Genomic DNA, 72,089 nt, shown 5'->3' on the forward strand with positions numbered 1-72,089 from the left:
ATGATTTCCTGCTTTGATTTTTATGTTTTTTTGTTTTTTTTATTTTGCGAATTTTTTTATTTTTAGGATTTTGTTCAGGACATTTTATGATTTTTAGGATTTTTTCAGCTATGCCCCCAATATGTAGACCTATATGACATGATGATCTACAAAATGCATGTGGAGACAATGAATTTTTGATATGACCTATGTTAATGCAATATGCATGTGGAGACAATGAATTTTTTATATGACCTATGTTAATGCAATATGCATGATGAAGATGCATTTCCTATTCAAACAAGGATGAATGTGTTTGTTTAGCATTTAATACACCAATTGAATTGGAGGTACAAAATATTTCACAGATAAGCGGTCAATTGATCCTTTAGGTCCCTTGGAACATCCAAATTAACACACTTAGTGACTAGAATTTACAAATGGAGAAGCGGAAAACTTCCCCATTGATTCTTGAAACTTTGATCTTCTTTTGCCCATGTGTGTAAAAATGAGTTAATTCTCGCTCTTATGCTCACTAAAGATCCTTAGCATCCTATATGACTAGCTACGTGGATTATCCTAACTTCAAAAGCATCCCTAATAGAGCCTCGCTGCCAGCAAGCTTTTAGAGCTCTGACGAGGTTATAGACTGTAATTTCTCAAATATTGCTCCATTGTCCATAGGCGTTCATAGCCCTGATGGAGTTACTCGCCTGTTCCCATAGTCAAGCTTTTTGTCACGCTTGTATGCATGATATTTTAGTTATCTATCATTGCTCTTTTGCCTTGAGCTGAATATTTGGCAAAGCACTTTTTCTTTTTTTATTTTCCTTGCCTTGACTTGTAAGTAATGAAACCTACTTGGGTGTGACAATTACAGTGGCACTGAAGTAGAATTTTATATTTTTTACTATTCATATGATCAACTCGGTGTCTAGAATGAATTATAGATTTTGTTAATGTGTTTGCGATATAACAATTGATAGATTTTGGGTTACCAAGACTCAAATAGTGAAATTACTACCCAACCATAACTAAAGTGTCATCATGAGGTGATGTTGAAAATGAATGACCTTAGGACCTCCAAGACTTCGTATCTGAATATCTAAGAAAGGAGATGACCCTTGTTTCTCTTGAATGAAAACAAATGATAAACTTGGATAGTTGTCTTGTTTTATTAATGTGATGCATTTAAAAAAAAAACTATATGTGATGCAGTGCTTTGAATAAAATGATATGCAATGCAAAAAGAAAAACCTAAACTAACCCAGCCCTTAGGTATAATATTGTTTAAGGTGCATGTTGTAGGGTCAGGGAGTTTTGTGTAGGTAGTTCATTGGTCTTTGTTTGAAGAGTCAGATAAAGAAGTCTTGTTCAATAAAGAAGTCTTGTTCAATAGGATATAAGGACATAGCTAAGTGTACATGTTCAGAATCTCCAATGTTGATTTCCTTAGTTTTTGTATTTTGTGATGAAACTAGGGTAAATTCTTGTGCAAAGGATTAGATAAGGGGGATGGAAGAGTGAAAAAGAGGTGTTGGATAATAGATCGGATATTGAAATGTTGGTGCTCGAGTGAATGGTAATGTTGGCAGGATCACCATTGGCACACATCTTGAGGTGTGGAGTGATGGAGGAAAAGTGGATCTCATATTTTGAGATTTGGATGGAGGAACAGCCATGGATTTTGGGACATAAGGATCCAAAATGGATGAAGGAGGTGATGGAGTAATAGATTTGGAAAGTTTGGATGGAAGAACAACAATTTTGGATGCCAATGTGGATTTTTTTTTAGACTGTTGTGCTTCAAGGAGCCGCATAGGGATCCACATGGTTTTTTATTTTTCATGGTTTTGTAGTTTCTTGGAACGCATTTCTTCTACAAGTGCCTTAGGAACCCATATAAATTTTGATGTTTCTTTATTTTTCTTAGTGGGCCTTTGTGTCCTTTTAGATGGATGGAAGGTATGGAAAGATGTATGCTTTTGTTGATCCTGCATAAGAGATGGAGGGATATAAGGTCCTAAAATGGATGGAAGAGATGAAGTGGAAGGCATGTATTTGGATTTTGGTTTAGTAGGGATACCGACATCTTGAGGAATGTCACTGAGGCAATGACCCTTAATATTTTCTTGAATATGGAGAGGTTCTTTCTTGTGAAGGTCTACCCCTTTGCCTTTATAAATATTTTGACTTGTAGGATACACTTTTCTTTGGGAAGAAGATGTGAGTCCATTATGAGGAATGTAGGGAGTGATAGGATCATGAGAGGGCTTTGTAGGCATGATGGATCCTTGAGGTGAACATGGAGGATTATGACAAGGAGATGAAGAGATATTTTGATCTTGACATGGAAAAGGACCATTGGATAGAGTAAGAATGGTTTTTGACTCTTCATTTTGAATAGGATCGTTTGAAAAGGTGGAAGAGGCATCATGATCTTGCTTAGGAAGTGGATTAGGAATGGGATTTGGAAGGATGCCTTGCTCTTGAGATGGAAGGGAATCATCTTGGAAGAAATGGAAAGGTATAATGAGGTCATCATGGGGTTCTAAGGAGATAGGATCTTTTTCAACCATTGGATGGGATGGCCCTTGAGATATCCCTTGAGGGTCAACACGAGAAGTTTCAACATTAAATTCGTTATTTGAGGGATATGGTATGGATTGTTGTTGAGAAACCTTAGGAGATGGAGGCATCATGGAAGAGATGGAGGCTACATGTGGGCCATTGCTAGACACAAGTTCATAACTTTGATCATGCTTGGTAATGATATTTGGTTCCTCGGGTGAATTATTAGGATCTTCAATTTCAATAACACCATCATCAAGTAGGTCTTGAATTTTATGTTTTAATTCCATGCATATTGAAGTCTTATGTTTGTTATGCCTATGATATGCACAATAATTACTCAAAATTTCACATCCCCGTGTGGTCTTGTTAGGCAATATGATAAGATTGTGCTTAAGAAGGTCTTCCAAAGTTGACTCAATAGATTTCCCCAAAGGTGTAAACTGTCTATCTAGGGGATAGATGTCTTTTTGTACTAGTGAAGATATCTTGTGATCTTGTATGAGATTTGGCTTTTGATTTTTAATTACTTTATGTTCCACCATATATAATTGTTTTAGCATTTCTTGAAGTCTGGTGTTCTTGATATTATGAAATTGCATCTCAAGAGGTGCCATTGAATCCTTTTTTTGGGTTTGAATGTCATATATTTCTCTCTTGAGATCTTGAATTTGTTGAGCCAAGGTAGCCATAGAGATTTATGACAATTTTGATTTTGCAAGACTGGATTAGTTTGTAATGAGAAATGTTGTCCTTACTTTTTGTCAACTTTCTTAGAAGAGCTTTTGGTTTGAATGGGAATTTACAATCGACGTGACCGAGAGCTAGGAGTGATACATAAGTCAAGATTAAATCAGAGCTAGTTGTTTGTTTGAGGTAATGATTGAGGAGATGAAGACCAAGTCCGGTTTCAGCAACGATCTATCTTGTATAAGACGTGATCTAAGCAGATCAGATTGACGAGGGGTTGATTGAACTAGCTGAGATATAATCGACAAAGTCGTGTAACACAATGGCAAGGATACACTATCAAGATTGTTTATGCTTAGGGTGAAAAAGGCCAGTTATACCCTCACACAGAGACACGGGTTTTTAGACTGATGCAATCACAGGCTCATACAACAAAATAAGATGACTCGGACAACAATTTAGGAACTTCCAGACGACACAGACAGATACTCGTACGAGTTGCTACCTATACCCGAACGACAATTTAAAGCTTACCAGACGACAAATGTTAAAGATTAGGATGACTCGTACGACATATTTGATTAGACCAGATGACAATCTTCAGAGACCAAAACGATAGTTTAATAGGCTATCAAACGATAATTCTCAAGGGGTAGTACGACAAACCAGAAGACTCGTACGATAGAAGACCAGATGGGGACAAGTTTCTAACAGGGACAGAGTTTTGACCACTGAGTTTTGGATGTTTTGATTGATTTTCAAGTTTCAGAGTTTCAGTTTCAGTTTCCCGGACGAAGACACAGCAAACACGCAAGATGTAAAGTCACTTCAAGTACAGCATGCTAATCCTAAGGAAGTTGGTTGAGAGAGAAAACATTTGCTTGCAGACTCAGGCACACAGCCAATAGCTAATCAGAATACGGTCGTTGAGTCTTACGCAATGGATTCTCAATGTCATATCAGTCAACTCCAAACGCTAATGGGGGCACGATATGGCAAGTATCTTGGGAGAGTTACTATCTCTCTTGCACAAAGATTATCCCCCTTTCAGAGGTGAACTGGGTAGCTTCTATCTTAAAGTTCTTGGTAAGGATTTTCGTTCGAAATTACCCCTTGAATTCACACAAGCGCGATTGAGGCCTATAGCCCAACAAGGTACCGAAACAAGATGCAGTCACGCAAACGTGATTGAGACTGCGAGGCACTACAAAATGCCCAATATGAGAGATCTCAAAGAGAAAACTCAAATAATCCCGTCCCCAGAGACTTTAATCCCGAAAGGCCTATTTATTATAGTGAGTCAGAATGCTTGGGTTTAGCTGTACTCACTTGGGTCGTTCTCACAGGGTGATTACGTTTTCCCACTGTGACAAGCCTGCTAAAAGGTACACAAATCTCAAAACTAGAAAAAGCTTCAAGGATCTAGATTTCTGATTGTATATACAGACAAGAGCATACTCTCCTACCTCTTAGATTTTTCTCAAACACGAAAGACAAATTTTTTCATTAACCATATCGCAATTTAAGTGCCTAGAAATGAATTAAAGAATACACAATGTTCAGTTGATTATCCGTAGGCAACGTGCAAAAATAACGCATCAATAGTCATATTGTTTTTGAGCAATGGATTCTTTGACAGACATAAGTTTGATTGATAAATTCTTTGACAAGCGTTCTACAAAAAAAAACCAGTTAGGCTGTGAAAATCTCTTAGGCAGACAGAAGACAATTTAGGATTAGCGTCAGTAGATCAAAATTTAATTCAAGAAAAACCCTAAAAATCTGTATGTTTTTAATACGAGAAAATAGAATCGTACAACTATTCTCACCAAGCAGTACGACAAAAATCACAGACCATAGGAGCATTCTCACCACACCAGACGAGTAATCATAGAATAAAACGACAGAAGCAGAAATTCGTACGAGGATTATCACAGAACCAAACGAGTATTCTCAACGAGCCAGATGAGTAATCATATAATGAAACGATAGAAGCAAAAATGCGTACGAGGATTACCACAAAACCAGACGACAAAACTCGGAACTCGTACTATATGCCAAATAAACTTGTAAGACAGTTTGCAGAGACTGTATGGACAAAATCTAGAAAATAAAAATGAATGATTGGAAGGCCGAAAAATTGAATTATCGAGCCCCATGGTGGGCGCCAAAAATATGTGTGAAAAGTGGACCTATATTTGTATCTCAATACACAACACTTTAATTAGTCATTAGATGCATGGTTAGTAAATCAATAATCAATGGATAATAAAACCATTACAAAGCGACCTATTTCCTTTTAGTAGATGTGATTTTTAGTCTTGCTCTCGGATTTCTTTATGCAACACCAGTGACTAGACAACACTTAAATGGAGGATTTAATCTATATGAGCACAAGATTGAGCCAAATAAATGGATGCAAGATATGCAAGATTAATGAATATTAGGCTAGCATGATTGAGCTATGAATGAATATTAAGCTAGATGATTTAACAAATATGCAATAACTAATATGCAATATTCTCAATGCACAAAATCTCAGTGATCCTAGAGCAAAAACAGCATAATAACAATAAATCTCCAGGTTTAATCTGAATGAGAGATGAGAACCTAAATTTATAGAAAATCCAGAGAGAGACCAACTATCAAGATTGATTAATGATGAACGGCATAGATTCTCCAAGAAGAAGCACAATCCCGGTGAATTGATGTGATTGGTTGCTTTCTTCAACTTTAAAGGAAATTGAACTAAATTTAAGATAAAATCAGAAAAAACTGTTCATTCCATATTTTTATTCAATTTTAATATAATGATTTAATGGCAAATTGATTTATTAATTAAATATGCTAGGATATTTAATTAAATAAATAGGATAATTGATTAAAATGATTTACTTGGAATAATTAATTAATTAAATAAATATTTAATTAATATAGAATGATTTACTTGCCATGTGAAATTGATGGTTGAGAATTAATTAATTAGGTGCTCATGATTGATTTAATTACCTTTGGTTAGGACCTTGGTGATGTAGTCAAGATTAGGGGTCCATGGTTTAGGTAACCATTTTCAGGGTATTACAATTGCCCCTCTTTGAATTGATGTGCGAGCAACGCATTGATTCAAAGAATAGTTGATGTCGAAGAGCTATCAGTTTTGAACTTGATGGATCATAAACCAATGAAGAGCGAAATGTTCAGCTTGATTTGAAGTGATGAAGTTGAATAGATTGATTAAAGCGATACCAATCCTGAACTTGATTGAACTAAGAGTGATGAAAAGCGAAGATACCGATCTTGAACTTGGATCAAGAAGCGGGCACCGATCTAGAACTTGATTGAACTAGATTTGGTTGAGCGAAGAGATAAAATATATTCCGAACTTGATTGAACAAGAACTGATTAGCGAAACAAAATGTCTAGCATGATTTGATGTGATGAAACTGAACCCCTATTTGGATTAAGCATGATTCGGATGAGAAGAAACTTGATATGCCCCTAGAGATTGACTGAAGTTTGATTAATCTTTGATTGAAAAGATTTTCTGGTTGACTTTAGATGATGATTTGAAAAATTTCTCGATGTAATCACTGATAATGTTGATGTAATGAGTATGCCCCCTTGGGAGCAAAATCGAAAGATAGCGAGATCGCAGTGATTTTAGGCAATTTTGATAAAATGATTTAGTGATGATAATCTGAGCACGAAGATTGATTGGGGAATTAGTTTGAGATCATAATTGCTTCAGAAAATATTTGAGTGCAAAGTGATGCGAAGAGTGACGCGAAGATGAAAGTGTCAAGTGGTCAACATTGCGAAAATTTGACTAAAAATTTGACGTTAGATCTCGATTTCGATCCCGAAAATGGACTCAGGATGATTGATTTAGCTAAGAGAAAAAAAAAATTATCATTCAGAGAAAGTTTGAAAATTAGGGTTTTGCCTATATAAGGGATGAAGGTGTCATTTTCAATTCATTTTTACCTCTCAAAGTTCAAACGTTCAAAAACCTTCTTTGAAACAAAATGGTAATTTCAGGGCACACGCACCGATTTGAGCGCCAGCGACGTCATAATCGTCCTCAAAACTATCCGACAATAGTAAGTGGTCGATCTTAAGCCTCTTGCATTTCTCATTTTTTGAATTTTTGTTTGAATTTTTCGTTCTTTTTGTTGGTTTTATTCGATTTTAGTCGTATGGCCAACTAGGGTTTGTCGTATGGCCAACTAGGGTTTGTCGTACGACAATCTGTTAAAACTTCTTTTGTCGTATAAAGTCATTTAGATTAGTCATTCTACATGTGCCCTTCAGTCGTACGAGCATGCTCATAAGAGACCCTTTACTCGTTCTGCCCCAGTTAGTGACTCGTATCAACAAGTTTACTCATATTGTCCCCATCTTTTACTCGTAGGAGATTCTTACCCCACTAGGAAAACTCGTATGAAAAAGTGTTTATTTTTAAGGCATAAACATGAATTTTTTATTTCCATGATTGATGATTTGGATTCGTGAGCACTTTTTACACCTTTGTAACTCAATTTGTTTCGAATACTAATGATTTTTCGTTCAATTTTCTAGGTTAATTTGCCTGACCTGTTGGCATTTTTTATGTTTATGTTGTGATTGTCATTGATGGACACACACTTGCATTGAGATCCCCTTTATATGTATGAGTTAGAGCTCAACCGGTATTTATTACAACTGGTATGTTGTATTATAGTCTTTAGACTATTGGAGTTTTGCAGAATGTGTTTCCCAGTCTGAAGCGGCATTTCAACCCCAAGCGGTTCGTGGATCCCAAGCGTTACAAGGGATTAAAGTGGCATAACACATTTTTACCAGTCTTCATTTTTGACAAACCGGCAACCGGTATTTTATATGAACCGGTAATACTCTGTGATGAGTTACCAACCAGCATTTTGTGATGAGTTACCATCCACCAATTGTTTTAACAGTGCCAACACACTGGCGATGCTTTTTGTGTCGTGTTACCTAGTATGTCCAGGTTCATTGAACCTAGGGAATTGGATTGTAAACCTATTGGACCGACATGAAATCAGATTCCTTTAAAAGGACATCATGTCTAGGGTTTTAGATGTGTTGTAAGGTTTTATGTTGCTGCTAGGGTTTAAGGTGGTTGATGAGTTCTTGTGAGAGCGATCTTATCTAAGAAGATCAGGTCTGTGAGGTGTAACAGAGTGAGAAATAGAGAAAACTGAAGTAATGTTGGAATGCATTAGCTATGAGCTTTACTGGATCTAACCAAGCAATATGTGCTATCTGCTAGATCATATACTTGTTGATTACTCACATCTTTGACAAGTCTGAAGCCCTTAACCAGGTAGGCTCAGAGTAGCCTTTGTAAAATCCTCTAACAAGGTGGTGCACCTCTGTGAATCTAAAATCCTCTAGCAAGGTAGTCCTTGATCGGACTTATCTCCTAACAGAGATTGAGATTCCTAACAAGATTTGTTCTGGTAAATAACATTGTAAGACCTTAACCGGTCTGGTTTCTATTATGCAGATAGTGACTTGTGAGTTTCATCTCACAAAGGTTTTTCCCATTTGGGTTTCCACGTCAAATATCTTGTGTTATGGTGGTATTGCTTTTATGGGTGAATGTCTTATTTGCATTTTGGTTTGCATGTGTGTTAACCAGTTTGTCATTTAAACTGTTTTACCGGTTTATCTCTAGACTATTTAAGTGTTTGAAAGTAGTATTTTTCGGTCTACTAATTCACCCCCCTCTTAGTATTCATCAATTGGTATCAGAGCCTATCTTTCTATAAGTCTAACCACTTGGAAAGAGATATGGGGGAATACTCTATGAGGGAACTGACTCACCGGCTCAATCAGTCTGAGCAAGCCTATGATGAACTTATGGCTAAATATAAGGTCTCTCAGGCAAAAAGGAGAGAACATGCTGAAAAGTTGATGGAGCTATCTGAAAATAGTTCTTCAGATGAAGCAGACATGGAAGCCCTAATTGCAGAAGTAAATAAGTTGAATGAATCAAACTCCAACCTGAGAAAGGAGTTGGTAGGACTGACTATCCAGTTTAGTCAAGAGCTTGAGAACCGGAGGAAAGCTGAGGATCTGGTAAAGGACAGAGATCATGAGATCTCTACATTAAAGCAAAAGATCAGTGCACTTACTGCTCACCTTCATGAGAGCAGAATGGAAAAAGGAGGAGTACAAGGTGAACTGAACATAGCCATCTCTGAGAATGCAAGCCTAATGGAGACAAATGCTGCTATCTCCAAACAACTCTCTGAGTCAAAGGAAATACTTGCTAAGTTCAACAAGAGCACTGTTAAGCTAGAGCAAAAACTTGAGTCGGCTAGACCGGCAAAGAATACCAATAGACTTGGTTTCTCTGGTCATGAGGAAGGAGAAACCTCAAGAACAAATGTTGAAGCATCAAAGAAGCAACCGGCATTCAAAGGAAAAGGTAAGCAAAAATTCAAACCTATTTGCTTTAACTATCTTAAAGAAGGACACACTGCCAATGTTTGTAGGAGTAAAGCCTATAATAATTTTTCTTACTTTATAAACAATGTACCTAGATCCAATAAGTTCAATGGTAATTGTTATACATGCAACAAGTTTGGGCATAGAGCATCTGAATGCAGGTCTATTATGAACAACACCGGAAGATACCTTCAGAGGACTCAAGGAGCTGGTCCGGAATCTTTTGTGAACCGGAACCCCAACCGGTTTAATGCTTATAATCATCAGTCAGGAAACAGTGGCTATCAACCGGCAACCGGATGGAGAGCAAACTGTTGGATTTGTCATGGTCATGGTCACACTGCTGCAACATGCAGAAGGAAGAATGGAAACATGAACAATGGACCTTAGAGAGCACCTGGAATGATTTGCTATCATTGCAACAAACCGGGTCATGCAGCAAGATTCTGCAGAAGCAGAAAGAGTATATCGGATGATATATCGGTCACTCCGGAAGGAGAAATTGATGTTAAAACAGTTCAAGCAGACATGAACAAAACCTGGAAGAAGAAACCAGCAATGTTGGAAGAGGAACCGGTTTCTGCACCTAGTGTGGAAATATCGGAACCGGCAAACTAAGCTTCAAAAGGCTTAGGGGGAGCAAACGACAAAAGGTTTCGAACCCCCGGTTTACACCGGTAAAAGACCTTAACCGGTATGCGATACCTGTCGTTTGGCAGAAGACCGGAAATGGTAAAAAGGCAAATTAGGGTTTACGCCCTAATGGAGGAGCATTAATGACAGTAGGTGAGGAATATGCCTAAAAGCATTTTTCAATTCATTTCTCATTATCAGTTTTTGAGCGAAGAACAGTTTTTCAAAGAGCAGAGTGACAAAAAGGAGATTTGAGCTGAGATTTTGAGAAATTGAAAAACCGCAAAGGAAATTCAAATTCAAACTGCAAACGGTCAAGTGGAGAACACAAAGCGGTGATTCAGCAACCGACGGAGTGAGAAGTGAAGGAGAATCTGCAAGCCCTAAATTCACTTGTTTCAAAAGGTATTTCTCGAGTTCTTAAAGTTTCTATTATGGCTTCCGCATCTCATACCAGTTCTAGTGCATATGTCGAGTCTGCAAGTTTTATTCAACGAAAGTCTAAGTATAATGCCCTATCACAAGTTCCGGCTGGTGTGATAGTAGAAGAGGGAATTTCTGACTACATAGATTGCAAGATTGAAGACCTAGGGTCTCTAGCTATCCACTCCCAGTTAGGTTTATCTTGTGGAAAGGATAAGAAGATCAAACCAGAGTATAATATTTTGGAGAAGAAGAAGCTCCACAATGTTGTTTACTTCCTGGAGGATTTCACAGAGGATCATATAAGGATCATTTTGAGCAAAGTCCATGGTGACAAGATGTACCTAGAGAGAACACATGATATCACGTCGCAGGCAATTCATGCAGTCACCGGTTTTTGCAATACAGGAGAAGTACCAGCCCTAAGGACGATTAGCAAGTCTGAAATGTCCAAGCTCACCGATTCAGTGAGCGACTCACGAGGCATGATTGTAAATTCAATCAAGGATGATTTGGTTAAGTATGTCTACATGGTGATAGGCTACCGGACATTCTTTGCCAGCAGAATTAACTCTGTATCTGCTACAACGGTAAATGTCGCTTACCGGATGATAAAAGAGGATGCATCATTTGACCTATGTACCGGTGTGCAGAGGCAACTCCTGTCGAATCTGAAGTCGATCAAACAAGATAATGCACTAAGGTTCAAGTTTGGACAACTACTAGTTGGGTTGTTCTTCTATTTCCAAGGCTACTTTCTTGGAGTAGGAGATGTCCTGTGGTTTGCTGACCAACCGGTGACCAAGCAAATCAAGGAAAGCATTCAAGCAATTGGAACCAGTTACCCTGATGTCCTGAATAAGTATTTTGATGAGTTCAGACGGAAAATGAGCCAAAGAATGAGAATATCAGGTGACATCGTCAAGAAATATGAAGACGATATGTGTTTCACCATCAAGGTGGACCAATGCATAATGGAGGTTGTTGAGCCCAGACAGGAAGAAGTAGAGCCAATGGGCTATGAGGTGATGTACGATATGCTGGAAGGGTATGCCTCTACCCTTATTGCCTCACCTCTTGATCCTAAGGCAAAGACGACCAAAACTTATCTGGAAAGGGTTACACCGGTCGAGGAACCCTCTGCAAAGAAAGGAAAAGAGCCTGCAGTGAAGAAGGCAAAGGCAGTGCCTGCAACATCGACACCAGTTACTTCTGCAACTCCAAAAGTGACCAAGTGGTCACCAGCCAAGAAGAAACCGGAAGTGGCACCGGCTAAAGTCTTTGAAAGGAAAAGGAAGACAAAGAGCAATACACCGGACTCAGAGGAAACTGTGTCTGAGGAGCAGCCAAAGAAGGCGAGACAGACAAGAAAGAAAACAAAGAATGAACCGGTAGTGTCTGCACTGGTAAATATAGATATCTCCTCCTATAAACCTTTGACACATTGTCAAAGAACAGTCAAAAATATTAGGAGAAAGGTGTTACATGATTTGATAGATTATTTTGATGACTTTAGTGATGAGGAAAAAGAAGAGGTAGAAAAGGAAATTATCAAATATTTGTGTACCTATGACCGGTCGCCATCACATATTAAATCTCAGACACCGGATTCTTTATATAAGTTATTAGACAATAGATGGTGCATTGACATAGAAAAGGAATAGGAGATTAGGGAGAAAGTTTTTGCTCAGTACTTTCCCGACCTGTCAAATTCTGAATTATTTGATGTAATTGACCAAAATAAAGGACTCTTCTTCACTAGAAGAAGAAGACTCTGGCTGTTAGAAGGAAGAGTTGATGTTGTTGAAAAAGACACTCATCGGTATATGGCTACTGTTGTCCAGTCTCACAAAGCGCATATAGCCAACCGGCAAGCTGAAAAAGAACCGGTTATATCCCAACCGGACGAAGTTTTTGATGATGAAGGAAATCTGGTTGTTGAACCGGTCGACACTATTGATGTCGATGCCCTAGACATAGAAGATGTTACTCAGGAAACTCCATCTAAGGCAACAGGACAGGAGCAACAAGCTGAACAGGGTAATAAGCAAGCCGAGGACAGACAAGAAGCCGCGAAGGAACAGGCAGAGCAGAGGGAAAAGGAGGAAGATGAGAAGCGGAAAGAGATGGAAAAGAGAAATGAGGAAGAGAAGAAAAGGAAAGAAGATGAGAAAAAGAAGAAGAAGAAGAAGAAGAAGAAAAGGAAGACGAGAAGAGGAAGAAAGCAGGAAAGAAGAAGAAAGAAGAGGAAGACAAAGAAGAGGAAAAGCGGAAGGAAGCAGAGAAGAGGAAGAAAAAGAAGAGGAGAAGAGGAGAAGAGGAGAGAAGCAGAGAAAAGGAAGAAGGAAGAGGAGGACAAAGAAGTGGAGAAAAGGAAAGAAGCAGAGAAGAAAAAAACAGAAGAGGATAAGGAAGCGGAGAAGAGGAGAGAAGCGGAGAAGAAGAAAGCAGAAGAGCACAAGGCAGGAGAAGCGGAGAAGAGCACCCAGATGGAGACTCCAAAGGCAACCAGGAGTCAAGCCAAACCGCCTGATCTCTCCAGTCCTATCGATCTCCAATCTGCAAGTGAAACGGAGCTAATGCAGAGCATCAAAGTTGCCCAAGAAAGGCTTGAAAACATACGGAGGAAGAAGGAGCAAGATGTAATTCAAGTGGTTGTAGACACCCTTACCGGTTTGATACCCGGTACTAACCTTCCGAGCACTAAATCATCACTGGCCAAACTTAAACTCCTATGCACAGTAGTAGATGATCAGGTGCAGAGCCTAGAAAAGGCAGTTGAGGCAAATGTCAAGAAGGAGCATCAAAAAGCTCTCAATATTACTCTGGTAAAAAAGTTGAATGAGCTCCGGTCTGAACTGCAAAAAGAACAAAAGGATATAAGGGACGCCTTGGATGAGGGGAACCTGCTACTCAGTAAGATCTGCCAACCCCATCTATTCTATGATGATGTGCTAGCTCAGAAGCAGAAGCTTCAAACAGACTTATAGTCCTACATGAGCACATTCAAGCCGCCTTATTATTCCTTTACAACTTATGGGAAAACCATTCACCGGTTTCACATCCAGTCAACAAAAATGGAGCAAGAGATCAGCACCCGGTCTAGAGATTTGCAGGAGCTACAACTAGTTCTACTCCCACGTCTGCAAATTCTTCAGAAGTGCTATCTGAACCTGGATGCCTTGACAGTTACATAGGAGATGAGCACAGTTGATGCCATGGAAGAACAGGTCTCCCAGATGCAGACAGAGAAAGAAGTTGCCACCTCCCTACTTGAGTCCTGGTCTTTGTCGATGAAACAATTCTTGCGGGACTATAATACTGCTCCGGTAACAACAGTATAAAACTTTAGCTATAGCCGGAGGAAATAAAGAATGTTAGGCCAGAGCAGGAAAGAAAGAAACTATAGCCGGAGGAAAGAAAGATGTTAACCCATCTCCAACAGCTATTTGTTTTCACCCATCTCCAACGAATAGGTAGTCTAGCTTCCGAACTGCCGGAGGAGATTGTTTGACATTTATCCGATCAGCCCTCACCGGGGGTGTAGCTATCCATCCTTAACCCCCAGGCAAGACAGCCCTGCTTTGTTTTCTCCTTGTTCAAGCCTTCCTCCCACCGGGGGTGTGGGTAGGAGCTACCTCCCTAACTAGTCTACTCCCTCGGTAGGAAACGTAGTAACTGTTGTTGGCCCTATCAGTACACTTCCCATGCGACTTTTTGTTCACTTCACTTTATTCCTTATTGTCATAAACTTTTATTATTTTAATATCAAATGAAAACAGGGTTGTTCAGCTGTACTTTGTCATTGTTGACAAAGGGGGAGAAGTATTCTATTTTGGGAGAAGTATCTGGTAATCAAAATTTTGATATATGCTCTGAATATCTCAATGTTTATGCTCTGTATGCAAAATTGTTATACATTGTATTGTTAAAGGGATAGTGTATATGCTTAGGGGAGCAATTTTGCTAATGGCATAATTTTGTTGTAAAACACTTAGATGTCAAAATTTTATTTTCCTAAGTGTTGCCATCAATGCCAAAGGGGGAGATTGTTGGCATTTTTTATGTTTATGTTGTGATTGTCATTGATGGACACACACGTGCATTGAGATCCCCTTTATATGTATGAGTTAGAGCTCAACCGGTATTTATTCCAATCGGTATGTTGTATTATAGTCTTTAGACTATTGGAGTTTTGCAGAATGTGTTTCCCGGTCTGAAGCGGCATGTCGACCCCAAGCGGTTCGTGGATCCCAAGTGGTACGAGGGATTAAAGCGGCATAACACATTTTTACCAGTCTTCATTTTTGACAAACCGACAACCAGTATTTTGTATGAACCAGTAATACTTTGTGATGAGTTACCAACCGACATTCTGTGATGAGTTACCATCCACCGACACTTTGGCGGTGCCGACACACTGGCGGTGCTTTTTGTGTCGTGTTACCTAGTATGTCCAGGTTCATTGAACCTAGGGAATTGGATTGTAAACCTATTAGACCGACATGAAATCAGATTCCTTTAAAAGGACATCATGTCTAGGGTTTTAGATGTGTTGATGTTGTAAGGTTTTATGTTGCTGCTAGGGTTTAAGGTGGTTGATGAGTTTTTGTGAGAGCGATCTTTTCTAAGAAGATCAAGTCTGTGAGGTGTAACAGAGTGAGAGATAGAGAAGACTGAAGTAATGCTGGAATGCATTAGCTATGAGCTTTACTGGATCTAACCAAGTAATCTGTGCTATCTGCTAGGTCATATACTTGTTGATTACTCACATCTTTGACAAGTCTAAAGCCCTTAACCGGGTAGGCTCAGAGTAGCCTTTGTAAAATCCTCTAACAAGGTGGTTCACCTCTGTGAATCTAAAATCCTCTAGCAAGGTAGTCCTTGATCGGACTTATCTCCTAATAGAGATTGAGATTCCTAACAGGATTTGTTCTGATAAAGAACGTTGCAAAACCTTAATCGGTCTGACCTTAACCGGTCTGGTTTCTATTCTGCAGATAGTGACTTGTGAGTTTCATCTCACCGTGGTTATTCCCATTTGGGTTTCCACATCAAATATCTTGTGTTATGGTGGTATTGCTTTTATGGGTGAATGTCTTATTTGCATTTTGGTTTGCATGTGTTATAACTGGTTTGTCTGTTAAACTATTTTACCGGTTTATCTCTAGATTGTTTAAGTGTTTGAAAGCAGTGTTTTTCAGTCTACTAATTCACCCCCCCCCCCCCCCTCTTAGTATTCATCAGTACCTATCCGCCCACCATGAGATTAGTTAGAGAGCTGACAGATGTTCAAAGAGCTCATATTGATGCATGTGAGTTGGGATTGTTGCTTGATACGCTAGATATTCGTGTGAATCACGGATTACTCAGTGCCATAGTTGAGAGATTTCATCCTGAGCACAATACATTTCACTTGCCTACCGAGGAGATGACTATTACTCCCGAGGATGTGTATAGGATTCTGAGGATACCATTTGCAGGTGGCGGGATAGACTATGATTCTTCACCTCAGCGGGGGATTACAGAATTACGTAGAGTGTTTCATGATGACACTCTGATAGTTGGTTCTATCACTTGGGACGACATGTTGAGCAGGTATGGAGCACAGTTTTCAGTTGCTTGTGTGCTCGCTGGTATTATTGGGTGTTTTGTCATGCCTGATAGAGGACAGCAGGGATTCTTGTGCGGTTGGGGGAGAATGTTGGATATGTTAGTGACACGGCCAAGGAGATTGGGTTGGGGTTCCTACTTATTGGCCCATATGTATCATGAGATGCACGAGATTGCCTATCGAAAGGCGAAGAGCATGGTCGTTGGGCTCCTTGTTTTACAGATTTGGGCATGGGAGCATATCCTAGTCTGTAGGCCAATTGTTGAGGATTTGAAGCTGCCACATCAGCCTATTGTCTACCAATACGCAGGTTTTATGACGCAGCCCCACTTGGGCAAGACAGATTATTGGAGACGACAGCTTGATGACTTGATCACAGTGGTATGGAGGCCATATAGGGGATTAGAGGAGTGGAATGATTGGAGGCGGGAGAGGAAGGTGATGTTCATGACTCGCCCACTCATTGGTAGAGCCCAGACCATTATTGAGCATTTTGTGCTGAGCAGGGTTATGAGGCAATATGAGCGGCCACAGGTCATATCACGGGAGTTTACTGCTTATGTCAGGTTTGGAGATGAGGAGAGGAAGGGATGGGGGGCCGAGGTTATCTTATGCGCTCACAGTGTAGGAGTTGTTAGCGCTCTAGCCACGACGTTGGGATTACTTGGATGATATAGCTGGTGCAGGGGTTACTGTAGAGTAGAGGGATTATTTCCTGAGACATCCCTTCCCACGTTTTACAGATCCCGGAGAGCGGGCACCTCAGATAGATGAGGGTGAGGGTGATGCACCAGTACAGGGACAAAGAGGAGACACACCTAAGCGGGCAGGGGATGACCCCAGTGCGAGCAGCACTAGAACACCAGTTGTTGGTCAATAGAGGAGGAGAGGAGAGGGTGGCCCTTTAGGTGTTGTTGGAGGAGATGGAGGTGGAGCTAGGACTGCAGAGCCTCAGGTAGATGTTGGGGGTGAGAGAGAGATGGGTGAGAGAGACGCCCCTCGATAGGTGAGACAGCGCAGAGATGAGCAAGTTGAGGGAGGGGAAGAGGAGATACCTTGGGGACAAACGCCAACAGAGATGGGATTTTTATGAGATGTCTTTCTATATGCATTTTTCTATATGATGTTCTATATTAATGCATTTCTTTTCAGTATGTATGTAATGCAGATGAATATGGATGTTTTTGTTTCTTTTTCATATATGCAAATAAATGATTTGATGAATGAAATGATGAGCTAATAATGCAAATGTTCTTTCATGCAATGGTATAAATGCAAATGAATGTGTAATGGACCTATGGATTTATACAATATGCTCATGTATGCAGCTGACATCTCATGTAGGATTTGTGATGTCCACACACAAGTACTCGGTCGTGTCGATGATGATGATATAGTTGACCACTTGTGAAGAAATGATGATTGTTTCGAAGTCAGGCTCTCATTCAAAGAACAAAGAGATAAATTGTATTAATAATAAAATCCAATTAAGCTAATTTATCGTCATGACTAATGATATGACAAAATTTAGTAACCTAGAAATTAAGAGTGAAAGTGCTTTTTTCTCATTTTGATAGACAAAATAGAATTGACCATTGTCCATTGTGAAAGTGTTTTTTTTTTCATTTTGACAAGCAAAATAGAATTGTCCATTGTTTTGATCACAAATATTGAGTTGTAGCATGGATGTGTTAGGAAGTGAAATGATCGAACTTAAATTTAAACTATTGAAATTTGTGTGAGGTCAATTTCACAATTATGGATTTAACATTTTTTTTGTTTTTTTCACAAAAATAACCTTCAGCTACAAAATTTACCATGTGCCCTTCAAACCCTCTATACCTACAAAAGAGACTTCCACGGTCTATAGTTGCAGTAGAAAAAACTTAATGGTCTCTAATGAAAATATTTGAAGCTTATTATGCAAGGATTTTCACCTTAGACAAGCGCCACTAATCGATCTAACAATGTTGGCATGCACTAAGCAATAGCAAGCAACAACGTAAATGAAGTTGATGTGCCTATGATAATTAGATGATTGGCACAACAATTGAAATGGAATATATTACAACATATATTAGAATGACCAAATATTAGAATGTCCTAGTGCATGAGGAATAGAAAGAGGATTATATTGCAATCTATTGGTGTAATTGATGTGGAAAGATGAACAGTGTAGGTGGTTTGATCCCTTAAGGTACGTATTGTGAGGTTTTTGGTTTGATCCCTTAAGGTACGTATTGTGAGGTTTTCCAAATAACAGGTGCATTGCCTATTACATCTTAGATGTAAATGATCTAGGGTGACGTTTTTTTATACTTTTCGTACACATAATTTGAGAATATTGACAAAAATAATAAATAACTAGTTGACACAAAATTGGCTTGAGCTCATTATAAAACTTAAATTTTGAAAAAGCATTTAAACCTAGGAGAAGAAAAATATGATTAGATGTGAAGAATTGTGTCTCAGCAAGAGTTAATTTTTCTTATGAGCAATCTGAAGTTGAAGTCGATGTGCGTGCCAAATGAATCAAAATCGTATGCTAAAAGCCAAATGACTAAGGACTACCATACAAAGTCACGTAAAATGAAGGATTTTAGTGCAACTATGTCACGTAAAATGAAGGATAAAAGTGCAACTATGTACTTTTCACCCTTATAAAAAGTAAATACAATATTTAATTCCAATTATTAGTGCAAAAACTTGGACTAGAGAAGAGCACGCAACACTAACCCCATCAGGATTTTTGCACAAGGATGCAAATTGCAAGCCACCAGACTGTTAAAGATTGAGTGAATCGTTTCAATTACGTATGTTGAGCAGAATGGATGTGTAATTCCACTAAATATTTGCATATCCTTACATGAGGATTAGATTTATGTTATTCATGTACAACTAATATTCGTTGTACGCCAGACAAACGATCATCATCAGAAACTCACAAAGGCAAAGGATGAATCTACTCACAAGACTCTACTCAAGGTTTTGTTTATAAAGCCCGATATAAATTCTAAAATAATATCGGGGAACAATAATTGTTTCTTTGCGGATCCCAAAAGCAAATTCTCGCCTGAAAATTGATTCCTCAAACTAATGAAATGCAATTTCTGGTTGTTTTCTTTTGCAGTTGTGTTTTCTTAGTGCAGAAATAAAATTTGATAAAACTTAATGCATCTAAAATATCAACTCCTCGACCGGAAGATTCAATTTTCACCGTTTCCCCCTTTTTAGTGGGTATTTTCTATTAGTTTAGAGCTGCAATCATCATAGGACTTGATGCATTTTGGTTATTAGTTAATTTATAACATCACTGTTTACCTGATTTTTGGGTGCCTTCCAAAACAGTGGTTGTTTGCTTTTTGTACTCGTAAATAATTAAAACTCCAAAACAAAGAATAAGATAAGCGATAAAGTAAATAAATGTCAGAACATCTCCAAAGTCAAAAATCATCATGATCAATAAATAACACTTACAATACTCGACTTGTCAAGCCCTTTTGTATCAGGAAAATATCCTTCTAAAAAGAATCTCAACGTACTTTATCACTGCAGCATAGTTATAATCAGAACCCCTACCAAAGCCAATAACTGTCTACCCAATATCTGCTCCACCTGCCAAATAATATCACTACACTCGACAAGTTACATCACATCTGAACACCATTTCTAGGAACAAATGGTAGTGATCAATTAGACAGAAATAAATACTGAATTCTTGGTTCCATAGAAAGAGAGAATGATCTCACGTAAGATCCAAAAAGTCAACAATGATCAAAACCAATGGAGTTATTTACAAGCTTATCTTAAGCAAAGTAAATGCGGGGCCAAGTACATGGAACAACCACGAATATAAACCAATAGAAAGTGGAATTTATGAAATATAGTTTCTTGTACAGTTTTCTAGTTAAGCATACGAAGCACAGCATAGGTTTGGTAAAATTAAAAAACTTTGAACAATACACAATCGATGAAAGTAAAGAACAATTTGTCCCACTGGTTAAAATTTCGTAGTAGAGCCACTGCACTAAACAAAGCAAAGCAACAATTTTAAAAAATGCGCTTCGATGTCCTGCTACATCTAATGACCTTCAAAATTGGGTAAAATTCACAGGGTTGTGCCAACCTCATCTCTGATTGGGTCATGAAACCTCCCCTGCTGCCCTGAGCAAGTAGTGTGTACCTCACATTTGAGAATTTTCCTGCAGCTGATCTCAAACTCCAGCATTCTAATGAGCATGGTGTAATATCCGGATGTTGTACCTCAACAACTCAAATCAAAATCTCTCAGCATACAAAAATGATAGAGCAAGCAAGTGAACTGACTTGGATTATTATGAAATATGGTTATGGAAGCATAAAACATTAACCAAAAGTTATTGTGGTGGCTTGTGCATTAAAATAGTAGGAGTATCTTAGGAGCCTTCCGCATAGCTAACATTATGTATGATATTGATCTGTATGTACACCAGGGAATTGACCAATCACAGATCATGCCCCCATGCATAAATTTATACAACAGAGAATAAGAAAGGAGATGCGGGCATCAGTTTTCCGAATGGTGTAGCATTTCAAGTACAAAATTGGAGAAAACCAAATGGGATATTTACAATAACTACACAATGGATGCATCTGAATTCAGATCCTATCAAAAGCAACTATCTTCAAGGAATGGCTAATTAAGGTGGAATGATAGAAACTCCCACCTTCCTATGTTTTGTAAGTAAGTATGATCTAATGGATGTGTCGGACATAACAAAGTTGAGAATGATTGGTGACCTACTGAATCCAAGACAACTATAATCTCTTCTCCAAGAAAAGTAAGGGTGCAATCCTCTCTATTTGCTCAATTCAATCTAAATGGATTGTATTAAAATTACACCTCCAAGAATTAGACCTTTTCACAACATTACCGTTCATCATAAGAAATGTCCAATTCAGATATTAAAGTGTTCTCAAATCTCTTTATAAGGTTTTTAACTCTTCTCAACCTCCATTTAAATTTAACTACTATGAAACTTCTGTAAACAACTCGACCCTTTATCACTGTGGTGGCGATTCTTATTGTAGCGCCTTAGTTATCAGGCATTTACAAAGATGTGCATTCCTAAATGAACATCGGATAATGTAGATTTATAATTATTGAATCAACTAGCATGCAGATTTTCATTGACACATTGTATTATCAAGATTTGCACAAAAAATTTGAAAGCATAAAGATCTTAATTAGTTTGAATTAAGGATGTTATGCAGGCAGAACTAAGTTGTTTAAAAGATGCAAAGAACAAGTTATTCAAACTAGCGTAACATGTAACACCAGTCCCAATTATAGCGGTTGAAAATTTAGTGGCAAAAAGGGGTTGCTTTGGTAATTAAACTTGTATAATCAATGTTGCTGCTAGCAGCCAATGTTACAAACTCTGAACATCTAACCCTCCTGAAAATGACAGGAAACAGAATGAACCTGCCACAGGAATAGGAACAGATGGTTGCCTGCTTCAGCCGATTGAAGGATAAGGCTGCATTCATCAATATTTGCAGCTCGAGCCAAAAACTTATTATGCTCACTTGCCTAAGTAATTGAATCCTAAAGATTTGGTTGCTGTAAAATCGTTTCCAAACAGCGACCACTTGTCAAAATGACTCGACTATAATAAGAAACTTCTTCGCTACTCAAATACTCTATATTCACACTTAAGCAGCTTGTAGGTGACCGAGTGACTAATCTTGATGTCACAGTCAATCCCATTTCACAGATTTCCATGATAAAAAAATCCTACAATTCATTGCATGATAATCATGCACCGTTTTCAAATCAAATCCTGACAAAGGTAAATGAATTTACTACAATTACCACTATGCCTAGGAATCACAATCAGGCTCAGAATCTGACGAACTTGGCTCGGATGACATACTTCCCAAGCTGCCAACACGCATATCAACTGCCACATTTGGAAACTTACAACAGCCTCTGCTAAATTTAGCAGAGATTGTCCTTGACTCCATCTGCTGCATAGCACCAACTAACCATTAAGAGAGATGAAAATTAACATTTTCTTCTGATCAATGTATCAATGATAAATCATTTGCTGGAAAGTCTTTTTGACTGAACTAATACTACAATTGAACATATTATAGAAGAATCTTAACTTTGAGGCGGGAAAATTCTGGATCACTTACCTGTTGATAAAAGGCATTGATTTCCTCCTCTGTTAGTGCTTCTTCCTCTCCTGCATTTTCCTCCCACCCAAGAGACCGAAGAAAGGCAGCTTCTTCCTCCTCAGATCCACCCATAAAAGAATACATGTTTGTAGATGCTGGACTACCAGTTTCACTGGACTCTACTGCAGTATCAGTTTCTGCTCGGACATCACCATTTGAGGCATTTATTATGTTCACCAAATTGCATGCTACTTGAATAGCAGGTTCTGCATTGTCAGAGTTCTCACATACACTATCCAAATTACCATTTTCTTTTACACCTACCACAGTATCATTAATTGGGACAACATTAGTGTTTTGTTCAGCAACTTTCTGTTCTGTCGATGACCCAGAAGCCTTCCTCCTCAAAGTATTGAAAAAATCACTTCGATTCTGAGCTTGGGACAGTGGTTTTTTCTCTTCATTCATTAAGCTATTATCTTTTGAGCGCTGTGATGTCCCATGGTCAAGTCCAGTTGATACACATGTTGATAACACAGGCATTGTTTTCCGATCCAAAAAAGATTTTGAATTCCTCGGACCTATCAGACTAGAATTTCCAACTGCACCAACACCTGCAGTTAGGGAAACCACAGTCATATTGTTGATAATCCCTCCCATCACAGGGGTCGAGTTATCATACATCACAGGCTTTGAAACTCCATTCTTTTCTCTAGCTGACTTCAAAACAAGAAGCTTCCCCACTTGAGGCACCTTGGGAGTTTCAGGTCGCCCAGTTGCTCTGTTCGGAGAAATAATCTGCTGTCCAACCTTACCACTTGATGTAGCAGTGTCAATGGTCCTAAGCATTTTTGGCTTCAACTTCTCAGATGGCCCAAACCCCTGAAAACAGAAAATGAAGATATGTTACTATATCCGCTCCCAAAAACAAAGTGTTTCACAAGCAAGAAATTGTGCAAAACATTACAAGAGTTCCCAAATCCTTTCAATAAATGAGGCAGAAAAAAACATTTTCATACTCTACAATCCAACATTCCAATCAAGATAAAAATCGCTATTTTGAACTTTTTGGTAAACATCCCACATTTTTTCAAGTATTTCCACAGAAATATTTTAAACAAGTAAAAAAAATCACTTGCAAAAAAACTAAAAGTTGAGTGGTTACATCACTATCATTAAGATAAACTTGTAATTTCAAAAAGTTTGAAACAATTGTGCACTTATAACCTGCACCCAAACTTTTAAAACAAACACATGAAAAGTTTCTGCGATATGATAAAAATTATGACAGCTAGGAGAAAACAGAATAATATGTAGGTCATGCAGGACGGAAAGAAAAAAACTATAAGCACTTTTCTAATCCCCAAAAAACAAAACTCAAACTGCATACACTGCCACAAGGACGAATGGATGAAATTCCCAAATAATCAAAACTGAGGAGATCATTCCTAGGAGAAGCACCATTTATTCTCTTGTTTCTTCGTTCTAAATATTTTAGCATTCTATAAATTTCAGCTTCTAAGAACTTTAACGGGCACTACTTTTGCACTAATTTATATCTCTGTATTACCGTTAAAATTTAGTTCATAATCAAGACTTCATCTGCCAGCACCTTGAAGGAAAAGTACAGCAGAATTGAGGAAATCTTTAGCAAAGAAATTCATAGTTCAAACTTCAAAGCTAAGTTGCCAATTGGATTTCATTTTGTGGACTCCTCACATGAATTTGGCAACAAAAAAAAAAGTTGGGTACTTTCAATCCGAATTCCTATTATTTCCTTAAAATGTCTATATTTTAATTTGTTATGCCATAAAAGGCATTTCCTTAATTTAATAAATAAATGAATAACTGCCCTTCCTCACTAAAGCCTATTATTACATAATGAACCTAAAACTAGTTAAAGTTAAAAAAAAAAGTTGTTAAATAAATGATCCAATAGACTGACCATCAAAATAGAACTGCAGGATCATTCACTGAGTATCCTGCAGTCAAATAGAGGATCAACTAGAAGAAAAGATATTAAAAAGCATCAAATAGTTTCCATCGTGAAGCACATCCCTGTCTTATAGTCGGGAGACTGGAGATACAGACAGGACCTCTGACTACAGTTATAGATGGATGCCATGTCATCTATCTCAGGTTAAGAGATTCAAGAAGGGCATGCGATTTGCATTTGCAGAGAGATCAGTAAGGGCACACAATTTTTCTGCTGGATTCTTCACGGGTTTATACAGGACAAACCCACTGTTTCTTTGCCACTCCCTGTTCAAGTTCCCTGCTGTGCAAAACTAGTTCTGGAACTGGGTTCAAAACAGACCCGGATCTGGGGCCTGTGCTTAACAAACCAGCAGCATACCTTCAAACTCAAAATGTTTCATTTCAGATTTATTTGAAAAGGGTTACCAAGGCTTGCATATCAATGGGAAAACAATTCAATAGTGAGGTCAATAGCAGGTTCTGCCATCTTCCAGAGTTACATTATAAGGGGTCCCTCCCACCGCAGCAACATCTATGCAGTGGAGGTCAGGTGGAAACCCTACACAAACATGGCTAAGTACTAAATAAATATTCCCATGCAATGCTTTCTAAGTCAAAAGTGAGACCAGACCTTGCAGGCCATTACTCGCCAGGGTGTTTGACAGCATGCAGGCAATCAAGTCTGCAAAAGAAGACCCTCGACAACCCTTCCAATCAAACAAAGATCTTTGTGAACCAATTCTAGAAGACAAAAGCAAGTACTCTTAACTAAATCTGAGCTTCCCCTAGCTTGATTGAATAATGAATCTCAACTACTGTCAAGAAACATATTTGCTGATATTTAAGATTTCTGAACACCATGGAGATTTGTTAAAAATAATCACATCCATATGCATCTTCAAATGCTCATTCCCTCTACTTAAAAAAAAAATCCTAAGAATCTCTGAAACTAATCCAGAAATACATCTCCTCCTTGAGATGAATCTTCCTCTAAACAAGAGAGGGGTGCTATAAAAGTCCCCACTTTTCCTGGATCCATCTTCTTCTCCCTTCTTCAGTATTAGTTCTTTTGCTCATAAGTGCAAAATCAAGGCACTTATTTACTATGTTTCAAGGATTCTTTTCAAATTTTCTAGCAAGTTGTTGGATTTTTGCTCATTTTTAGATGATGACTTTCTTCAATTTTTGACCATTCTGAGCATGTTACAGACATAGAAGACACAATGTTTGAAAAACAAAATGCACAAACAAGTACAAATCTTATGGCAGGCTGAGACAATAATTGTTGAATCTCACATGGGGTTTCCCCCAAGGCTACGCTATTCAAAGCGGATATTTAGATGCTTGACCCCACTGGCTCCACCCTTGGCACTCACTTCTTCGGGGCAGCCAAGCACCAGTTTCCATGAAAACTCCCCATGGCAAACTTTATATCTCTACTAAGAACCGTATGTGTGTGAGCCGCTTCAGGGGTCCGATCTCCTGCGCCAACAATTAGAAGGATTTTGGCAACTAGTACAAGTGGTTTTTAGTAAAAGCTTCCGATCATGTGGCCATACATGCGGCACTTTCAACTTTGTAAATACAGAAGGTTCCCAACCTATAGAGGTTACGCTCCATAGGGTTTATGGGGAAACATAGTGTCGGTATGAACTTATCAGCACATGTTGCTTGTGACTTTCGTCACAAACACGATTTATTTAGAATGGATCGGAAGGACTCGGTATTAGCCCATTTCCACTTTGGGTCGTCCCCCTCTCACTGGCCCCCTCAAGGCAACTCGGGAAGGCAGGCCCTCTAAAGGTTACACATAAAAGAAAGTAGGTCTAGTTTTCTGATCACTGTATGAGGGTGAGAGCATACTTATTTACTAGTTTTTTCATGTCCCTCAGACAAGCTCTCTAACAAAGGTTGATTGATTTTACATGTACCTTCATCTCAAGTAAACAGCTCTTATTAAAACAAATTACTCATCGGTATTGAATCAAATTAATCATGATGTGAAAGAATCATAAAAAAATTGCCTAAGTTCCATCATCTCCTTTTTACGCATAACGTTATCACAAATATCACAAGGCAAACACAATTGGAAACAAAGAAGCTCGAGCATATAAATATATTCTTGCACATGCTAAGATACATTTAACTGCATCTTGGATTAAAATTTAACACCATCTTATAACAAATTGAATGCATAGCACTCTGCATATAGAGTTTGATGAGTGGTAAAAACTAAAACTCATCAAGACAACTTTGATTGAAAGCTTGGATAAAGACGAAAAAAAAATTTCTCTGCCTCAAAGACCACTAGCCTTTTATGTGTGATCAACGCAACTATGCCACTCCATAATGTAGATTTAAACTACAAATTTCAAAATAGGAGAATAATTATGTATCGAGTTTGACAACAAATTTTGCAAACACTACTTCAGACAACTATAGAAGTGTGGGTAGTGGGCACCCAAAACAGGCCTTAAGGAAGTGAAATCCTACAAAAGAGGAAAAGGTTAGTTATTTTTATGGTGCAACCCAGATCTTGCTATCCATGTTTTCAATCCTTCTGGCATTCCTAAACCAAAGTACAAATTACCAAGCTGAAACAGAGGCTCTAATTAAAAGAACTTTTGCAGCAATAGATTGAAAAATTGATTGTTCAAAATAATTGGATTCTCTATTCAACGATATACAACCATATATAAAGAGTTTACAAAACGACATTCTAAATTAAGAACTAGTCGTTTAAGTGAAAACTAAAAAGCTAAAAAGCTTACAAGCTTAAAAATAAAAAACAAACAATGCATTCTTATAAAAGAAGCAATAGTTGACTAATGACTAACTAAATAGCCATTAATAGAACCACAAAAGAAGGTAACTGACTAAAAGAATTAATTATTCTAATACCCTCTCTTAATGGTCATTGTATCAACTAAGTACCCGACAAAAGACACTATAGGTCTTTTGATCATAAATGCAATGCAAATAACACTCCGCTGCTACGAAGACCCTCCCAAGATCTATAAGTGTTAATGACCAAGAATAGCTGATTCTAGATGACTAATGTAACCCTCACACGCAAATTAGAGAACTATCACATGTGAATTACTGATGCCTGAGATCATGATTTTGAGAAAAAATCAGCAAACCCTTTTGCAGAAGAGTACTAAGCACTGTTTGCTCCAGCGACTCCAAAACAAACTGCAAGATACCACGATCGCATATGTTCGCCCAAGCAACTCCAAGTGCGACCCAAACTTGACTGCAGCAAAGCACAATTTTTGAGGAAAAAACCGTCAAACCCTGAAACGGGAACCCTCCAAAAGAGAATTCATGATTTTGAGGAGAAAATCGAAAAAACAAGAAATTTCAGGTTGCAAATCATCATTTTTGTGGAAAAAACGATAAAACTCAGATAACCAAAATCCTACGCAAACTTTGCAGATTACAGACCATAATTTTTAAGGAAAAATTATAAACCTTGCGAACATTTTTTGAGGAAAAAATCGTGAAAACCCTAAAATGTCACATGGCAAAGGCCTCATTTTTGAGGAAAAAATAAGCAAAACTCTCCCATGATTTTTTGAGGAAAAAATCAAAAAATCGACAAACATTTTTTTAGTAAAAAATAGTGAAAACCCTGGGACCTGTAGAACGAGGCCTTGCCCAAAAATAATTTTTTAAGGGGCAAAATTAATAAAACCCAAAAGTAATTTTTTAAGGGGCAAAAATTATTAAAAACCCATCAAAAAATTTTTTAGGCAAAAAATTATGAAAAAAACGACATAATTTCTTTTAAGGGAAAAATTGATAAAACCCTAGTTGCTAGCACAGGAATATGCCCTAGGTCATTGAAATTTTTTTTTATCCTGCCGAAAATCTGCATAAAAACCATAAGAAAGTTGCGAAAATTAGAATGAAACCCTAGACACCAAAAGGAAATCGCAATGATCGGGGAAAACAAAAACCGTCATGCAGAATCAGCCGCTAAGAAAATCCTGCAGGTCGCAAATAACGCACGATCAAAAAACACTGCAAAAAAAACATTTCCCGTCGCCGAAAAATAAGACTACGCCGCCCAAAAAAAAATTGCAACCTAACGCATAGGCGTTCAGTAAAAACCACGACAGGTAGCCAAGAAAAAACTGCAAAACATTGCGCGAAAATCGTGAAATCCAACGCGCGATTTGCATGCAAACCCTCACGTCGAAAAGAAAACTCCGTTCAACAAAATTCGCGCCCAAACCCTTCCAAAAACAAATCTGCGATTTTCAAAGTCGCAGTATTTCCAAAAACTTAAGCACACAACGATGGAGTCGTGAAAAAAAAAACACGATTAAGATGCACAAAAAATGAGTTTTTTCCAAACCCGCGAAGCCCCAAAAACCACAAAATTTGGCCTGCAAAAAAACTTCTGAACACGAGCCCTAGCACGCCCAATAAACTTGCGAACCTTAATTGAGAAACTCCAAAAAAAAATTGATTAAAAAATTTCTGCAAATAAATTCCAAGTAAAGAGGCTACGAATTTTTTATTAAAAATTGTGCCAAACTTTGAAAAAGCCCATCGACCCACTCTGATACCATGAAAAATTGATTGCTCAAAATAATCGGATTCTCTATTCAACGATATACAACCGTATATAAAGAGTTTACAAGACGACATTTAAATTAAGAACTAGTCATTTAAGTGAACTAAAAAGGTAAAAAAAATAAAGCTGAAAAACTTAAAACTAAAGCAAACTATGCATTCTTATAAAAGAAGCAATAGTTGACTAATGACTAACTAAATGACCATTAATAGAACCACAAAAGAAGGTAGCTACCTAAAAGAATTAATTATTTTAATATAGATAAACACTTTATAAAACTTGAGGTACAGGGAGATTTGATTCTAAATAAGTTTCCAGTTCAAGTACAGGTATGTACCATAGAAGCATTTTAATCATTTGGGGAATTAATCGGCAAAACAAAAGTATAAGATTTTTTCAAAAAATCGGGAAAAAATCAGATTTTCAAAAAAAGTAGAAAATTACAGAAAAACAATCAAAAACTATATTTTTTTAATATTTTAGGGCATTTCCATAGCATAAAGCTATTGTAGGCAAATAAAATGGACACTTCAACACATGAATTGTAGAAAATAGATTTTTCGTTGTTTATATTCATAGCACTCATTAAATTGCAAAAAAAATACCAAACATAAATAATATCTAGATGGTGATAGATGTCAAAATGTCAATTAGATTTACTTTTATAACAGACATCTATACAAACATCTATAAATAAAAATAATATTTATTAGATTGTATAAAAATTATATATATAAAAATAATTTTTATTAGATTTACTTTTTTAATTTTTATTAGATTTAATTACAAGCATAAATACAAGATTCTTGTGATTAAATCTATACATGATTTTTATTAGATTGTATAAAAGTTGTAATTAAATCTATACATATAGACACTTATGTAGATTTTTATATTGTAAAGGCATCAGTTATGTAGATTTTTATATATGTAGATTGTTATATAATATGTTCAAAAATTAGTTTAATTCAAAACAATCTTTAAATTTCTATTAAGTTAGTCTTTGAAGTCAATGTAATACTAGTATTACTATATTACTATAAACAAGGCTAATATGTAATCATACTAATAAAGCAATACTTACTATAAACTATAAAGTATAGACAAGGCTAATATATGTAATCCAAATATACACGGTATTTGCAGAGATCTAGAGGTCCCGCCAAATTCGTCAAACGCCTTCCTTCACAGTTTCACCTCGTTGCGTCTTCCTTCACGTGTTTTTTATTTGTTTCTCGAGCAGGTAATAGGCAATTCGCAGGATTTTTCTTCCCAATTTGAAAAGGTTGCCTATAAGAAACGAAATATATATATATATATAAATCAATGATATTTAAAAAAATTAAAATATAAATATTTTTTCACAAAATAAAATGTTTGATTTAAACAAGTAGTTAGGAAGGTTTACAGAAATATATTTCTGATCGTTTAATTGGAGAATAAAACTTAATCCATGTCAAACACTACCTACTAAAAAGCATGCATTTACGGTATACTCTTTCAATTCAAACATATTAATATGCCAATAAACTAATAGTTAAACTAGTCGAGGCAGTAGGTAAAACAAATAGTTAAGCAACAAGTAATTGAAAGCCTAAATAATCGCAGAAATTTTTGCAAACGCAGTAGATTGAAATGACCCAACGGCTTAGAAACGGCCGTCACGCAACGCGAAACGACGCTTTCCGGTCGCGTTTCTGGTAACATAGATGTTAGCGCGAATTTAGGGTTTTTTTTTCTGTGATTTTAATAGCCGATTAATTGTACAGGTTTAATCGCGATTAAACGCAGCAGATAAAAATCGTTGAAACTCATTGACCAAAAATCCGCAATTTTTTCAAAAAAATCAGGGGACATCGGCGCCCTAAGCGATTCCCGATTAATCAGGTATAATCGCGATTTTTTCCCGATTGTTGCTTCACTTTTGTACAACCGTACAGGTACTTATTGGCCCTGGTTTAATACGATTGAACAGCTAAATAAATATAGTTTATTAAAATATGTACAAGATAAACAAAATTAAACATAGACCACTCCCAATAATTGATAACCCAATATCAAATGAAGGTTGGTAGTCTTTGTCATTGTCTATTCAACATTTAGGATTTTTCTTTAATGTTAAAAATTAATTTTAATTTTCATTTACTTTATTTTTTTTGCAATGGTCATTTGACTTAAGGTTTGCCCCACATATGGAGTACCCTGCTCAAGGCAAACGTGGCCCAAAATCAGAACCTAATTCAAACAAGGTAACAGGTATGGAGGAATGAGATGCGGAACTTGTGAGGATCTACTGTTGCCAATCAATCATGCTCGTGCATTCAGTAGCCGATGTTGGCTTGCAAACATGTATTTCCACAAATGCTAAAGATCATCATCAAGACTTCAGACCAGGGATGTTGTCAACAAAGGCAATGAGCAGGATTTACTTAGAGGCATCAATGGACCAATGTTTGTGAGTGGGTAAACTCACTTTCCTCTTTAAGCTCTACTAGACCCAAGGGGGGTGTTCTCTGAGGTCTTTACAACAGGACATTTTGTAATATCCTGAATGGAATATTTCTAAAATCTAATTTATTTTTATTTACTTCTATATTTTTCAAAGGTTAGCTACACATAAAACCTGAATATTATTAATTGACTTGCAATAACAATAATGGAATTATCAATTACGATCTAGTAAAGCGGCTCAAACACATGGCATCTCTTTATTCACAAGGCAATTTTGGCCCAACCAGACAGATTGTATATTATCTAAGTTAGTGAATCGTGAGATTTTTCGGCCGATTCCACGTACGAAACATACGTGAATTGGATTCTGAAACGAATCTTCTGTGGGTACATCCGGGGTTCAAGTTTTAAATGCCGAAATGTTTATGATTCTAGTTTGATCTTTTTGATATTCTTAAGACCTACAGTGCTGATTAGTGAACTCATAACTTATCTATCATGAGATTCTAGTTTGATCTTTTTGATATTGAAAATTGAATTTAAATTAGTATGTTATGATTCAAAATTTGAAATTTGTAATGGTTTTGTTTAGCATATGTATTGGTATATGACATTCTAAACTTAATCTATTTTTTAGCTATAATGTGTATATGTATATGTATATGTATATGTATATGTATATGTATATGTATATGTATATGTATATGTGTGTATAATATATATACATATGTATATATATCGAAAACATACCCAACCCCCAAAACAATTTCTGCCGTACTGGTGTTTCGTACCCCCGTACCCGTTCCCATTCCCATACCCAAGTCGGCAACTTAGTATATTATATGAATATTTGTTTAGCAGTTATACAGGCAGTTTGAATTGCAAATATCAATCTGCTCTAACCATGAATATGTATCATAGAAGCAGAAATTGCCAAAAACACCCAATTTATCTGCAAAATCACAAAATGCCACTGCTGGCGATTTCCTCCCCAAAAGATTGCATGTTTTTAAAAAAATGTGGTCAACATTTGTTGACCAGTTCATTTCTGTCTACCCACGATAAAATCGAATTAAAATCATGCTTAAATCGTGTTAAAATCATGCCTAAATCGCATGCAGCATTTTTCAACACTTTTTAAATCATTTTTGTGATTTTTTTTGGCCATCAGGGTCCCCTGTCTTGGCACAATGGCTAGCTGCTAGCATAAATTAAATCCCACGATTTGACCATCTTGATCAAGTAGATTAAGATGAAAGCAAGGTCCCAGGCCAGCACGACTTGAAACTAGTAATTGTAATAGCAATTGGACAGTTGATAAAATAGCTCAGTATTAGCAGCTGCCAAATAACAAAACAGAAAGATGAAATGCTAGGGTGTAGTGAGTAGGTAATTTGTAAAATTACTCAGGCTGTAATGTCCCCTACTAGGTTTAGGCCTGTTTTAATCATAATTAATCTATTTCAATATACTTATGACTTAAACTAAATTGATTAGGAGACAAATCTATCTTAACATGAATAAAATCTGTGATATTCCATAGTTCAATTAATTTATCAATTATTAATAAGTAAATTGTTCATCTACCATACTAGATAATTAATTTTATCATCCATAATTCTTAATGCAAGTGTAAACCTTTGTTATTACTTCAGTTCTAAGGAAGAAGAGGATGTCTATGTTACCAAAGTGCTGAGAGACCAAAATAGAATAGGCTCCCTCGAAGTTAAAATCCACTTCTTAAATCCTCTTAGTTAGGAATTACCGTGCCTTAGTAAACACACACTTTCCACATGATTGAGCATAGAGACTAACGCATATGTAAATAAGGGAAATGATACAAATTTGTAAGGGAAATCACAGTTGACTTAAGAAATCGTGAAAGCCTCATAAATGAGACGATTTCTGATCAATGATGTTCTTAGATTTATTTATTTTTGTCTATTGTTAAGTACGAGGTTGTTGATAGTGGGGACATGACAGTCTGCCCTTCCTGAAATTGCTTGTCCTCAAGCAATGATTGTTTAAACTAAATCTTCTCAATGTGAGGATCCTTAACTAACCCTAGAAATAGTGATAGTAAGAACAATTTTGGTTATTCCTATGGATATCTCTTCAAGACAAAGGAATGAACTTCTTATATTCATCAAGTTCTTATGCTATCACTGCACGGTTTGAACCAATTTACTTTCACACATTCTTCCTTCCTATAGGTTTCAATAGTCCCATGCTGTCCTTCCCATTTATTCATGTTTGCAAAGATGGACCTAGGGTGATTTAAAACATGCACAGTAATTAAACATTTATAAGTACTCATAAGGCATATTCAAGGAAGGCACACACATTCATGAAGTAATCATAAACACGTGGAAAGCATAAAGCAATTGCATGAAGGATTGTAGTATACATGTAAGTCTTGAAACATCAACATAAGTAATGCATTAAGCAATACCCATAGATACATGTAAGGTATGAAGCGTATACATAACATAAAGGCGCAAAGGATACATATGAAACACATATGAGGTGAACACTCTATGCATGAATTCGATTTATCAAGTGTGAAGCATGCATATGAATACTTAAGACGCAAGTCATACACATGAATACATATAAGGTGCAAAGCACAAGGCACACTAGGCAAGAAACATCTGCATAAAACATGGAGTATAGACATAAGGTATGAATACACGTAAAGCATGAAGTGTACATATGAATACATGTGACACATAAAGCTGAAGTCTACCCATAAATTCACTTAAGGTATGAGGTATATACATGAATACACGTAGCATAAAGTATATATATGAGGCCAGAGGCACACATAAACACTATATGAAGTGTACACATAAGGGATGAAATATTGGACACGTGTAAGGCAAGAAGCAACACACATAAGTATACGTAAGGCATGAAGTAATGCATCTGAATCATACATATGAATACACAAAAAATGAATCATGAAGTAATGCATAAATACAAATAAGGTACAAGGATGTAGAGAATGCACTTGGAATAAACGCTCTAAAAACACATCAGTCATGAAGTAATTATGCTTAAGATATATAAGCATACACTTAAATACATTCAAGGCATACCAATACATTTGAAGCATGTAAAATTGCATAAAGCATTAAATGTATACTCACTGAATACATGCAAGGCATGACTCATGAATGCACGCAAGGTATTAAATATACGCATAAAGGTAAGGCATGAAGCCAATGAAGCATAAATATATGCAAGGTATGGAACATAGATGAAGTTTAAATTTAGGAATCATGAATATTTGCAAAGTAGGAAGCATACATTTGTAAAAATAATAATGTTGGCGTATTAATAATTAACCTTAATTGTATGGTGATTGCATAGTGTTGTCCCACAGGATGGCATGATTATGCTCTGATACTAATTGTAATGTCCCCTACAAGGTTTAGACCTATTTTAACCATAATTAATCCATTTCAATATACTTATGACTTAAACTAAATTGATTAGGAGACAAATCTATCTAAACATGAATCAAATCTATGATATTCCATAGTTCAATTAATTTATCAATCACTAATAAACAAATTGTTCATCTACCATACTAGATAATTAATTTTATCATCCATAATTCTTAATGCAAGTGTCAACCTTTGTTACTACTTCAGTTCCAAGGAAGAAGAAGATGTCTAAGTTACCAAAGTGCTTAGAGACCAAAATACAATAGGCTCCCTCAAAGTTTACGGATCCAAGTCCTTAACCTATCTTGGGACCATACCCTCAAAGTTTACAGGACGCTGATCCTTACCCTATCTTGGGAATCATCCTATTGATTGGATTTAGACTGCCCCTCTTTAAAAACAACTCCATAGCCAACTTTCTTAAATACTGACTAGTAATAAACATATTCTTATTACTGTTATTAACTTAAGAGTTCTTTCTGATTTACATTTGAATATTGTTATTTGTCTGATCAAAAATTATATATATATAGATATATATCTTCATTTATATTTCAGACATTATTATAAATGTATATAACTGCAGAACAGTTCATAGAAAGAAGCATAAATCTGTAACAATTATGGAATAGGTATACCATTGGCAGCACAATATAACAACTTGCTGTCAATCCACCAATCACAACTTTTCCTTCTATTTTTCTTCGATATCATAGGCATATAATCTTTATACCAAATTATTGGTACAATGTGTAATGTCTCTATATCTGAAAGTGTGATCCCTTATATCATATATGTTCCCTTCGTTGATGCCTTCTCATTAAGTATCAATTGGCAATATATACCCCTCCATCAGTCTTGGAGGGTCACCTCTTTTCATAGCCACGACCCTCTTCTGAAAGGTGGTGTCTCTTTATTTGTGATCGTGGTCTCATTCATTCAGTCGTCGCCCTATAATCCTCATGCATAGCCCTCATAGTTCATAAATTACTTAAATGTTTTAACTTGTTTCCTTGTTACATATATTAAGGTAGGCAAGCGTGAAGTCTTTTAAAGACAATTTTCTTTGATTACTAACTGTTATCAAACGAAGGGCATGATGATTTTCTAACACTTGATCACGTGCCTCTTCTTAAATCCTCCTAGTTAGGAATAATTGTGCCTTAGTAAACACACACTTTCTACATTATTAAATATAGAGACTAACGCATATGTAAATAAGGGAAACGATGCAAATTTATAAGGGAATTCACAGTCGACTTGAGAAATCATGAAGTCTCATAAATGAGAGAATTTATGATCAATGATGTTATTAGATTTATTTATTTATGTCTCTTCTTAGTTAAGAGGTGGTTGATAGCGGGCACATGACACAGACATGCTGTTTGGCTTTTTATTTTGGTGCAGAGGTTATCCTAAAAGGTCTTTGACAATAGAAATCTAGTTAGATATTGCTTCTTTTCTCTGTTTCTTCTGCGAGAATGTAACATAGACTTTAGCAACTGTTCATACAAGCTGTGTTCCAGCTATATCGTCGAAGGGTACATGTGGTGTAGTTCTAATATATGAATATACCCTATTACGGATTACCTATATATGTGGTTAACTCATTATGAAAGTGTTTAGATTACAGAGGCTTTTGGAACATTAAACTAAAATTACAGAATGTTGATACTTGCTGTAGTCAAACCTGGTTGTGTGGGTGGGTGTAATCATAATTGCCTGCATTAATTTAATTCCCAATTATATTGTATTGATTTTGTATTTTGGTTAAATGTAATATGTTCGATCATACAAATATGCCTATGTCAAAGCAATTAAAGTCCTTCCCAGCTGGATGACAAGCAGTGGCTTACATCCTAGGTTTTGTATTCACTTATTACACTTTTTGAGCTTTCCATTTGTAAAGTTCTTGCCTAGTGAGTTAAACTGGTTGCTTTAAATGTAAACCTTTCCAAAATGTCCCTAATTGTTTTCCTCTTTATTGAATTGAAATTTGATAGCTAAATTGTCTATCATTTCCTTTTTTGAAAAGCTAATTATGCTTACTGAGAAATTTAGTGTAGTGCATAATCGTAGGATTTAAATTTATTTAGGGTTTTATGTAAAATGTTAAGGTTTTACGATCTTATATGTTTCTAATATTCTAACTTAAAGCCAGAATGCTTTTATTATATTAGTATTATATAATTATTAATTTTAAAAAGGAAAAAAAAAATTGCCAACAATGAAATATAAAAGTGTGAAAGTCAAGCAATTTTGAAAGATTTGGAGTCTTGCAGCTTGGTTAAAATGATTAAATAATGAAAAAATAGTGCTAGCCCTGGACCCTATTGGGGGTGCTGGCCCTTGACCTCGCTCGAGGAGTTGCCCCTAGATTCAATGAAGAGCATTGCCCCTCAACCATGCTAGGGGCTTCCACCCTTATCCTTGCTCTCATTTCTTATTTTCTCTATATCTCTATGCTATTAATCTTTTTTTAAGTATTTCTAAATGTTTATTGGTAGTCCAAAAAAAATTATTTTTTGAAAAAATCTTATACTTCAAGCAAAGTAGTCAAATACACCCACCCTCATCCCTCCCTAGGCGTGTGTATCTTTGTATCCTACGATACAGCACAAATACATGTCGAATATCATACCCACGCGTGCCTGAAATCCCTAATCTTCCTAAACTTAATTAAAAAAACTTCAAGCATTAAATTTTTATTTTTTTTTTAAAAAACCCTACACGAAATGAGGACGACAAATCAAACAATTTTCTATTTCAGCACCCCAATTTTATGGGGCCTTCTTTATGGGGCCTTCTTCGAGTGCAACTCCACTATTTTTTTGGCATTTTCTTTTTTACAGATTTAAAAATATTAATTGTTTATAACTTAATAGTTTTTTAATATTTATATTATGTTGTTTAAATGTTAGAAATTCTTAAAAACATAATATTTATTCATGAATATAAATAAAATTTATCAAAATTTATTTGTTTATTCTTAAATAAATTATTATATTTAAATTTTAATAGTATGATTCTGAACTTAAGCTTGTCTCTAGAGTAGGTTTCTTTTAGGCATATCCCTCAGGAATGGAATAGAGTAGCGGATTGCTTGGCTAAGTGGGCTTCGGAGAATCCTGGTGGATGGGATGTTGAGGATTGGAGGCCTTTGTTCCCAGATTATTCTGTCATTCTTGAAAGATTAATTAGGGAAGATGGGATAATGTAGTTGTTTCTTTGGAAGGGGTTATCCCTTTTCTCTTTGCTTGTTGGTTCTTGGTTTGGTCTGGTTGCCCTTGGCTTTGTATTCTTGTTTTCTCTGAATAAATTTTTACCCTCTTTTTCTATTAATCTGTCAGGGAGACATTCACAACCAACAAAGAGATGTCACTATAAAATAGATTGTAAAGCATTGTGATGCTACAAAATTAATCACTTCCTCATTAAAATCATGCCACCAAATGTGGCAAGTGAGAAGTTGAAAACCAGTTTCTAAGTTCAAAGCCCCTCCTGAGATACTATAATCTGTCATGAAGACATTTACTTGCATACAATACCTTACTAGACTACCCTTTCCCCTGACTTGTGCTTCACCATTTCCAAAGCTGGGCATTCATCATTTTATACCCTAGAACTTCCTTGCGACATTTACAGCTAGGATATTAGTTCAAGGACTAACACATTCTACATCAAGCAAGTGCGCATATATAGCCATCAGTAATCAAAGACTCTAAGGGATTGAAATATACGCCCAATTATCCATGGCCTTCACACATTACCATGTCAAAAGGTCAATGCCCTCAAGAGACAAAATCTGCTTGGGATCTCACACAATCAGCATAGCAAAGGCAAAGGAAACAAGTCCTCATTCAGCCATGAGACCAACTGTGATCATCTCTTCAACAAACTTCCAACTTGCAATAGATGCAAAAACAACACACAAGCATGAAGATTTGACCATGCACAAACCACAAGACCTCAGTACAGTCACCAACACATCCTTGCTCATACGCAACAACCACCATCAAATGAGTGGAACAAGGACCACCATAAAGACACATCCACCCATGCAAAAGCCTAACTACAAAATATTCTTGTATCAAGTTTTGAAATTTGAAATCAAGCAAGATTTTGAAAATGAGCATGCCACCAAAAACTACACAGCACAAGCATAGAACACAAATACCCTTGCCACATTATGCCACCAAGCATAATGGGGATGGACAACAGCATTGCAGATGATTTAAAAGATACATAGAAAACATCAAAAACTGCTATGCACCACAACCACAAACTTAGCATCAATAAGATGACCAAGGGCACAAACATATGCATGCAGAGAAGCAAGGAGCCAAGGGCCACCACAAGAACTACCACCACTACACAATGAGAACATGACACAGACCACCAACATTCATGAGGAACAAAAGTGAAAGGAATTGCTTCAAGGCCATTTATAGCCAAGGCAAAGCATATGCCGTCACCATTTAAGAAACCAAACACAACACAGAATAAATCTAGCATAGGTATGAAGAAATTTATTGAATCTGTAAGCGCAAACCTGGCCAATACCTTGCACCCACAACCACCACAAAATTATGCACCGCAAAGACACAAACATTGCCATGGACAGATACTACCACAACTTCCACAAACAAATTACCCGATGCCATACAACCGTACCACAAAGATAATTCATAAGCTACAATACAATTGAATTCTCAATAGACAACCACCACAACACCAAAAAGAACCTGTGCCAATTCAAGCCCTTCACCACCACAAAAGATCACGAGGGCCGAAGGAAGAATGCAACAACAAAGGATGATACTTGTAAGGCATATGCAGCCACTACAGGCCTGGAAATATCACAACAAGAGAAAATATTTGGCATCCCTACAACTGAGTCACCCCATCCTGCAAACCCAGTGGAACACTCAATTTAGCACTAGCTTAATCTCCATCTAAAGCAAGACTCTTAGCCAGCATTCAAATAAACCTTTGACCACCAAGAGTTTGCAGCCCACTAAATATTCAACAAAAAAAGCACCAAGAAAATTCTAAATAATGTGTGCACTCCATATTGATGTCATCGTTTCAACAAAAATAAATTAATTAATTAGGATACACACAAAAAAAAGTTGTTTTATGTCATTTTACTCTAAATTATAATAAATATAAATTTAGAAATTAATGATAAATAAATATGCAACAACAAAAAAATTTAAAAATGCATCCCCACTAGATAACATTGCTAAGAATATATATTTGAAAAATTATGAACTTATCTTACTTCTTAAAATTGTGCTATGGCATATAGCATATTTCATTAAAAATACTATAATGTATTAAAAACAAGTTATTAAGAAAAGTTTTAAAAATGAAACAATTTTTTTTTTTAATTACTTATTAAAATCTACACAATATTTCAAAAACCACTAGTTCATCTTCAAATTCTTCATTGTTTGCTTGCTGTAAGTGAAAATTCAAAAACCTCTCCGTGATTATGCCGATGCATGCCCCCAAGGAAACTAATTAAACCAAGGAACCCCGTGATTTCCCTTGCCCTTTTTAAATTGTCCCCATACTAGGGACATTCCAAAAATGTCAAGAAACCTAAGAGGAGTCCCCCCACCATCCCCTAACTCGAACATCTCTCAAGAAACATCCCAGGTATGGCTAAAAAATGGCAAGAAACTATGGGGATAGCTAGGGGCATTATCCCAACAACAGCCAACCATTGTCCCTTGAAAAGCTTTTTATTTAAATCAGTCTTCTAATTACCAAAAAAAACATTGAGGCAACAATACAAAGAATCCTCAAGGCATCTAAAATATCTGCTCTAAGCAATCATGAGTTAGCATGGCAATAGTTGCATTAAGAACATTGTGAAGCAAAGCACAAATCTACAACATTTACATGATATACAAGAGGGAGAACACATTTTTACAATATGACACCTAGGAAATGCAGTAACAAAGACTAAGTGTTTGCTTGTAGCCATGGCTCTATGTAGCAAAGGAACACCACACAAATATTGTTTAGTGCCAAAGATATGTTGCAAAGGGCACAACGACAATTACATAGAACTTTCTTTTACAATACCATTAGCATCACTGATGGTCATGGAGGATGCACAAGAGAATAACAATGATCGTAATTGTAAGAATCACTTGTTGATTGTAACTAGGTAGAATGCGGATTCCAATTGCCTTAAGGCAACATTGGAATCCGCCAAGGGCTGGGCCCTTCTCCTCTCACACGCTACTCTTAGGGCTGGGCCCTTCTCATCCCACACGCCACTCTTAGGTCTGGGCCCTATACATCACGCACTCCTTAACACCACGCTACTCCTCAATACCATGCTACGTGCAAGATAACATGCTTACATGAATAGGGCCGACCCTATCTAATAAAGGGTTTCGGTTAAAGTGATGCAAATAAATTAAAAGTTATTAATTCATCATAAGCCGACTTGATTAGGAGTGGTTGCTCTCCTATAAATAAGACATATACCTCTCACAATATCATTAATGCAGTTTCAAGTAAATGCAAAATATATCCTTCTTGGGTAGCGAACTCCTTTGCAAGCAGCAGATCACAGCGAACTTCATTCATAGGCAGCAGATCTAATTGGTGATCACAGCAAACTCAATGTATGTGCAGATCTAATTGGTGATCACAGTGAACTCCATGTATGTGCAGCAGATCTAATTGGTGATCACAAGTTATCATCAAAGACAGGGATCTCCATTGAAGGCTCAAGCAAAGGACTGTGAACTAGTTGAAAGGTGCATGCACAGCAAGACAAGTTAGAAAGACTGTAAATCATGATCACTGTCAACAAACTAGCTGTGTAGTCTTCTATATCATCTTCCTTGTGACTGCAACTTCTATACTCCAGATAAGTGTGTAATTGTCAATTGAATCTAAAACCATAATCAGATCTGAGGATCTTTTCTGGCTGGGCTTTTCCTCCTAGGAGGTTTTCCCAGGGTAACTTTGTCTTGTCTCTTTTGCATTCATTTCTTACTATGCTTAAATCTGAAAACCAATAAATCTAATTAACCTAGTTAGAAACAAATTCTGATTTTCTGAGTTTCATCTAATCTGAAAGTACTAAAATTAACATCACTATCAATTTAGTTTCAGCATAAGTCAGACACTTTGTAGTTGTATCCAAGAGCCAAAAAATTGAACTATTGCTATAATCGTGCATCATAGTTTTGTATGTGTGCACAGGAAGCTTTTAAGTGCAAGTTTTACAGTGACTACATACAAACCCTTGATGGCACAAGTTTGGAGATTTGCTTTTAGTAGATTTTGACTGTATACATGCCTACAGATCAAGTGTGGACTAAGTACTATGTGATACAAGTAAACTAGAGACAGTCCCTCATATTGGCAGTCTAAGATTCAGAGACCGATTTTGGTTTAGGTAAAGATAAGGCAGAGGCATCGCACCAGTAGATCTAGTTGTCCATATTTTGAAGTTGCCTTTCAGCATTTTCATTTTGTTGCATATGCACATTGGTAATGAAAACTCATAAACATTGAAATTTTGTTAATTTGAATGTCTCATATCAGCTCTAATATCTCATAATATTGTTATATACTGAATATGATGAATGCCTTATCATATGAAATTTGAATATCTGAAATTTTCTATATATTTTGGTTGTTCGTGGATTTTATAGAATATATTCCAGATTGGTATTTTCAATTATATTTATTTCAGTTGTGGTTGACATCAGAACATTATTTCCATATAAATTGGTGAGAAATATTTTAATAATATTTTGGTAGTTCCATCCAATGCTGGTAGTACCATATTTGTTATTGAAATCAAAGAGCTGCTGCCATACTATATTTATATTGATTAAATTGGATGCTAAAAGGTAATTATTGGAGGAGTCATACATACTACATAGTATGGAAGCAGCATATGAATAATATTCATAATTTAAAGGGTCATTAGGATTGTCATACAGGAGTTGAATAATATTCATAATTTAAAGGGCTATATTTATATTGATTAAATTGGATGCTAAAAGGTAATTATTGGAGTAGTCATACATACTACATAGTATGGAAACAGCATATGAATAATATTCATGATTTAAAGGGTCATTGGGACTGTTGTACAGGGGTTGAATAATATTCATAATTTAAAGGGTCATTAGGATTGTCATACAGGAGTTGAATAATATTCATAATTTAAAGGGTCATTGGGATTGCCATACAGGGGTTGAATAATATTCATAATTTAAAGGGTCTATTAATAATTAAAAAGGGTCACTCACTGGGGTTGTCATACAGTTCAAAAGGAGGAGTCATACATAGCATGGAAGGTCATTGGGAATGTCATACAGGGGTTTATAATATTTATGATTTAAAGGGTCATTGGGATTGCCATACATGGGTTGAATTATTCATAATTTAAAGGGTCTATTAATAATTTATAGGGTCACGGGGGTTGTCATACAGTTCAAAAGGAGATTGAACCTGTTTCAAACAGAAATCACAGCATTCATATTTGACGAGTTGCTGTATAAAAGTGAGACAAGGGGCTGACACAATTTTAATATATAGAGTCCCAATCTGCTCCCTTTTGACTGCAATACCATTCCATTTCAACTGCTAATATCATTCTACTATACAACAAGGGGACATGTCTAACAATAATTTATCTGTTGTTCTCCCTTCATCGCAGCCTTTGAAAATAAGATAATATTATAGTAATTTCTAGCTTATGGTCCTACAGTACCATTAGAGGCCAAATCTGATTATTTTCTAACAATTAATTTTGTCTAATGTGAGGGAATATAAGATGTTGTAATATCCCGTTTAATTTGTTTAGCTTAATCACTGGATTATTGTACTAATTGTTTGAATGAGAACAATTAGATAACAATTTGATTATGTTAATTATTGTTGAAATGGTTATGCTGACAACTAACCGTGCAAGTGTGACAGGAATCATTGACATCCTCTCGGGTTGGATAGAAAGTATCATGGGGAAGAATTAATTTATCTGCTCCCTTTTGACTGCAATACCATTCCATTTCAACTGCTAATATCATTCTACTATACAACTAGGGGACATGTCTAACAATAATTTATCTGTTGTTCTCCCTTCATCACAGCCTTTGAAAATAAGATAATATTATAGTAATTTCTAGCTTATGGTCCTACAGTACCATTAGAGGCCAAATCTGATTATTTTCTAACAATTAATTTTGTCTAATGTGAGGGAATATAAGATGTTGTAATATCCCGTTTAATTTAAAAAGGCTCTAGCCAATGGAGGTAACTTGTTATGATGGAATTAACATGCACTCACCTAGACTCGTGTAGTTAGGTTGCATGTGTGTGAAAAGGATTAGGTATTTTGAGTTCCAATATTTGAATAATTAAATTATTTATGAATGATGCATAAATATATTCGTATGAGAAAAAAATATTCTTATACAAATCTTGACCAATAAGTAATTGGAGAGCTTAGGTCAACATCAGATCATGAGCTTAACTTAGCACAAGAGCCTGCTACTAGTTTTTTTTTTCTGATCGGTTAATGTTGTTTTTGTATTAATAGAAAGCAAAATTGCATCCATCGACATAGTCCAAATTCTAATATCCATTCACCAAAGCAAAATAGATAGCATCATGCATCTTATCACCTATCTATGATGTCTACCCTTCCCAAAACATACCACAACCCAACCAATTTATACAGAGTTTACAGTTTTGATTGCAAAACAGCAGGAAAAACGGCTACAAAAAAAAAAAACAGCATTCAACTAGCTACTGTGAGCTCCTTTCCTTTCCCTTCGTCATTTTGGTCTCCATTTTGTGGTTCCTCAAGGTCGTCCAGGTCGTCATTGTCTTTTGGAGGGAAGCCAATCCACAGAATTCGCTTTGTCGGCCTCTTTCTCGAGCCCCTTGGCCGACCTCACTTCCGTTTAGAGGATAAAGCAAAGCCTTTGACTGCGGATTACTGATCATGAGGACCCCATTTCTCCAGCTCACGTCTAATATCTTGTCTTTCCCATGCCTTCAAATACTCTGTTATCTCGTGCATACCCACTTGTGCCGACGCACGATGCACCACCTTATTACAATTCGCACTCCAAAGAAGGTAAGGGCATAGTGGAGGACGGAATTCGCTCACATGTAGCCAAACACCATTCGGGCAAATGAATCCTAGTCCATCACAAGACATTTGCATGAAGCTCTCAAAACCACCACACCATTCCTCCTTCACACAGCTCGTAACAATCCACCTCACCTTCTCCTTGCTCACCAATTCAAAACACCGGGCCATAAATATAGAAGCTATGTTGACGTTCGTGCGGTATTTATACTGAGCTCTCAGATATTCGTCTCCCAATACTATCTTCACCCGAGTAAGAAACTCCCTCTCTTCAAACCTAAAAACATTAGAGTCTTTCATCAAATATTTGGCCCCGGAAGGCCACAATTCGATCTAGATGCCTGCACTGAAAAAATTGGGCTCCATGATCCTCAGGGCACAAAGGCCGCCACTTGCACTTAGAGTTAATCTCTCCTCGAAACCTAGTCACAACCAGCGCTTCTTCCACCTTGATTTACTTCGCGCATTTAGCTTGTCTAGTAAGCTATGATAAGATACAAGTAGCTGGACCGCCTCGTATGTCATTAATGAAACTCAGTTTGCAAAGGTGGCAAACATGTGTGAGAAGTAACCCACCATTAATTCTCCTACGCTCGGTATCCTGGAATAGGTCACCACCAGCTTTAACAAAACAAAACGTGGCCACCCTCTGAAAACATACCCGCCCAAGATATTATAGAAGATTTCTTCGAGATATGTGAGTCCCGGATTGCACCGCCATACTACAATTGACAGAGCATTTAAGATTCAATTTGCCCATGTCAAAACCATATCACCCCATACACAAATAACGGAAAAAAGAATTGCCTCAATTCCAAGCTTTGAATTTGGAGCTCTACCATTCAATTCATATTAGAGCCGTTATTTGGGTTGATTTCAAATTTGACTTTGCCTACTTGTAATTCGAAAGCCTGGTTGGCACATAAAACAGCTTCCTTGTTTTCGTCCCTTAAGACATGGGAAATCTTGAAACTATGGAAAGTAGCTAAGAGTTCCTTTATGTCTTGAATTTCCCTGTCTATCTTCCAATTTTGTGTTTCGCCCCAAACAATGGCATGAGTGATGATTTGAGAGTCCCCTTCTAAATGTATTTTTGTCACCCCAATCCTTCCCGCCAATTGGACCGCCATCAAAGCAACTTTTGCTTCTGCTTCATTATTTGTTCCTAGGGGAAGACATTGCTTGCCTTTTGCAATGACTTTAAAATTGCAGTCCTTAGCCACACAACCCACGCTAGAGGGACCTGGATTACCACGTGCTGCTCCATCGAAATTTATTTTGATCCAACCAGGTTCCAAGGGGAGCCAAGTAGATATCTTTTCCTAAGAAACATTAGGATTAACCCTAATAGACCCATTAACGGGTTAAGAGCCTACTACTAGTTGATATGTGGTTATACTGGTGAATTGTGGTTGATATGTTCCCTTTTAGAGTTATTGTTCCAAATGCTTGGAAATTAAAATATTCTAATAGTTTATATTTTAATTCATGTGTTGACTATTAATAATTTAATACTATGTAATCTTGGTAGTGTTATTTCAATTATGTTTTGTTTTGAAAATTTGATAACATTTTAAGCTGTCCTCCATTTTATTATTGATAAATTTTGTGGAGGAGAATAATCTAACACAGCTGTTGTTAAGGATGATATGTGTCATCAGTACATGTGTGTGTGTGTACAGATGCAACAACATATTTCCAATCAAACCACAGTACTCCGTTGTTTCCAACAGGTCACCTCACCTTTCCAATATGTTCCAGCAATAAACTGCACAATTATCAACCCTGGTTGCTACTTCCATCTATATACTTGTTGAACACACTTGCATCCCTAGTGATGGCTTTGATGAACCCTTTGCTCAGGGTTAGCTAAGGGGTTGTAGAACCTGTTGGCATCCTACGATTTTTTATTTTATTTTATTTTATTTTATTGCCTAGAAAACTAAAACTGATGAAGCTTCCTTTTTCCCCTTGCTTTAGTTTTTTCCTTGTAGCATTCAGATCTTGAAAAACTACCCTTATCAATAATGAATGTAGAGTGATATTCTGAAAGATGTCAATCTTGTGATGGTTTTTATTCTGCAGCATATTAATGATTCACTCATCATTAGCATATTGACTATATAGTTTTCAATGCTGCAGGAACAATGTATCCCAATTTGCTGACTTCAAAAACCAGTACCTTACTTCCATTGTTTCCCAGCATAAACTTCTCCTTGCTGTCCATTTTAGAGTTATTGTTCCAAATGCTAAGAAATTTTACACAGATCATCTTTCAACCACAAGATCACCATAAGGTTTTATGTTGGGTTGTTTGCATCCTGGCAGCAAAGATAATTGACTGGGAGCATTGTCTTCCTCATATAATTTGTTTTCTTTTTCCTCTTATGTAAACCTTCAATGATAATGACAGTGGAGCCTCTGTACGATAATGTCGGTTCCTTCTTGAGTTATTTCTTCATGGTTAATCTGATCTGTTGGTATAGATCTTATTTCTTTTCAAAAATTTAGAAAATAAAACTATTTGGCCATTTGAATGATCTCTCACTATCTTTTGGAAGTTATGCCTTTGACATCTTGTGTAATAAATATTTCAACTATAGGAACCTCTTCTTCTTATAGAATACCATCCAAGAATTTCACATATGTTATTCCACTAATTTGTTAGCCAACTAGTTGGTCATTCAACGGATGATTTAAATGACAAAATTTTGTACTGTCTTGCTGTTCTGGGTAAATTTAATGGCCCAAGTTGCAGAGAAAACTGCTCACAGACGCTTAGGATTTATGCTAAATGCTTACCAGGTTGTGTTCTTCATTCTTTTACCTTTCCAGGACATATTGAAGTTCTGAATTTGGCTAAGACATAAAAGTTATGGGTACTTGAACACTGTCCTGTTGCTGCACTCTGCAGGTTAAAAATTGTCAATTGATTTCCAAGATGTTGTTTCTTGAATTTAAAAGTTTATAGTCATTAATTACATAAGTATTGCTGTATATAAGTGAAATTATTAATGGTTACAATCTTCTGTTGGTTACCTTTCATGAATATCGAGTGATAACCTACTACCAATCGCATCATGAGGGGAAAGAAGACCCTTTGTTCCCTATATCATCTAATAGTGAATGGTTCTAGGAGGCTATATTGTGTGGTGGATTAACTTCCTTCAGAAACTAATCAGAAAATATTATTATCTTGGAAAATATTAGAATTAAATGAAAGAGCCAAATATGAGATGGTCTTGTCTTCTATTGAGTATTAATATTTTATGTTGTAAATATTGAATAACATTGATCACATTCATAAGTGCGTTGCTTGAGTTGATTTAACACCATCCCATAATATTTTATCGATGGTTGAGTAAATTAAATAGATGTCACATTAAGCATAGAGGTGTGCTAGCTTGATAGTGATTCACATAGCGAATTAGATTCCATCATGCATGTTGGCCACATCTTGCTACATCCTTTGCGATGGATCGGGCTTCTCCAGTGGGGTAGCATGGGAAAGCTAATACTTTGTGGTAGGGTGGATATCACCTCGATGATGCTCTCTCTCTTCTACTTCAGGTTATGAATGAAACAGAGAAAGGTTTGTAACACAAGTGTTACTGTAATTACCTATCAAATGAGCTACTAATTGATAAACAGTAGATGGCTCTTACAGAGAACTTACTATTCTCTTGTAATTTTTGAGTGTGGTTCATGATGCGGTGTATAAACCTGTAGCATAAATATTTGCATTTTATGGTTATGCCAAGTCTGGTAAATGGACTTCTACAAATTGTAGTGATTATGGTATCATTTGAAGTATGTTTAGATTTTTCAAAAAAAATTAATATTAGTCCAGTATTTGGATTCTTGATTTTGGATTATGTTTACTTTCATCACTACTTACCATATTTTATTAGGTGACTATCGGTAGATGTTACATTTGTTATAAAATACTAGTTTCTATTAAGAGTTTAATATTGGCTTTTAGTGCTGTACTATTTCAAATAACACTATATTTGTTCCTGTTATCTGCTGATAGTATCAAGGAGGCTGTCAAGTATCTTAGATGGGGATTTTCGTTATTCCTGCTGTAATCTGTGAAGGAGGTTGTAGCTCGTGCAATGATCCAGAATTTATTTTGCATATTCCTGTACCAGCCATACAGAGGTTTCAGCTATCGTTGGCTGGATACATATATATAAATCAGGTTTTCGATCAGTTTGCAGCGCTTGTTCATCCTTCATACTCACAGTTATATCAACTACTTTTTGGAATATTTGACGTTCTGTAAAATTTGCTTTCCAACTATTTGACAAAAAAACATTTTCCAGATTGTTGAAAAACTATTTGTTATAATTCTCAGAATTGAAAATAGGAAAATATTCTATTGCTTTATCATTCACATTGTAAACCTCTCTGTAGTTCCCCTCTAGATTACCTTTAAGTATAAGTCTTGATGGCAATGCCACCAAGACATGATTAATTATTTAAATATTCTGTACTACAAACATTGTAGACTTGTGTGGCTTGCCATCAGTAAATTAGTGTTCCAATCACCACATGCTCTCACCTAACCCACATCAAGCTTTCGGTAATCAAAATCTGAGGATTTTGCATTTCATTAAACATTTGTTCTGAGAAATTACAAAATCTTTGTGCAAGCCTTATTTTTCCAAGCCCACAGGTGATCCATTCTATCTAGATTTGAATCATATCAACCAACTATAGTTGCACACCAACAAACATAGTCTCTCTCTAGTAGTTGCTGGGCTCCAACACCTCCATCTTCTTTTGCAATAAGCTTTTGCCCATCTCCAACCAGCTCATGACCACTTCATTTGCCATGAACATGTACTCCTATCTCTATCTTTCTGATTCTCTATATAACTGAGCCTCACCATGCTCTGCACGACATCTGTCAAGATGAAGAACACAATAAACATAATGCTAACAAATGCGTTGGACACCTTTGGAAACACCTTGTCCAACCTGGAATTGCCCAAGTACATGCATTGACAACTCTAAATGATTTTAACTCCAAAATAAATACCCTTCCCAAGGCTACCGGCATTTCGTACCCAAATCTGATTTTGGGAGAAATCACACCCAAGATGAAGGATTTTCCTATCAATTCAATGACATAGATGCTGGGCAATATTTATGTACATCACACTATGTCACCAAATAAATAATTTGCAATCTCAAGTGCCATTGTCAAGCTTAAGACAATGACAGACATGCATAACAGCATATCGGTCCCTTCTAAGAGAAACCCATACAAGGCATAAGGGAAACAAACGGCATAGGACTCGAACGCTTCACCCAGTAGACTTAAGCAAAGCTATTAAGTGAACAAGAAGAACAAAGTGCATAATATTTAGACAGTGCACTTAGTAGAATTTAACACCGCAAGATATCACTACTCCTCCCTTCTTGTCTGCATTTAGCAGAATGACCTCATGTGGACTGAGTATATCACGCAAAGTAGCAAAGGAGAGAGTAAAATTTGTTTTCCATTAGAGATTTAACAAATTATGCACTGAACAAATTACACTGGATATCCTGCCATTTCACAAATAAGAGAAACACAAAATATTGCCAAATTGCATTTTCTTCTGACACAATTAAGCTAAAAAGGGGAATGATTCTGTACCGTAGTCTTTGGCATTGAAGGTGTCATAGGTATCAGTTGCCGAGATTGCTTCAGGGCCAATTCCTCCAGCCTTTGGTTTTCAATAGATAACTGCAGAAGAGACAAAAATATGTCCATTAGGTATTCCAGGCTGCCAAACAAAGAAATAAAATTACACAGAATACTATGAAACAATTCTGACCTGAGGAGGAGTACGAACTCGGGGAGGGTTCTGCACTAACGCCTCTGCCATATTGAGCCCACTTGAAGATGCTATTGCAGGTGTAACTGAAGAAACAGAAGATCCTATACTGGTTTGCTGAGAAGATGTAAATGGCCCGCTGCTAGCTCCATTTGGAACAGGAGCATCTGCAAGTGCAGAGCTCCATCCATCCGCTCCAAAAGCTAATACATTTACAGATGGGCCTTGACTTGATCCTGTAGCAATAGTCAAGTTTGGCGAAGAAGCCCTAACTATATCAGGGTTCCCAACAGTCCCTTGGCCATGCCAAATTGAATTTGAACTTGAATTTGATGTCACATTTGAGTGGTTGCCAGCTTGTCTATCTTCAGATCCAAGAGATGGAAAGTTCCTTTCAAAAGCAGCTTTGTTTATGTTACCAACTATATTTCCCACAGCAAGAGGTGTAGTTAAACTTCCCAGTTCATTTGCAGATTTTTTTGTCCCATTCTCCATCCTCTTGTTCAGGATCACTGACTGGGAACGTTTCAAGGATACTTCTGTTTCATATTTGCTTGAAAAAGATGAAGACCATACGTGACTATCATATCGATCCTGGCCTTTATCCCTGTAATCTAGTTCACGCTCCCACTCCTTTTCTTTATCAATACGTTGCAGATCCCTATCGCGGTCACCACGGAATGAGGAATTCCGATTAAAACTAGAATAAGCCCTGTCCCAGTTTGCCCGATCACTTATTCCTCCATTAAAGCTGAGACCTCTTCGAGAAGATGAAGAAGGAGATCTATCTGCCAATGTGGAGTTGCGTGGAGAGTCATAGTCACTATGACGTGATCCAAAAGAGTTTGAATGCAGAAAATTTCTATATTTAGTAGCCGAAACTTGGACGTCACAATCATCTGCACTCGAACAAATGGAGGGAAGAAAATTATAAATTGATTTGAAAGGAAAATTCAGGCATAAATACAAAAGTGATTGAAAAGCATAACAAACCTGAGAATATAGAAGAAGAGGAACTATGAGATGTTGACCCACTTCCGCATCCACTAGTACCTTTCAGCCATTGTGGAACCAAAGCAGGCTCACTTTTATCCATAACTGCTATAGACCATGATAAATTTCTTGAATGAATTCCAACATATGCTAAACTAGAAATGACGCAATCCTATGATGCTTCCCCCTAATTACAAAACCAACATCTTCCAAGGCTGTCTCCCTACTGTGAACCCTCTCTGTTAACTGTGTTCATAGCATGCCTTGCACCCTTCACCACAAACCCTTTCTGTTTGCAGGCATGTATCCAAGCTGTAGAACTTCCTTTCAAATGTTAAAATAACGTTTCTTGTATCCTTCAAGACGAACCCTTCCTTTTTATTGTATTTCACTTCGGACCCTTCCTATTCACCATAATTCTAGCATTATAGATTATTTAAATTTACAAACACCCCACTGACAAACAGCACACCTAAACCCGTTCTTGGATCAACTTCCAGCATTTTGTGATAAATGTACTTTTTCTCAGACCTTTGAAGGTAATCTTAATGAAATTCAACCATTCAAGTTGATTTAAGCTTTATTTTCAAAACTTCACCGGATTTAAGAAATCCCACAAAAAAATCTGCAGCTAGAAGCCGTATAAATTAGACAAAAAAATGTTCTAAAAAGGCACCAACAACTGTACAAGGTAGGACCAAAAAATCTATAATACTCCAGATTATTCACAGGTATATACTCACTTTACTGTTCCAGTAGATATCTAAACAAGGCATTGGCATGAAAATCAATAATCTGCATCCTACATATCCTCTTCTAACAAATAAAATACTGCATTTAAACCTCGTTTCAACAGGTTACAAGACTTCTCTCTCGATAGAAATCTCACTGAGAAAAACCTCAAAGCAGCAAATAACTGAATGCTGCCAACATGGGTACATATGGATTTAAACCTTCTTATAACAAGTTAACACAGAATTCTGGGATGTCGTCGAATAACTGAAAGTGATCTCAATCAAGACTCCGCCGCCATAACTTACATACAATCAAACTTCGCCACTAATCAGTCTCAATTCTGCGCTGCAAACCCTTAAGTATCTGTTTTCCGTTTCTTCACATTTGTAATCTTGTGCAAAACCCTAAGACTCTTTTCCACCTTCCTTCAACAATTAGAGAGTTGTAAAACCCTGAAAGAAAAAAACTGCTTTCAGAGACAATTGCAATATTGTTATGCAAAACCCTATGATTTATTTGCCCTTCGTCCAGCAATTTCTCTGTTGTGGAAAACCCTTATGAATTTCTTTTCTCCGACAACTGCAGTGCTTTAGGGCCGATTTAACAAGCCCTTGAAAACCAAAGCCTCGACGCTAGAAAAAAGAAAAACCCTTGTGCCCCACCAAACCCTAGTGGCGGCTGGCCAAATCCTCACCGTTAAAAGCCATTGCCTCCGCCACCACGCTCTAAAATAAATGTTATCTACGATCTCCCAATTTGTGCTGTATTGTCGGACTCAAAAAATACCTGAACAAACTATAATTGGGTAGCGGAAAAAGCCAAACTCAACTTCGAAACTGTGCCTTGTGTCGTAATTACAATCAGCATACACCCTATCATAAGAAATATAATTATTTTGGAGGACGAAAAACCTAAATGAAGCGTTTTAGGGTTAGAATGATGTGTAACCTGCATCAAATTTCGCCTTGGAAAATTCCTCGTTATACGGCGCGGCTGTGGTGCCTCTTTTCTGGGGTAGATTCTGAGAAAGAGAACAGGAAATAATGTTTGAATAAATTTTTCTACCACTTATTCTTCTCTCTTTGTATTAGTGTTCTATGGGTAATGGTAGAGATTGATGCAGAAGAGCAGAGACAACAGAAATAATTCTTCTTCTTCTTCTTCTTCTTCTTCTTCTTGTGATTTGTGAATAGAAAAACCAAAAACACACGAGCGGAAATATTTCTGTGCAAAATAATCGCCCGGCAAGCCGATAAATTTTCTCGGCAGCTTTTATGCAGCAAAACTGTTACTCTCCTTTCGCTGATTGCTGTCCCTACGATTTCACAGATGGGCGGTTATGGACCTTGTTACGTGGCAGTACTCCTTACGTGTCATGAAGCGTGACGTTGCATGTGTTCCACGTTGGCTTTTTCAATGTTTTTCCTAAATCAAAGCTTGTATTAATTTTAATCATTATTATGAGATGAGATTATGATGTTGAAGCATTAATTTCAGCGGATATTGCATGCCTAGGATTCTTTCCTTTTAAATACTGGAAAGCCCCTTATCTTATTATTGGTTTTCAATTTTCAATGCTTCTCTAGTAATTGTCTTGACCTAACGACCTTTTTAACGCTTTCAATTTTTAATGTCTTCTATGTTTTTTTCAAACCTAAAAGAGTATCTTCATCGTATTTTTCTCAAATATTCTTATGCCTAGGGTTTTTTTATTTTAATTTATTTTGGGGATAAATATACTTATTTAATTTTGTATTAACAAAGATAAAATAGTACAATATTAAAAAAAGAGTTAGGGTGGTAGAAACGGGAAAGCCAACTAAAATGTCAATTATATAAGGGCATGTTCCAATGCATCATTTTCTTCTTATGTAATTAATATTTTAGTTGGCTTCATAGTTGCTTCCATAGAAAAGCATACCCGTGAGAATCCTAGCAAAAGGGTCTAGTCTTGAAAACAACAAAGCATCACAAACTGTTAAAGCCTGAAACAAACCTAAGCAACTAAAGCCACTCTTGGAAGTGGTGGAGGATCATTATCATCCGGTTTCCCCAAACATCCCTATGGGTAGAGTCATCAATAGGCTTCCATCTAGTGACAGCATCATCTTCAATATTTTCTTTTTTGCAATGGTTGATGGCGGACCAGAGAGATGGCAAGAGGCACACAAGGAAACTTGTTGGTGTCAAACCAACCAATGTCTCACCATGGAGATGACTACACCACCCTTCATAAGTAGCAAAGTCTTGGGGGGTTTAAGGAGCAAGACCACTAGAGCTAGTCATCAAAATTGTCTCATCTGGAAGAGCGGCTACAACCACACTAATGCCCACAAGAAGAAATGGAGTAAAGAAGAACTCGGGCAACAATACAGGAAGTATTTCCCCAATGGTTGAGAAGCTCTTGCAAATGGGCCACCTCAAGTCCAACTTTGCTAGCTTGCACTTGAATCTACATGAGCATATTAGAACATATTATAGCTTTTGAATATTGTTGCATCCCTCTTTCATGAACTTTTTATTTTTGTGTGATTACATAATTAGAGATATGATGAAGTCAATTGAAGTTATTGAGAACATTTGTTTACTAAAATTTATAAAATAAACAATATAAATTTAAGCAATTAATGTTTTGTTATATGGATACCTTGTATGGTAAAAATATTGTCTAGCTATCTTCATGTGTCTAAGTGGATGCAAGAGACTTTATCAACCTCAAAGAAGGGAGGGAGAGCATCATTGAGGAGAGGGGTACAGACATGGGAAGAGGTCAAAGTTGCCATCATTGCCAAGATCCTTGAGATAGGTAACCTTTTAGGGTTTGACTGGTTAGCCTAAAGTATGATATAGCAATGTATATTGTAGAGATTAGGGCATTACTTCGATTGTAACCACTACTTGTGGTGGTGGTAATTGATATTGTGGTAATAGGGAATGCATCGAAAGGAAATGCCAAGTAACCTGGAAAACAACATAATTGCTTCTTGATTATTCAATTGAACAACTTTGTTTTGGAATTCGGCCCTTTAGAGGCAGTTGATTTTGGAGTTAGAACATTATTATTATTATCCTCATTATGTCTTGAAGGGAATGGCTTGTAAAACACAAGGGATGGTCGATCATAAGGGATCAAACTTAGATAGCTCATTCTTGGATGATCAAGATTCTCAATTAAGAAGAAACAATCAATATCATTCAATCTTTGTCGATTTAGATTTGCAGGCATGTTTCTTTGTCAACCAAATTATTCTATGTCAAGTTTTTATATGCATTTCATCAGTTGATTATGCTTTGATATATAATAAAATTGCTTCTTGCAAATGATTTAAGTAGTGTAGTCATTCATAGCCTATCATATAGACAACTTAGCTAGGAAAGTTGCATATCATTTGATAATATAATAAGAACCATACATGCAAAGGTAATCTAATCATTTATGGATTCGTTTTGTTTTTCATTAACTTAAGTAAGAGTCAAGAGACCTAGTCTTTGTTTTGCCAAAGCATAATATATGTTGTTCAATTCTTAAGACTGTAAGTATGCATTGACCATCATCCATAATCATGATATCAAACTTGAAAATTAACTTGCATTGAAATACTTTACTACTATAAAACTGTTGTTGAGTCGAGGATGGCATATATGTAGTCAACCATACTTAATGGAGACCCTTATGGGGTTGAACTATGAAATAAAATAATAGAATAACCTTTGTTTTGCATAAATAAACCATTGCAATTGAAAAAAAAGGGTCGATAGATCCAAATTGTATGAACTCAATGTATCACAACTGATTGATAAAGCTTGCAAGCCAATGTTAAATGATGTCCCAACCAATTATTAATCATTAAGGGAACATGGAGATATGTAATGAAATGAGAGGACACATGCATGTATGTGCAAGGGATGCACGTACATGTACACATGTAACGTGTTGGAATGATGTGGGAACGCACGTGCATGTATGCATGTACGTGCAAGGGATGCATATAAATGTACACATGCAATGTGTCGAGAAGTGTCACTTGCATACATAGTTATTAATGGAAAAAGATTAATGTGAATCATGAAGAAAATAGTAACTCTCAAGTAGGCCTTTGCATGTATAATATATTGACATGAGAACTAAAAGTTTACCTAAATACATCTAATTGAGTATAGAGTAACTTTCTCTAAGCAAATGACAAAATCCAGTTTAGCATGTCATAGTGGTTAAATCCACCTAGCCAAGTCAACCAAAATTTGAGTGATGATGTAACAATTCAAGTAGGGTGGTGAACAACGACAACACATTAAATGTGCGTGCAACTTTGTAAAACCTTTGGCTAAGGTGGCACAGTGTTCTACATGCATCCATCAGTCCACAAGAATTAGATACACATCCTAGTCAAAATGTCATACTAGTTGGTAGGTACCTATGGTGTGTGGTTGGCTAAAGTCATGTAGGTTCTAAACACTGAGCTCAAATGGAAATGCGACCTATTCCCATATCTCCACCCTCGTGAAGGGTAGGACCACTTTTGTAAGGAAGGTGTGTGGGGGACCACCAAGTCTATGGTTGGAGGTAAAGCACCTTGATGGTGATCTCCTTCCTACAAAATAAGACGAGACTTGTATGAGATTCCGGATTGGAAAGTAAAACATCAATTACTCTAGCCCTTCTCATTTACTTATTGCATCTTAATTTATGTTAGAAGAAAAGTACAAGTTATATATTTGTTCATGTAATTTCATTCAAATGATGCTTTGATAACATTTCATCTCTTGATTTAGAATACTTAGAAAGTTTCAAGCATTTTCTTTTAATGAAAATGAAAAATATTTCCTTATGTTTCCTTTTTAAAATAGTTAGCATGTTACAAATATAAAGAAAATAATTGTTTGAAGCATTGTTATTGAGTAGAGTTGCATTTAGGTCCTTCCAAATACTAAAAACAATCCCCACCTCATAAAATGTGTCATATTTGTGTGGACTTGTGAGGGAGGCTAGGACAATCTCCAAGAAGAACAATGTGTCACAAGAAGGAATTAGGACAAAATGGTTTGAAGAAGTCACAGATCTAGTTCTAGTCTTGTTGATCCCATGGACATATCAAAATAAATGTATCAACAACTCAATTTGACCATAGAAAGGGTAATTGGGAGGAGGAATGCCCACGTGAGTTAAGTGAGTCCCCATAGGAAGACTTTGATATAGGAGACACCAAGCAAAATGAGTCAATCTAGGCTCAAGAGTGGCCTCCCAAACTCCTTGAAATATTTTTTGCTATATCTCATGAGAGGATTACAGCTGCCAACAAGAACCGAGTTAGCTCGTCATAGGTAGGTGAGAAGAGAGCCAAGAATAACCCTTGGGTAATTTGTAGCTCTAGAAAAGTGTTGAACACACCACAGGACAGAGAGGGGGGGGTGAGTTAGTCTGAACCTTGAAACACTCAAATACTAATCTTCAAACTTTAAGCCACAAGCATATAATCTTAGCAAAAACAAATTATGAAAGCAAGAAGAACATCGAACACATGAATACCAGATTTATGTGGAAAACCCAATCAAGGAAAAACCATGGCGAGAATCAAACTCACAATATAAATATAATATGTTACAATGTTTGCTTCCATAACTCTCTACTCCTAAGAGGACTTCCAAAACTAAGGCACACATCCTTAGGGAAAGATACAAATGACTTGCAAGATTGAAACTCGCTATTTCAAGGTAAGATACAAAAAGCTACCAAGAGACTCACTGTCTTCCAACAAAGAAAGGAATAACTAAATTGGAATGAACAAGATCTCATGATCATGAAATTCACCTTGAACCACTATGTCAAGCGATCAATTGTTGGATATTGCTGAGAAGTTTGCTAGAATGATGTGTTGTCATTGATGTCAACATATTCTTTTGTGTATTCTAGTGTTGCAGTCAAATTGGTTGAGTTGGTTTGGTCAATGTGTTGCAGTTGAGTTGTTGCGGTTTAATGGGTTTTGAGATAAGTATCTCTAGTTGATTCAACAAAAGTTTCAGAGATTTGCATGATGTTTTGATTGAGTTGTGAGATCTGGTATTATGGTTGGTTTTTAGTTGTTCGTGGTGTTCAGTATTTTGGAATGTGTTATGCATTGCTCTAGAATTGCAATATCTTCATTTGCGGATTTGGCAGAGTGTTTGGGATGTTCATACGTGTCCTCAACTTAGATAGTTCATGATTTAGAGGTCTGCAAGTGAATCTTTCAGTTTGACAGTCAGTTCAATGTATGTTCTTGAGGTTCAATATCTTGATGATGAAGATTCTAGTAAGTGGTGATGTTGCAGTTGTTTATGTGGTGATTCACATTGCTTGTGGATATTTTTAGATCATGTTCTATCCGCATTGATCGTTGTGTGCGTTATTGATCATTTTCTTGATCTGGTGGTGTTCTTCGTGTTATGCGACATGCATGATAATTGTAGTATGTTGCAGATGTTTGAGGCGTAATTCTTGGAGGTGTTTCTTGTGTGTGGTATTGGTTTAGGTCCAGACTATGTCTTAGCCGACATTGTTTTGGTCCGCATGTATTGTTGTAGCATGTGAGGTTATTGTTTTGTAATTTGTGTTGAGGGTTTAGCCGACCTTGAAATATAGGTTGATGATTTGTATAAATATATGTAATATTCATGAGAGAGATGTATATGTGTGTGCAAACATAGATTTAATCTTTCAGTAGCAGAGGAGAAGTGCAAAGAGTGTAGAAATGTGAAAGACAAGAGTTTGTGTTATGTGCTTAACCGGAACTGTAACCAGGCATGAGAAGATGTTATTTCATCAATTCATGATTCTCTGAATGTAATCCAAATGTTTCTATAAGGCAGTGAGCATTCCCTAGGTTTGTAGCCCTTCTTGTTTTGTGATTTGAGCAGTGAGCTCTAGGCATTGTGCCTGAATGCATGTGCATTCCCCATTGTAATATTTTTACTTACTCCTAATAGGGTATTATCTCATTGTGGGTAGGTTCCCATAGTGTTTTTTTCCCTTAATCGGGTTTTCCACATCAAAAATCTTGGTGTTGTTTATGTTATTTATGTGGTGTTGTTTTATACTTTCATTGTTTATTATCAAATCTGAATTTGTGTTTGAGTTGTGTAGAGTTTGAGAGAAAATTGATTCACACCCCCCCCCCTCTCAGTTTGTTGCATTGTTTCCAACATCAATATCCTGGCAAGCTCTTATGATTTTAAACACAACCTTTTAACTCTGTCACACCAAGAATATCATCATCAAAGCTCTTCACAACAATCTTTCACACATCTCTAAAATCAAATCTGCTTGTAGATCTTTCACACCTTCTGCAAATCATTTCACACTCATTCCTCACACTCACTCGTATATCCACACTCCTTTATATACAAGATTAATCATTAAAACCCTTTAACTAGGTCAGTCATAGATAGAATATACATTATTACATAAATTTGGCTACCTTCACCTAAAATATCAAATGCAGTCCACTCCAAGAGATAGAGATGACCTAAAAACATTACGATACAACATTTCCAAATGATTCCAATGAACCACACATAGTAACACATCCTCGAAGGTCAACATCAAATGAAATGTGTTCATGAATGATGAAGCACATCAACCAAAATCAACTCAAAAGCATTCTTCAATGCATGAACTCAATATAGATCTACACTCACCATGGTGAGACCCATATCAACATCCAAACTCAACTACCAAAGAATATCCAGACCAAAAGAGTATGATCCAAGTAAAATGCAACATCACAGTCAGCCGAAGACCAAAATAGGAGACACACAAAACTTAGAAATCATAACTCCACTTGTTGATCAAATTACCATCTAAAAACTAAACTGGAACACTACACAAACCACATGAATAAATCCTTTAAATCACAACACTAGAATCCATATATATGATTTCACGTGGCATACTCCAAACCTTTTTTAACAAACAACCTTACTATCAGAAGGAACAACAACCAACTCTACCAACTAAGCAGTAGAGGACCTACAAATTTGATAGTGTAATATAATATGAACATCATATTCAAAATCATAACACATAATTTTCACATACTGAAGGAATGCAAGGCATTCTGAAACTAAGATATTAAAATAGTTTTTAGATTGCATACTGAGACTCTTACTGTACCATCCTTCCAAAAACACATCAACATCTGCACTAGATAATATAATAGTATCATCACATAAATAGTATTTCCTACATATTGGAACTTTTACTACATCATCCTTACCTCATCATCATGCTAGAACCGATAAGTAATCTATCTTGCATATTGGAACTTCCACAATATCATCCTTACTTCAATATCTATGACAACTTAAGACGGGTTGACATCAATAACAACACAAGACAGGTTGACATCAATGACAACACAATACACTAACTCCTGTTTCCAACAAAAAGGAGTGTTTGTATACCATTTATAATCTTTCCACTACGACTTAACACTTTGAACTCCTAGTTTTTGGAGGGTTGAGGAAGGAATAGAGTCAATAATAAACTGGAGTAGGCTAATTTTTAGTTGAGAGCCTGAAATTAGCCTTGAAATCAAGCAAAGAGATAAAATTCTTGGTTACATGATGGATAAGATCTATCAAATACTAGATGCCTCTTTTTAAAAAGCACAGGTCTTTAGTCTAAAGGGAGAGGGCTGAAGGCCTCCCTTGAATATTGAAGAGTTGGGAGCACCAAATGGAGTAATAGTTGATAGACAACCCATTACGAAAGCCATCTACATTCCAAATTAGCCAGCTCTTAAACATATCCTAGGATTTCTAGATGCTCTTGATAACAAAAGTCCCTTAAATTTGAATATATTATTTTCATGAAAGAATACATTCAAATTAAAGGCCTTTCCAAGCCAAACATCCTCAAGGAAAGCTAGAGTTAATGCAATGATGAACCAAAAATTTTCAGACTTCATTTCCAATAATCACTTAGATTATCCAAACATAGAGAGCCAAACCTTGTCGATGAATAGAAAGTAGACCTATGGCACCCAAATCATGTGGTAAGCAGCAAAATTCCCAATCTACACGATGGAAGTCATGATGGCCTTCATTAGAAGTCCAAACGAAGTTTCTAAGATGTTTTTCCACCTTCAAATAGTATTCCTTAAAGGCACCCAACAAGAAGCGAGTGCCAAAATTTTGGAACAAACCTACAATTTGTTAGTCAAAGAAAATGGCTTGGTAAATCTAATACTAAAGCTTTTTCTTTATCCTTGCTAAAATATCTAGCCATAAATCTACGAGATTAGCATGAAAAGCGAAGGAGCACCCATAACCAAATTTTTTTGCCATGGTCAATCCATTTCCATTGGTATGAAGCCAGCTAGATAGGCTTGGGTAGGAAATATTGCTTGTAACAAAGATTCTTGTGCATTGGATATTAGAACTTGATGCTTGGTGAAAGGTATCCAAGCACGAAAGTGATTGGTGGATGTTTTCCTCATCCTCATGAAGAGTGGGAAAGGAATCATTAACAATGTGGCCATTGACCATCTACTAAGTTGTGTGAGGTAGAGAGATCCTTTAGCATGAGACTATGACATAGAATGCACATGTAAGTAGCTAAATCCTTCCATGACCAAAACATAAAGAATTGGAGCAAGCAAACATCATTGTCAGATATACTAAATAATACCAAAAGTGGAGGATTGTTGACTAGTTATGGTAATACAAGTTGAGATATTAGCAAAGAGCATCCACACATATTAGAAGGATCTCGAGCCAAATCCATGAGCTTGAAGCATGACAAAAATGAAGGGCTACTTAATGTGATCGTAAGCTTTGGCAAATCAATTTTGACAAAAATTAACAGCTGGTGGGGATTGGCGAGCCTATTCTATTTCTTACCAAATAATAATTATATCATCCAAGGTATACCTAAAATTGATGAATAATATTTGCTCAAGTCTAACAATTAATGACAAGAAGGAGTGTAATTTGAGGATAAGCACTGTGATAATGATCTTGTAGGAGACATTCAATAGTGTGATGGAGTGTCATTTATTGATATTCTTTTGGTCTTAAGTTTTAGATATGAATCTGAAATTGTCTTTTTAATCAAATTCCCTAAAGAATTGTTTCTACAAAGCTTCCAAGTAGACCATATGCAAGTCTTTATCGACGACATCCTAAAAAGCTTTGTAGAATTGACAAGAAAAGTTCTCAAACACAAGATTTTTCATTAGCCATGAAAAAGGGTACTTCTTTGAGGTCCTATTGAGAAAGGATTTATTAATAATAGATATGGTGAGCAGTAGAAAAGATGCCAGAGCACCACATCGATACATTTCTACAAGGCATATTGTCTAGCAGAGCTATCTTCTTGAGCAACAAAGACCTTTTCAAAATGACAAACAAAGACATCGAGGATTTTAGGTAATTCATGGAGGAATTGACTACCTTTATGGATTGCTTTCAAAGTATGATGACAATTTTGGGCCTACAAAGTTTGGAAAAAATCTTTAAAGACGTTATCAACATTTTTGAGCTAGTGTAATCTAGTATTGATTTGATCATTATGAGTGGTGTAGACACTTAAAATTGTCTAATATGTGTTGTTGGTCCTGATTCCCCTTGGTACGGTGGCATCTTTGCCTACCTCTGTGATAACACCCTTCCACTTGGCCTTTCTAATAACCAACAATGTACCTTCATTTGCCAATCCTCTCATTACGTCATCATAGCCAACACACTTTTCCAATGGGGTCTTGATGGTACTCTTCTTAGATGTTTAGAGAGTGACAAAGCTCAAATCACATTGCGTGAAGTCCATGAAGGTATATGTGGGGCTCACTCTAGTTGTTCAGCCTTAGCTAAGAAACTTATGAGGATTGGTTATTACTAGCCTACAATGGAGAAGGACTCATACCAATTTGTCAAGAAATGTAAGCAATGTCAGATTCACAGAGACCTAATTCATGCACCAACACAGGAACTTCAACCGATTGCTACTCCATGGCCCTTTTGTTAGTGGGGACTCAATCTCATGGACTGCCATAAATTCATTATCATGACCACAAAGTATTTCACAAAGTGGATTGAGGTAGTCCCTCTCACCCAAGTCATCGGTAAGCAAATTGCAACTTTCATCCTCAATTATATCATTTGTTGATACGATGTTCCCCTTTCCATCATCACAGATAATGGGTGTCCCTTCAAGAATCAAGATGTTCATGAGCTTTATGATCGATTCCATATTCCCCATCACTTTTCCACTCCATACTACCCCCAAGGTAATGATCAAGCTCAGACATCTAACAAAACTATCCTTAGAATCCTTAAAAAGACAGTCGATGATGTTGGTTGCAACTAGCATATCCAACTTAATCTCGTACTATGGGCCCATTGCACAAGTATCTACACACATACTGGAGCCTCTCCCTATTCACTTGTCTATGGTGCTGAAGTCATATTTCCCATTGAGATTGAGTTACCATCTTTATGGGTCTCTTTACTCGATCTTATCAATGACAAAGACTACAAGGTCTCCCGCTTGCAAGATTTGGAAATGTTAGATGAGCATCGATAAACTACATTCAATCATCTCAAAGCATATCAACAACGTATGAGTCACAACTATAATCACAAAGTGAAACCTCACACATTTGAGGTGAGTGACTTGGTCCTAAGAGAAAACTCCAAAAATTGGCAAGATAGAGAAAAGAGGGGTAAGTTTGAACCAAATTGGCTTGGGCCTTATGTCTTCATAGTAGTCTATGGATCAGGTACATATCAATTATCAAAACCAGAAGGAGAACCATTGGATGATCCTATCAACAACATGTGCCTTCACAGGTTTTATAAATAGCTTTTTAGAGCATCTTAATAAAAAATACTAAAAAAAATAAAAAAATACAAAATACAAAATACAAATTTTATTTTTTTTATCACTTTGGTGAAAACTTGGCAAACAGGCACCTTGTGACACACACACAAAAAAAAAAGAAAAAAAGTAAAGAGAAATAAATTTGTCCAGCGGTGATAATCGCTTTGGTGGTGCCTTGGGCAAGTACCATGGTGAAAATTGGGTTATCGATGCCATGTGTAGAGACTTTTGTTGCTCCCTCCTTCAGGGTTCAGTTTTGCCCTTTCACTTTTGCACACACTCAAAACCTATCATTCCATAATAAACTTGTCCATTCCCATCATGGCTTGTTATTGATCTACCTAAGATTGGTTCATCATCCATAATAAACCCTTTCCATCCCTTTCCCTGCACCCATAATAAATCAAGTCCTATCTATAACTGGGGGCAGATCCTAAACCTAGTAATGGAAGTGGAACCTTGGTATCGCATGTGCAAAGTGGAAAATTGGGAACCTTAGCCAATTCTCCACATAGAGGAAAGATGGGAACATAACTAAGGTTTAATTTTCACTTGGGGAAACTTTACATTCAAAAGAGGGGGATGAATCTACTAGATCCAATCCCAAAGGATGCAAGGATTGAATACTAAGTAGATTGGAATATAATTAACCCTATTTTGTAAGTTGATTAATTGAATTAGGATTAAATGCTGGAAATGAAGACAAAGTATGCAAAAACAACAAGCTACAGATTTGGGATTCAATTGTGCACCTAGATTTGAGAAGTTTGAGATGATTCAGAGCTGCTCTGCGAATTCCAACAAAAGTTGTAGGGACCGTGTGTCTAGACAGGGGCGCTCTCTTATTGGTCCTCCGAACTTTTTGCGCGATGAAAAGGGTTTCTCCATCTCTATGAATAAAGTTTAATTCTAGAAGTACAACTGCACACCTACTTCCTGCACACAGAAAGAAAGGGAAATGTATTGGGAACAGGGGTTTGTCTTCAGATCAAACCCCGGTTTTGGAATTAACCAAGTGGTTGAAATAATGTAAATGAAATGACTGAAAGTAGAAATCCTCCTCTTTGAGGGGATGTTGAATTGAATGAAATTGAAATGCTTATACCTCCTTGTGAAGTTTCGCTTGCCTCCACATGGAATTAGGGTTTCATGAAGTAGAATGTTGAACTTCTCTTCAATGCTTGAAATCTTGTCTCTATTGCTGCTCCAAAGCTTAAAGGAAGACTGAAAAATGCTCAATTACTTTCAAATGCTTGATGACCTTTTGTGTGTATACCTTATATTCTTGGATGTCAAATGAGAGGGGAAATCCCTCTTATATACTTGTCAGTGGGTTTAATTGACTAATTTTTTTACTTAGGCCGACATAGGGGGGGATTTCCCCACTCTAATTTGAGATGAGCAAAAGGGAGGGACCCCAAAATAGGTCCCAAATAGGGGATCCTAGGGCACCATGGCCTGGTCCCAATGGATCCTAGGGTGCCACGCCCTGGTCCTGCCCTATTTTGGGGTAGGATCAAGGTGGCTTTGAGGTGCAAGGTTGAGAAAAATACAGATTTTGACATATATGAGCATATTTAGGTCTCCAATCAGGCTGAAGAGCGCAAACACTAAGGCGAAGACCCAAATGCAGTCGAAAATTTCAAGGGGTGCAATTTTAGGATGTTACAACATGTTTTGAGGAGCATAATCTTTTCATTCCTTCCTTCTTTCCGCACACAATCTGCAATAAAAGATCACTTGCATCGCCGATCCATAATAAAAAAATTTGATCTTCTCCAAAATAAAGTATCTGGTTCATGGAATAAATCAGTTTTGAATGAGACACAAGCAGTACTAAGCTTTCAACAAAGCAATCTTTAAGCAGACTTTGACTACAACAGGGTTTTTCAACATTATATGTCCTTTATTAGAATGCCAACATTGTGACCAGATTAAACATGTTAACATATGTGGCAAGATACACTAATAACTTGAGGATTTTAATTCATGTTGGTGTTAAGTCTTTGATTTTCTTTTAATTTGATATTTTGTGGTGACATGTATTTTAGCTTTTCTAGGATGTCCATGACTCAAGATTTTATCTCCAAGATATCTTTGACTAGAAAGGCAAGGGTGGGGTATGTTCACCTATTTGTTGTTTGTGGATTGTCTCTTAGTAATACTATGGATCATCCAAGGATATGAGGATATTGTGGTTCTAGTGTGAACTGGGGCATTCCTTGTTTGTGACTATCTAATCTCCATGCAAATGATACAATGACTATCTAGGTCAAACCTATATCTAGATGGTCACAATACATTTTCCATAATAAGCTTAATGATGAAAATAGCATAAGAAGCTCATTCACCTCCATATCTTCTACCTTCCATCCCCTTTTCCCCTACATCCTCCATCATCCTTCTTCATGCCCGTGTAGTACGATATCATATGACTGAGTATCAAGACACACCAAAAAACATGTACATCTCATACAGTATTCATCTACATCATCATATTTTAGTTCACATCATGCATATCATAACATAGAAATAATATTTGCATACATCTTGCATATCAATATTAACTGTTGTAGTCTTCTAGTAATTAAATAAATCTTCATTTATTTAATTAATTCATTAATCCTCTTCTAGCTCTTTTCTCATTTAAATAAATATTTTTATTTATTTAAATTATCTTTCTCCTAAATTAAATAAATAAATCTTTATTTATTTAATTAATTCATTAGCTTTTTCCTCTATGACACATGCCACTTGTATCTTAATCCTCCTCTACCTACCCCCTTCATTATTTTATTATTTCTTCTACTTACCCTTTAATCTTAGCTGACCATTTCTTTCTTTCACCTCTTAATCGCATCCCTCCATTTTCTAAATTGTCTTCTATATAAGAGGATACTTTCATCATTATCAACCCTAATTGATCCTTATGCAATCAAGCCTTCTTGTGATCAAGCGAATTCAACCACAATCCATTCTTTGTTGAGCTCTTGTGCATATACAAAATCTAAGAGCAAATATATCAAACAAGATCAATGGAGATTGAAACCATACTTGGCATGTGAATGGTAATATTGTTTAATTTGTTGATTTGAATGTTCTTAGGTATCTTCATTGGTGCATGGTGAATGTTTCGTTGTAGGGTTAGGGTTCGTTGTGGTTAGATCTTTGTGGTTTTACAATAGTTTATCATCATTATTTTTCACCATATACATTTTGGCACGCTCGATGGGATTCTTGTCCCTTTTGTTTCTAACATTTTGTTTGCAGACTTAGCTTCTTTGCGAAGCTGCAGGTTGGATTTGCAACCATTTTGATTTATTCCGCGTCTATGACTGTTCTTTCTGCATTTGCGTTTTGATCTCACGTTTGTGATCTTTGTTTTTTTGTCTATTTTGTAGGTCTTAGATCCCAAAATTACGTTTATGCATTATATTAGCATGTCTGTAATCAGAAATTGTGTCTAGGTTGGCTATTTCCGTGTTTTTATCTTGTTGTCTGTTGCAGGTGCAGGTTTCCCAAAATCATGTATGTGACTCATAATACAGTGTGTTTTCCCAGAAAGTGCATCTGCATCGCCTGTTATCGCGTTTGTGTTCATATCTTGTTTTGCAGGTTTCAGATCTTGAAATCGCGTATGTGCCTAATATTGGCACGTTTGTGTTCGGAAAGTGCGTTTGCATTCAATATAATTGTGTTTTCGTTTTCAGTTTTCATTATCTTTTTTATTTTAGGGTTTTTTAATTTGGTTTTGGCCTAACCCCCTTGATTGGACTGACGAAGTGGTGCAACTATCTTGAAAAAGAGAAAACATCGTATTGTCGAAGGCTCCCTTTCACATTTGGACTTGGATTTCTAAACTTTACCTAACTAGTGTGCTTGCAGGTGGGGGTAATCTATCAAAATTGCTAATCATTTGTTGTAGGGGTAATTTAGGTGTGTTTCTTTTATTTTTAGTCTAATTAGGGTCACATCTTTTTCATTTTGGGTTAAAGAACTTGTTTAAAGTGTTTGGTGCACTTTGCACATTTTATATTTATAACCCTAGAGGCGATAACAAAAGTATCCTCTCCCCTCGCCTTCCATTGGATCTTGGGCGTAAGAGAAATTGTTATCATCTTCTATTTAGGTAGGAGGGTTTGTCTCCTTGGTATCCCATAAGGCCAAGTGAGAGAGCACAACCCAAGCGGTACTTCTTTTGCGTGCTCTATAAATTAATACATTAAGCGAAAGCCATGACGACTTGGTGACGTGTATCTACACCGACGGTTCTCCCTAGAATCCACACTTGTGTTGGATGCATTAAAAATCCTCTTTGGGGATTAGGAGTGGGTTCTTAAATGAGTCAATGTTGCCGCATGGGTAGACACCAAGGACCGCAAAAGTTCCCCCACTAAACACCTTTTGTTGTAGAGGCCAAAAATCCTTATATTTGATGGTTCAGGGAGTGTGGATCATACCCCATAGATACCCCTCATGTACCCTTTCACGTTGAGATAGGAATCCCTCATTCAATCTTTGGTATTTTGAGGTAAGAGAATCTGGTATGCCTGAGAAGTGAATGTTGTCGTGGGGGATCCAGTGCTACCAAAATCTCTAGTTGTCCACTTGTTTGATATATTTTATTGTTGCGGGGGCCCCATTGAATGGTTTATCTTTCCAACCTAGGTTGTGCATGTTTTCAAGTGTCTTCAATTTGTGTTATACCACTGGAAATCTTTTGAACATACACAAAACATTTTGGACAAAAACACCTTCAGACATTGTGTCTTCATTGTTTGATGTGTTTTCTTGCCACAAGACATTCAACATCAAGATTTGGTCACATTCAACAACTTTATATTTGGACAAACTAAAAAAAAATCTTAGAACCCGCATCTGTGTCAATTTAAACCACGTTTGTGTTGGTAAATCACGTCTGCGTAGGGCAGAATCGTGTTTTTTGTATCAAAAGAGCAAAACATTATCAATAACAAAAAAAACTCGTGTTTGTGTTAGTTTAAACCACATCTAGGTTGGGAAATCACATCTACGTAGGGAAAAATCGTGTTTTTTGTATTAAAAAGAGCAAACGCATTGTCAACAACAACCAGAAAATCATGTTTGTGAGATACAAAATCATGCTTGTGAAATTAAACCGCGTCTGTGTTACCTAAAATTGTGTCTGTGTTGGTAAATCACATTTGTCCAGAGCAGCTCCATGTTTGTGTTTCATAACAAATTTTGTAAAAATTGAAAAAGACAAAACGTGCTTAGGTTTTGAGATTTGAAGAGCTTCTAAGGCATTTCCTATAGGGTTTCATCATTTTCAGTCAACCAGTCTTGGTCATATATTTGTCCATCATTTGCCTTCATTTGCAATCCCTCATACACATTTTTCAAACTAGAGTCAAAAGGTTGCTTTGTTGTCCTCATCATATATTGCAAACTTACTACAACATATCATTAGGTGGTTCCTATAATAGGATCTATCATCTTAGGGTTCCACTTGATCCTCTTTAGTCATAGTCAACTTACCTCATCAAGAGATCTATCATCTCTTTGGAAGCCATACCTTACTTTAGATCACCCACATCTTGAACTTACATTTTTGGACATTGCAAGACAACCCTAGATTCTTCCCATCTCATATCCTTTATTAGTCTTACATAGTCTTCACATTTTCTTTCGTCCCTCATTTTAGCCAAGGTTTAGTTGATAGTTGAAACCCGTTCCCAAAGGTCTAGAAGAGAAGTCGAAGAATCTCTAAGATCTCTCAACATGAGTACCTATAAGTTTGATGGAGATGAATTTTACAACCCATTTGACAGTCGCAGTATGCCAAACAATGATAATGAGATCAATAATGAAAACAACAATGATAATGACAATGCATCTATCACTTCCGTAGACATTGAAGAGACTATCATGGAACCAAGATTCAATAGATTGGTTGAAGAAATTGATGAGTTGAAATAATAGTTCTTTTTGTGTCCATGTCTATTATGTTTTTTCATGATTTAAGTTGTGTAATCAGACAATGTGAAAGTCATAGGGTACATTAGAGTTTTGATTGTGTGCATATTGAATATTAACCTAACATGTTGAACCTTGTATTATTTTGGCTAAATATTCTTGTAGTTGTGCGAATTACTATGATAATTTTATGTATGGATGCATAAATGTTATGGTTGACAAAAAATGGATACATATGTATTTGCATGCACTAACCCTTGATGCAGAAATAAATAAGTAGTTGCAGAAGCAAGCTTTGCCAATTTGGAGGATCACACCATGCAAGTTGTTAGAGATATTTCAAGGCGGTTGAGAGCATTAAGACAATAAGGGAGATGGTGTTTGAGTGGAGCAACTAAAGAATAGTGAGGTAGTACCAAATTTATTTATGATTGTCTTTAGTAGGCGACAATCTAGTGAAAACCGTCATGCTATATTTCTGGTCGTGTAATGATGAAAGTCCCACGATCTTTGTGGTTGACTTCTTCCTTGTTGTAATAAAAGTTTCCACCTATTCTCATGGGTGTGGTCTAGGTAGTTAAGAGTTTGTTATAATCTTCTAATAAATAAAGTTCTGAACCTCTTCGTAGAGGTTAGACTGAGTTTTTCAGAGTTAAGTAGTAATTTCCCTATTTTATGTATTGTAATAGTTTTTGGAGATAATGAATAAAGTTATGTTATTTTGAGCATATAGAAGCATTTGAACTCTAGGTACGCTCATCCAAGAGGGCCCACTTGGTGAATAATCCTGTGTAACTATTGAATTAAATTTTCTTTTGTTGTAGTAGTTGTTCTGGCAATTGACTGTTCCTACGACCATTGGAACCAGCCAAAGCAGATAGTGTAGTTCCTGTTTGCTAGCTTTGAACGTAGATAATAGTTTTTCATTTAAATCATCTTTTAGTGTTAAGATTTCTTGTAGCCATTTAGTTGTTGCATCTTTGTATGTTTATTTCAGTAACTCCATTTGCTGCAGTAGGATATAATGGTTTTTACTAGAACTTAGTGCACAAATAGTGTTGGTCCATTTCAAGTAATACGTCCCTGGGTTGACAAGTAAATGAACCTCATCCATAGGAATGATAGCTATTCAGAATGGATGTCCAATCCCTGAGTTAAGGCTTCAAGTCTAGTTATTATCCTAATTGGCAAGGCTGACATTTTTGGCACCATTGTCGGGGATGGTGCCAAACTAAGAACCTGTCATAGTCATGAGTTTTCAAGTTTTCAATTAGAATTTTGTTTTGGTAGTTTAAGATAAGTTGTCAATTAATTTTTCTAAATTTATACGCATGGAAGAAGAAGAGATGCATGTGGTAGATTCCTTCTTAGTCACCCTAATCATAGAGGACTCAATCCATGTGAAGCATCAGATGTAAATCCTTTTGCTGTACTTTATCTAGTCTGAGATAATTTAGACTATCCTGCATTTGAACTTCCAGAAAATGACCTTCATTTTATTTTTGGACCACCTAAAGAGGATAATTTCCCTTTAGTTGTTCACCAAATACCAATGGCAGGACAAGGTGGCGG

The 72,089-nt window shown here is 36.6% G+C and overlaps 2 protein-coding genes across 5 annotated transcripts; one reads left to right on the plus strand and one right to left on the minus strand.

Moving 5' to 3' along the window:
* Positions 1-16,030: 16,030 nt before the first annotated feature.
* On the plus strand, positions 16,031-17,261 carry LOC131859052 (protein MAINTENANCE OF MERISTEMS-like). Its single transcript, XM_059212568.1, has 2 exons — positions 16,031-16,984; positions 17,085-17,261. The coding sequence occupies exons 1-2, from the start codon at positions 16,031-16,033 to the stop codon at positions 17,259-17,261; spliced, it is 1,131 nt and encodes a 376-aa protein (XP_059068551.1).
* Positions 17,262-21,723: 4,462 nt separating this feature from the next.
* Positions 21,724-53,956, minus strand: LOC131054543 (uncharacterized). 4 transcript variants are annotated; one of them, XM_057989074.2, is made up of 6 exons: positions 53,654-53,956; positions 51,971-53,577; positions 50,978-51,876; positions 50,797-50,886; positions 22,562-23,425; positions 21,724-22,404 (listed from the first exon to the last, which is right to left on the minus strand). In XM_057989074.2, the coding sequence occupies exons 2-6, from the start codon at positions 52,071-52,073 to the stop codon at positions 22,192-22,194; spliced, it is 2,169 nt and encodes a 722-aa protein (XP_057845057.2). In that variant the 5' UTR covers positions 52,074-53,577; positions 53,654-53,956; the 3' UTR covers positions 21,724-22,191. The 4 variants fall into 4 exon arrangements, with proteins under 4 accessions (XP_057845057.2, XP_057845056.2, XP_057845058.2 ...); XM_057989073.2 differs by having other exon boundaries at positions 51,971-53,956; XM_057989075.2 differs by having other exon boundaries at positions 21,724-22,390; positions 51,971-53,955.
* Between the last annotated feature and the right edge of the window lie 18,133 nt (positions 53,957-72,089).

Source organism: Cryptomeria japonica, chromosome 10 (assembly GCF_030272615.1).
Source record: "Cryptomeria japonica chromosome 10, Sugi_1.0, whole genome shotgun sequence".
NCBI classification, from domain to species: domain Eukaryota; kingdom Viridiplantae; phylum Streptophyta; class Pinopsida; order Cupressales; family Cupressaceae; genus Cryptomeria; species Cryptomeria japonica.

Bases quoted from the DNA above. Each gene is read 5' to 3' on its own strand.
- LOC131859052 (XM_059212568.1), top strand. From the start codon at position 16,031: ATGAGATTAGTTAGAGAGCTGACAGATGTTCAAAGAGCTCATATTGAT. The intron at 16,985-17,084 runs GTTATCTTATGC...ACTGTAGAGTAG, and splicing joins GGAAGGGATGGGGGGCCGAG to AGGGATTATTTCCTGAGACA.
- LOC131054543 (XM_057989074.2), bottom strand. From the start codon at position 52,073: ATGGATAAAAGTGAGCCTGCTTTGGTTCCACAATGGCTGAAAGGTACT. The intron at 51,877-51,970 runs GTTTGTTATGCT...GTTCGAGTGCAG, and splicing joins CTCTTCTTCTATATTCTCAG to ATGATTGTGACGTCCAAGTT. The intron at 23,426-50,796 runs GTACAGAATCAT...TTCTGTTTTCAG, and splicing joins CTTCAATGCCAAAGACTACG to GGGTTTGGGCCATCTGAGAA.